The following is a 72,089-nucleotide window of genomic DNA, read 5'->3' as shown; positions in this document are numbered from 1 at the left end:
TGTCTTTTATTTTAGCAAATGCAAATGTGTTTCATGTTATATCCAACTTATGTTCTCTAATTTGTCATTCAATTAGGATCCTCAAATTGTGATTGGCCGAGTGAACTTTGATGTGATGGATAAGCAATTGTCATTGGAGGAGGAGAACACGGGTCTTACTGTTCCCCTCTCACTCAACTCACTCGCTGATTATTTCATTTTTACGGGACAGGTATTTAAAAACAATATTTTTTCTAAATCCGTAGAAATGCGAAATGAATAATAGAAAATAAATTCAACGTCGGAAAATCATGATTAATATAAGCCACAAAATCTTTTGTTGAGTTTCATTTTCTGAAACTGAGCAGTTTCCATCTTCTGGCCTTTTCAATGTCTTAGCATAACAGCAACAGTGTTTACTCTGAACTTAAAATGTCTAACAATTTGTTCATCTTATTGTAATCTAAACTAATCACATTCCTTGACTAGCCGAACTATTTAAGTATACAATTAAATTGAGTTATTACATTGTTATATTAATGTGTGACTGATATGTCTGCAGTGACGTCTTTGTAATTAATTTGCATAATGTTTTGCAGGTAGCAGCATTTGAATGCACCAACCCAACTGGCAAATGTCTGAATGCACTGAGATTCATTGAAGTTTGTTACGTTTATAGTTTCTTTTTTTTCACAGCTCTATCTATACATCTTTATTTCAATTCACTAATGCAATTGAAACAAACGCTTTTTTCAGCCTGTTTACCCCCCACAACCGCCTCTCAAGGACTTCAAAGGTGAGTTTTTCCCATTCAGTGTCTTTACTATTTCTTAACCTCAAAACTCACTCATATTTCTCTCCTTCCAGATCTCTCCGTTCTGGTAGCATGTGGACCGTTCAGCACACAGGACAGCACGATGTATGAACCATTGAACGACTTGATCACCCAGATTGAACAGAACACACCTGACCTCTGCATTCTGGTCCGAACATTATCTTAAACATTCTCTTCTGACGTTACCAAACATACCCTGATATTTAATTTTTTACAAATTTTTTAACTTTATAACTTAATTTCGAATCTTAGTTGTAATAACCGTTTATTATGGCTTTTTAATGTGTTCATATAATTATCGACTGATTGTAGGTGATTTAGTGTTACAATTGTTATTTCATATCACTGAACTCTTCATATTAACAGCTCGGTCCATTCATTGACACAGAGTTTGCTGAATTGCAAGTAAGTGCATCCATTCTTTCAAACGTTCATTTAAATAAAGTAATTAGTTAATAATTAATAAATTAATTAATTAAATAATTAATGATCATTTCAAGTAAAAATGATTAGTCTGAATGTGTTTACTTAGTTTTTTACAATTTTAAAAAATGTTATTAAAGACTTAGTTTAATAAATTAATTCCGTTTATATTTTTTGGATGGAGCAGCATATTATGATGTGAAGAATTCAAAGTTTTTGTGTCTGCATTTGGTTTTTGTAGTTTTTCAAAAGTTATCACATTATTAACAGTTGATGTGTTTGTTGCAAACTAGCAAGATAGCCAACGGATTAATGAAGTATTAATATATTTGTTGTAAATTTTCAAAATATTCAACAGATTAATGAAGATCTTGGCTCTCTGCAGCAGAATTGTTTCAATAAATTGAAAGAAATGGCGGCAAGGTTAATTACTTGCAGTCGTTCATCTTTACAATGAATGAATTCTCGCGAAATTTTATGAATCAAAATAAAAGCTTTGTGATTTTTAAAATATTACATTCTAATAAAAGGATGATTTTGTTTTTTTGAATGCACCAGTTTACACTGCCATGTCGTGATCATTCCATCGCAGAGAGATTTCCTTCATGAATTTGTTTACCCGCAACCGCCTTTCAAATTGTCCTCGAGCAGTGTGAGTGCTACGTTTAAGTATAAATCTTTCCACATTAGTGATATCTGAAGGTTTAAAAACCAAATCGGATTTCGTTTTGATTGGAATGGCTGCTCGTGTCATATAAAATTATATGACTCAACAATAAGTCTATTGGTCAGCTATATTTATGCAACCATTGAACAGTTTGTATCGTACATGTCCGATCCATGCACCCTCGATGTTGATGGGCTGGTCATTGGGGTGACGTCAACGGATGTTCTCATGCACATGAGCAAGGATGTCATATCAAAGTCTTTATTCTCCCTCATTATTTACATTTCTTAATTGTTTTTTAGCAATGTTTGACATTAAAAAAATGTCATTGTTTTTTTTTCCTTTCAAATCCCATTTTTTGTTGAATCAGGTCACAGAAAAATGTTGACAGATTTACAAAACTTGTTCAAACATTTCTAGGCCAACACAAGTTGGTACAAATAAATTTATTTCAATAAATACTATATATTATTACTGAAAATATTTTTCAAATTATTTTGGATTGGTTCTGGCAGTTATTGTGACAGGTCAGACCATTTAGTTTTTTCACCAAACATTAACATGCAGCTTCTATCCTGTCAACCCACCATCCAACGAAGTCAATGTTGACCTTGAACTCTTCGATGTGTACGCCAAATTAACTGTTACACCGCATTTGCTCATTCTTCCGTCTGAATTGAAATGTTTCGTCAAGGTATTCCTGTTTTTATCTTGCTTGTTTTGTGTGTTTCGATTCCGCTTTGTTTTTTATAGTGGAAACTTGAGACGCACTGGGTTAATTGTTTTTTTTTTGTTATATATGGATGAATTTGCTCTTGAGTACAGGCTTTATGTTTCCAAATTTTCATTACACATTCAATAGCTTTGGCACTAATTTGTATGAACAGACAGTCAACTGCTGTACTTGCGTGAATCCAGGGAAGCTCTCAAAGAAGGAAGCTGGCGGAACATACGCCCACATTAAAATACGTGCCAACGCTCCGGCAGTGAATGTTGGTGAAAATTCCCCTGGTAACATTGAGAACAATGTGACCTGTGAAGTGAAAGTTGTGAAAATATGAGGAGAATGAAGATAGGACAAATAGTTGAATACTGTACTTCATTAGTTTATTGCATAAAATCGATATCGCATCTCCCAAGACACTTCTTGTGTCTAAATGTCATAATGTTCTGTATTTCAGTTCCGTTTTTCATTATTCGGTTGAATGCCATCATCGTCATCATGTTTAGTTGTCATCGCCAATGAACAATAAACAAATAAAGGGCGTTGCTTATTTAGTTAATTATCTCGTCTTTTCAGCTGTCCTCATCTATTAAAACTACCGGTTCTTCAAATTTTTGGTCGTGTTTATCGTATTTCTTAACGCGTTATAGTAACTGACTTATGACTCTTTTGAGATGCATATTTAAGTTATTAAGTTAGGTTTATGTAAATAGACATGGAAATTCAATCGATCAAATAGTTTATTAAGCGCCATTTCCGCGATGTTCAACAGCGCTCCTCAATGAATTCAACTAACAGATAGATGGGTGTTGAGATCCGCTCTAAACTTCATAAGTGAAGGTGAAGTAAAAGGACGTTTATTATTTAAACTTATGCGTTAATACATGTGGTATAATCTACTATTTAAGTTATTAAGTTAGGTTTATGTAAATAGACATGGAAATTCAATCGATCAAATAGTTTATTAAGCGCCATTTCCGCGATGTTCAACAGCGCTCCTCAATGAATTCAACTAACAGATAGATGGGTGTTGAGATCCGCTCTAAACTTCATAAGTGAAGGTGAAGTAAAAGGACGTTTATTATTTAAACTTATGCGTTAATACATGTGGTATAATCTACTAGATTTGTTTGCTCCTTATTTTTCGATTGCTCGAGCCGTGTTTCAGTTCAAGGCGGTAGTGGGCCGCCACACGCTGTTGGAGATCAAACATAAACATCCAATTTTTACTTTGCCATTGTGCACGCACGCTTGATAAACCAGTCATACATAAGTAGGTAAAAAAATTGAAGGAATAGTTTAATGGCTGATGGGTTTGGATATCCAAATTTAACTCCTTCAGTTTTTTTTCACCGTTTCTTTCCTCCAGACGTTAGTGCCAATTTTATTGGAATGCAACGGATAAATTTTCAATTCATGTCTCACCCGCCTTCGCTCGATTACCTTTCGTTAATATAAAGGGTATAATCATGCGCGTATAAATTAAATAATTTTTTTTAGAAACTTTGAAATAATTTAATTTTTAAGGCATCATTCAAAGTATATTAAAATCATGTAGAAATATCAAAAACTTTTATATTAAAATAATTAATATGGATCATAATTGTCATTAATTGTCACGTGTAAAATGGCGAAAAATGCCTGAATCAAAAATTTCAAAGGCAGAAGCGAAAAACCTCAAAAATTGAAATACAGTGGTTATGATTTTTGTGGTGCAAGATTAAAAAAATATTGAAAACTATGTTTTTAAATAAAATTAATTAAATGTTGCGTTCATTTCATAAACACAGTAATATGTTTATAAAAAATAAAAGTTATTAATTAAATAATATATATGTATATATATATAGTTTATGAAAATGTTAGCACATTGTTTGTGATATTTCAGAAATGATACATCCGATAAGAAAGATGTTTAGGCCTACTCCAGTTATTTGCATCGATACGTAATGTGACGTATGGTACTTTATTTTTTGAAAACTTTTGAAAATACGAAATGTTTTTTGCGTCCTACTTACAAGTTTCAACGAGCAAAAAAAACTTAATTCAGAAAAACATTACTGCCATTTGAGTTGCTTTTTTACGTTTCAAAGTTTATAATAGCTGCCGGCGATGTAGAATTCACTTTAGTGAAGTAAAAATTTCAAGATATGTTCTTATTGCTTAAGTTGTGCTCAAATACAAAGAAACATTGGATATTAATACCAAAAATTGTTGCATTGTTACGCATCAGATTCTTGTTCATTAATTTGAAATTTACTTATTTTATTTTTAAGCTCGTCAAAATTAATCGTATGCCTCTTGTTTGAACCTGAAACCTCGCTTTGGTCTTCGCTTGTTTCTAGAATGGTATTTATGCTTTTCCTATTAATTATTGAAGGATCGTTAATGTAAAAGTTACTGGAATTGCTTTGGGAAATTTGTTGTCCATGTTTATGTTCTGTGTTACTGGCTGGTTTGGGAATGGGACTGGATATCATTTCAGCCTTTTCTGCATTATTAGCTGCTAATTTGGCCTCATGGTTAAATGGATTGTGAAATATTTTGTCCTCGTCAACACTTTGATTCATGTTATAAGCCGGTTTTCGAGCGAGTCGTTTTTTAGAAATCATTTTTGTTTCATTGGCGGATGTGTTTTTAGAAACATTATGAGCGCTACCATCAAAGGAGAGCGACAAAATACTATTAGATAAGTCTTTTAATGAAATTAACGATCGCGTTTTGAAATTATTTTCAGACTTGCGGGGCTTGGGCACTTTTTCAGTCTTATTTTCTTTTGGGATTGTTTCAGAGTCTGTTGTGGTTGAGGATAAATTATTTAATGGTAAATTAGCGTAAATTCCGGTGTTATCAGGCGTCAAATAATTTGAAAAATTTTGGTTCTCTGAGTTTTGAGAAGATATGGAAGTATTTTCAGTGTTGTCGGCGATTGGATCGATTTGTGACGAATTTGATGAGTTATTTTTTTGATTATTTGTAGAAAACAAAGATAAGATGTTTTTCGACATACGATTTCGTTTCTTTTGGTTGTTTGTTTGCGGTAGGTCATGGGAGGACAACGTGGAAGGAGGCTGGGGAGCTTGATTTCTAGTTCTGGCTATTTGTGATTCCTTTCTTCTAAACCTCTTGGATTTGTTTGTTTTTGTTTTTTCAAAATCATCTTTGCCATCTCTCTTAGCAGAAGTTAAATGTGATGGATTAAACTGTGGAAACTTTTTCGCCAAAAATTGACTTAACCTTTTATAACCGTAATGCCTGCTGAACAGTTTATCTTTCTTTCTGATAGATTTATCCTTTGTTTGGTCTTCTTCTTCTGTCTGGAATTCGTCTATACATTCGTAAGTCTCTTCACCTATATCTAAAAACAATGTTCACAATATATTTAAAATTAAATATTGAATTTTTTATATGAAGATTATAAAAATTACTTTGAAATTCAACGTTAAACTCGCAAGAATGGTTTCCAGATTTCACCTGTAAAAATTGTTTTAAATTGAGTGTTCACCTCGTAATTGAAGAAAATGCTCATATCTAACTTGAACATAGCTTCCGGGAAAAAATCCTTCTTTTGAGCGAGTGTACCCCCTCCACCAGCCATTCTCTAACGTCTCCGTCACAATAATGGATTCTCCCTCATGTAAGGATATGTCGTCATCGTACACAGCTTTGTAATCGTGTTTCACTGAACATTCTTTGTGTGGTTTTAAAAATACAATGAATGTTATACTTTCCCGATGAAAAAAGTTAAAAATTTGAAACTTGTTCATTCTTTTTACTTTATTTTCCATATTTGATAAAACATGTGACGCGCAGTATGTCTGAATAGTTTCAAAAATTATCGCGCAACTTGGAATAGTTTCGATTTACAAGGTTAGTTTTTCTATGTTGGTTCAATTTCAAAATGCATGGCATCTCATCTTCATTTCCTCATTTGTATGCTAATTATTTTAATTACAATCTTTTCAAATCGTATCGAGACGACTTGGCCGCGTTGAAATGTTAATCTAATTAGATTCGGAAAATATATTTACTAAGAATCTAATTTGAATCTTTTTCAAATATAAAAATTATGAAACTAACCAATTCATTTACTAATGTTTGCATACATTATATCAACGCTTGCAAAACGGAGTTAAATGTATTTTTATTTAGAATTTTGCTTACCAAATCCTATTTCGTCATCTGCATCTTCCTCATCGTCGTCGTCGTCGAAATCATCATCATCGTCGTCGTGGTCATCCGGTTGGAGTGTGTCCATAATTTCAGAGTTGTTGTTGTCGTTTTTGACGAGAGGTTTTTCCAACGAAAGTTGTGAGGACTTCTTTGAGATGGTCGCAAATGATGTAGCACTGTTGTGGACACTGGATGAATGTGCGGCAGATGCCTCAAACATCAGGGTGTCTCCAGCTTGCCTGGCCTTACAAGATCGAAGGAGTATTAAAAGTGAATAAAAATAATGTCCCTAAGATTCCAATTAACAGTATTCATATAAATGTTAACGTTTTCAGAAGTGGTGTTTTGAATAATAATATGAACATTTTGTCTGTAATGTCTAAGCAGGCGAACAACTGCTCAATAAATTAAAGTTGCGACGAAGACGTAATTAGATGAATGTGACAACAAGCAGATAAGCGCGCGTATGTTCTTGCATTTAAATGAATACTAAATGCATCTACGCATTTGCGTAAACCCGCAAATGAGCGGATCTTTAGTCATTGTTAATCATTGCGATGCGTTTTTTGTTATTACAATAATGTGTTTGTTACTATAATAACAATAACCATACAGGAGTAAAATGATGCAAATAACTGACCCCTTCTCTGACTTGAGATCTGCGGAACCAGCCTTCTTCACCTGTCTCTTTTTTCTGACCCAGCATCCATTCATCGTCCCCCTCGTGTAACAAGTAAATGACGTCATTAATGGAAAGCGCAAGTTCCGTTTCTTTGCTAGGGTTATAGGGGTACATGACCACGTACGCTTTTCTTTGGTCTGTTTGGTTCATGCAAACGTTGAATAAATATTTAATCCATTAGCCTCTTGTCATTATTACAAGATTTTGACGTGTTTAAGAATGGAAGATCAACTAAAAAAAGATTCGATTATTAAACATTTATAACAACCAGTAACACGTTGAAGGAATCAGTCATAATCAGGCAAATCTTACTAGAAAAAAATCATCAATCGAATAAAAATAAAAAACAGACACACTCGCACACGCGCTCACAAACATGTGCCCATTGAAGCAGACACACAAGATAATCTTGTTAATAATACAAACTTGTACAAACTAATACAAACTTCTTACAGTTTGTTAACTTTACAATTGTTCTTAACTGATTTTATTTTATCTGACCGACTTATTCACCGACTATGCTTACAAATCGCAATTGAGTGCAGGACGCCGCGTCAGCAGGCAAGCAAATCAGCACAAACTGAAAAAAACGATTATCTGATTATTAAAATGAACATTAACTTGCATGTTCATTACTTTTTCAAAAATCAAAAATATTCAAAAATTTCTTCGTTCATTCATTTATTCATCAACAAACACTTCAATAGTTTTATTCAACTTACCTTTCAATTTAAATCATTTGCATACCCAATTTCTAAATTGTTACATTGTTCAACATTTCAAGTATCCAGTACAAGTATACTATACACATTATTTATGTTTGTGCTTGTTGGTTGTATATGCGTGCGTGTTGTGTGTGTGTATGTGTGTGTATGTGTGTGTGTGTATGTGTGTGTGTGTGGAATTAGCCATCTATCCATCCAATCATATTAGGTGGGTAGGTGGGGCGCATTGTATCAAGGAACTCTTCTTGTTGCAAGTGAATCTTTACCAATTAGAGATGCAGCATGACCAGATTGACCAGTGCACTTCCAGGCATATATTTACTTAAAGACAACCATTTGTATGCACAGCACATATGCATAGGTTTATATTAAGCAGCTCATAAATAGTTCTCAAATGTGTGTGAGTCTGTGTGTGTGTGGTGTGTGTGTGTTTGTTCATTTGTATGTGGACCCTTCAAACTTGCCAAAAACAACACACAAAATGAACAAAATTGGCCTAAATGCACAACAGGCCGGACAAAATATTTACGAATAAGTATGTTTACGTCACAGCAAGTTGCATTAATATTGATTAAGGAGGACATAATCTTGAATAAACCGCACTTCAAAATAATAATTTTATTAATAGTTGATGAACGTATCAAATAGTACACTGTGTTCAAAAGATAAGCTGAAAGATAAAAGAAGCAATTAAAAGATAATCGAAAAAAAGGAATCAAAGAGGAAATGAGCGAAGAAACAAACAAACGAAAAGTGAACAAACATTAAAACATACACTTTTTTTCAATATATTCTGTTAGTTTATTCATATTGAGCTGATTTTGTTAAATAGCCAGCAGAAGGTGCTCACTCTTCGTAAGCCGCCATCTGAATTCGTCACCTCCTACTTATCCCGTCTCAAAGGCACTAACGAATTTTTTTCAATTTCCTCGCCAAGCCATTCAAGTCGACTCAAAAAGACTTCTAATAAACGATAGACATTGATTCGAATTAAGAGCTAGAAAATCAAAAATCAAAAAAATTTTTTTGAATGAAAATGAAAATTGATGGTTAGTTAAGAAATAAAAAAGTGTTGAATTACTTACCACCTTCATTTGAAGTTTTAGTATTTTGTTTATCGTGGCTGATGTTTCTGTTGTTGTCAATGTTCTTGTGGTTGTCCTTTCCATCGTCCTTGTCAATCCCATCCCTGCTTCTCCCACCACTGACATCACCCTCCCATGCATCGCAGACACCGTAGTTGCAGTCTCCTCCACCTGACTCGTGAACGCTGACTCCTTCACAACGTGCTGATCTGTCGTCGCAATTTTCACGAGCCATCAGCAGAATGACGTCATCGACATTATTTGATTGGCCCTTCGTAGACGGGACCATGCCATCGACGCGTGTCCTGACGTGGCTGCCACTTGTTAATTTGTTGCTCGTCACATTCCTACACTCGTCCACACTGCTTGCCTTCAAATCATTTCTACTATGAATACTAGTGTTGGCCGTTTTTTTATTCGATGAAATGTCATTATGACTTTTCAAGTTATTTTCGTTAACGTTGTTTTTGTTGTTTTTGCTGTAGTTATTATTATTATTATTATTGTTGTTGTTGCTGTCATTCATGATGACGTCATTACTTATTGGTTTATCATCATTGTTGTTGCTGAGATGGTAGGAAAAGTTGTTGGTATCGACTTTCTCGTTGTTGTTTGTGATATATTGAGGTGAGATTTTCTTGAACTTATTGTTGAAGGTGAGAATGGAGTCTACGTTGTCGTCATTCCCATTGCTGGTGATTTCGTTGGAGGTAACTCGAATTAGTCTGCGCGGTTTTTTAAGCGGAGATGTTGCTGCGTGAACGTGATGAGAAACATCATCTCGATTGCTCGGCTCGGTCTGAGATGTTTCAACAGATGCTGACAACGGTGTGAGAGGTGACGACAAAATTGGCTTCGGTGTCAATATCTTCGGTTTTGCAGACGATGAAGAAATTGTTTTAGTTTCTTGTGTTGTTGACATTTTAATTGACGTTGTCGTTGAAGTTGTTGAGCTTGTTGTGGTTGATGACGACGATTTAAACTTCCTGACTGGCTTAGTAGCAGATGTAGATGCTTTGGAGCGAATGTTTCCATCATCCAATTGAGATGCCGTCGAAGAAGTTGATGGTGGCAACTGCCTGGAAGGCGAGGTTGATGAGGATTCTGCAGCTTTCGACAGCCAAGATGCTGAAGAAAATGACGAATCTGTGCACAAACTTGATGAGGATTTGAATGCGACGTCGACTTTTTGAGGCTTTTTTGTTAGTGGGAGTGGTTTGTTGCTGTAAACATTAACCGAAAGTTTTTGATGAATTTTAATATTATTTTTTTGGTTGCTAAATTTTTCAACGTCGCCATTAATACTAGTATTGTAGTTTTTTGGCGGTTTTTTTGGTAAAATTGTTGGTGGTGTTTTAGAATGTCTCTGCTCATTTTTTGCTGTAAAATAAAAATTGAAACAAATTTGTGTACAACATTTCAATGCTTTTTTTCAATTTGTGACATAATAACAACAAAATCTTCAAGTAGAAGTAAATAATGTGAAATAATTGAATTTGAGCCAACCGGATATCGGTAGTCGGGCGCCTGTCGCATCATTTATGTTCATACCGACGTGCTGGCTAAAGTTCAAAAGATAAACTTCTCTGCTGCTTTTCCCTGCTTGGTGTTTGCTTGATTCGTCGTAATAAATGTCTGTTGATGCTGTTGTTGGCTGTCGTTGTTGATGTTTTTGTTGATTAATTTGCAATGGTTTCTTACCAGGCGGTTTGAAATGGGTTTGTTCTGTAAATAAACGGTGCATGTGTTGAAGGCGATCAATATAATCGATCATCTGCTAATTTTTGTTTAATAGTTTTTTAAAGATCTTTTTTATCATGGTAAAAGTTTATGAATTATTTGAAATAACTAAATTAATACGATATTCTTTAAAAACAACTCATCTAGAATTGTAAAAACATTGGGATTTTAATCAAAAACTTTCTTCATTTCATCAAAAACTAACAGCTTAAATGAACTAAAATAATTCAATTTAGTTTAAAATGCCAGCTGAAATAAACAACAAGTTGCTGTTCTTCTACCACGAAAATTAATCTTTCTTGAACGAGTTATTAATTTTGTAACGGAATGACTTTTAAGGAAAGAAAATGCAAACTCGAGGTTGCGTTTAACACATTGTTCGATAATATCTATAATTTTTATTATAATTTATCTATAATTTTTGTAACAATATAAAAGGAAAATTTTTTAAAGCGCCAAGCGACAGATAAAATAGTTGAGAGATAAATGATGGACGTTTGATTTTGAGAAGAGGAATTAAGATTGATTGAGAAGAGGATTTCATTGAGGCAACCTTTGAGAGGAGAACGCTCGATGATGATGTCATTGATGTTGATGATGTCATATTGTCACGTGTTTCTATAATTCTAGTATTTTTTCCCCGTTCCTTTTAAACGGTTTTTAACATGGGTAATGACGAGCAAGATTTTAAATATGCTCCAAATGATAATCTTCGTTGAAAAAATCCAGTGTAAAGCGTGAATATTAAAACAAACACTGTCAAATTATAGAAGACATTTGAATTTGAAAATACATATTAAAAATAGCTTCTCAGGGAACATCGATACTGCGTTTAAGCCTCTAGAAACGTTGCTTCTGATGTTCTCCGGAATAAACTTCAATGAAATGTTTTTGGTATCTTTTTGCAAATCAACAAAACGCAAGCAAACAAAATTAGCATCTATTCGTTATAAAAAGGTAACATCGTTCCAGAAGATATTCTCCTCATTTGACACGAATAACTCGCATCGTCCTTTTTTCTTCCTATTTGCTTCCTCTGTCATCTTGTCACGCAAGCCTCCTCTACCGCTTGGTTATAGCCAACATCGGCTGACGCACCAAGCCAGCTGAATTTTCAGCGTAGAGGTATTTTTGTAGACACTATCCGATATTTATGATCCCGTGAGTACAAATTTCATTGTACTGCGCAAAAATAAAAATTTGACACAATGGGGTGCTGATGAGATGATGTGATGTTGATATTTTACCAAAACAAAAAAGATGAAGATAAAACTCTCTAAAATTTTTTGAAAACAGTATTTTATTAAACGCACTGAAAAGAAAAAAATAATTGATTTGCTCACTCATTAAGTTGTCACATGATAGTACCACTAGCTATATTTCACTTTTAATTTGGTAATAAATTTACACTATTTAAAAGAAGAAACTCAATTAAATTATCGGCTCTTTCATGAAATTATATAAAACGAAAATTTATCATAAATCTTTCATCCTCTTTTGAGTCGAGTAAAATTTTGAAGTGGAAATTTTCGTTTTGTGTACATTTTTTAATAAACTGAAAATGAAATTCAGTAGGTGGCACTATACACACACACATTATACCCATATGTATTTTTTAGTATATGCCTCTAATTGGAAAATGGTTTTTTAAAACTTTTTCAAAGAACATAATTTTGTTTTTTAACATTTGGATGATAAACGAAAAATAAACTTTATAAATGAATCTAGTTTCTTGAACCTAGATTTCAATATAATGTAATGCGTAATGTGAATACAATATTAACAACAAACTGCGTTTTCTGAAAGCGCACAAATGCAATAGCTCATGCACGATTCAACAACTTATGTACAAACATTTGTTAGTCGTCTATTCACAGTTGTTTTCGTGTGCGTAGGTAGTGTATGTATGTTGTGGATCACAATTTAATTTTTGAACCTTGCAAATGAACGCGAAAAATGTTACCTTTTTCATCTGCCGACTTTGCTGCTGTGTTCATCTATAAACAATTAATTTTTTCAATTAATTTAAATTTTTAATTAAATTTTAAATTGACTCCAACAAAAAAATTCAAAAGAGTTAGCAAAATTCAAACATCAAAACAATTTAAAAAATCTCCGAAACGTTAGCTCTCACGAAAATTATAAGGTGTAATGTGTTTACAAGTGAACATTGTTGCATTGAAAATATTGAAAAACTGAGAAGACAATAATTAATCCCACCTTCTTCTGCAATGGACTTCCAATTTGATCCTCACATCAGAGGAAAGTGATGAGGAGTGTAAGGAGTGCAAATGTGAAGGACAACTAACACGATCGCAGAAACTAACTGCAGTGCAACGTTCCTCCGCCTCTCTGTTTCGAGCGTGATGTTTTTGTTGATTATGTTCAATAATAATAATGTCAGTGGCAAATATAGTCTATACATTAATTTTTGTACTTTAAACATCATCATTGTCATCGTTATCATTATCACCATCATCATTGGTATCATTATGTTCATTAGATTTATTGATAAGCATTTTTAAACTTTATAAGACGACGATGAATGATTGATTTGTAAAATATTGGAAAACAATATCAATCATATAAACAATAATCCCCAATAACAACTACAGACCTACAAAAATAGCTACCCAAATTATCTTCCTAATTTTTTTTAATAAATTTTCATTACATGGTACTAATTCAAAATTCAATTCCAACGCCAACAATGTACAGTTTAATTAGATGTAAGATTATTTGGAAAGCAGCATTGCAGATGCTGGCAGATAAATGAAAGAATTAAATCATCAGCATCCCACTGGAAGCATTCCATCACTGAACATCACTGCCCACACGCCAATTTTCATCGCGACATTCACAATTAGACCAACATCGATTGAATGCTTCCAACTTCCAATCAGTCAATTGGATGGCTCAGTAGCTACCAACAGTCAATGATTTCAGCTTTTTAAGACTACTTAACGTCAGTTGTTAAATATTAAACTTTCAAATTGTTTTAAATAATATATGAAAATATAAATTTTAACAACAATTTTTCACAGTTTAATACTTTTTGACTATGAAATAGTTAATAACTTTGATTTATTGTAAATTATTTATTAACGAAAAACTTCAAGCAAATTAATTTTTAAAATTTAGTCAAAATGCTATCCAAACACTTTACATTTTTCAACACAGCAAAACGCGGACACAGTAAAAGCATTTCATTTCAGTGATTATTCAATGCTTCCTTTACTAAGTTGAATCAAAAAAATTAATAATACATGCTCAACTCATTACAAAACTTTATTCATTCATATTTGCAAGCTGTCGTGTCTTTGTTGCTATGAGAAAGAGAGATTTTAGTATAATAATAAGAGAATAAGCATGGCGATTATAATAATATTAATATTAACCAGGCTGACTGCGTCACGAGTCTTATTAGTATTCATGCATTCCTGTCGGGGTCCTTCTTAATAATCAGTTCTGCGTGTTAACTATGAATGTAAATTATCATTAATCAATAACAAAAATGACAACACTGTTACAATAAACAAACTTGACGGTCTCATTAAAACTTATTAATATGTAAAAATAATACTTATAACATTTTTGTATCTATTATTCTGATTTACATTCCGATATTAAAACAGAAATGCAAAAAATAAGAAAATAAACAATCTATCATTGTTTCATAGATTTCAAAATGTTCTTACATAAATTTTTTTGACGACTGTAGAAAAAATGGTGCTATCAAAAAATTAGTCAAAATATTAAAGAAAATCCATGAAAATTAAAAATAGTGGCAAAAATCGGAGCAGTAAACCAAGCAGGAGTCGGAAGCCGAAAAGATAATCTATTACCATCATTACCATTTACTGAATTGTCGGAAAAAGCGATTGAAAGGAGGGAAACGTCATAATTGATGGAACTGACATAATTATAAAGAATCTCAAACCATTCGATGAAATTGATTTAGTAGCCTCCAGCTCAGATAGTTTGTAGAAGCTGACTGAGATGGCAAATGTTAGCAGTAAAAATTATGGATTGAAAATCATGAAAAACTAAACGAAAATGTTGATCTCAGGAGAAAATGGATACAGGGGATATTTCGGGCTGAAAAACTTGAGCAGTTTGTGCACTTTGGCAGTTTTTCAGCAGACAATAAAACTAGCTCAAAAGTAATCGACACAAATATTGCAATATCTATACGCATTCAAAACTTGGACAATAAAAAAGACAAATATTTAAAATGTTTGATATGGGATGCTACAGAAAATTGTTTTACATCAGCTGAAAACAAAGTGTAAAACAAAATCATAAGTAATTAGCATGGAAAATAAAGTTTATACAAGAAGATCAAACTAGGAAAATTAAGGCATCGTACAGAAACGATGAATGACAGATTAATTAATTTTATATTGCGGAAATAAATTCGCGTTCAGCAGTTTTATAAAAGTTTTAGTTAGGCTTGGTTTTAAACATGCAAACACTTGAGAACATTTTATCTTAAGAGTTGAACACTCGACCATTTTGGGATTTACGTTTACTACCTTTTTCAAATTAAAATTTTAACTTATTTATCTTAGCCTTCCGAATTGAAAATATTTAAGATTATTGGCTTCAAAAATGAACTCAAAATTGAAAGAAATACATGAAAATAGCCAACGTGAGAAGGATGTTGAAATGTATTTTTGAACATCTACGTTGTAAAAATAGCTCAGTGGTTTATGAAACGCAAAACTAAAAAATTTATAAGTTAAATCAATGTTTACAAATGTTACCAAATTTCAAACTGTTGAGTTAATAAAATATTAATTCAACTATTTATTTTAACTTAATAATGAATGTTTTTATGCTTGACTTTTATAAGCTTTCCAAATCTTAACTTAAAAATCGAATGTTTAATTCTGTGTGCAATAAATTTATTTTAATAAATAATAAATTTATTTTTAATTTAAAAACTAAATTAAACAATATTATTTTCAAAATTGTTTTCAACGCAGGTATTTGCACTAAAAATCAGTCCTAATTAGTTATTAAGATAGAATATATATATCAAACTGTGATTTAGTATATGCTCTTTTAAAAGTTTTAATATCGTAAAAATAAAAATGGTATTTGCCTGACAAAAACTTATAAGGTTTTGAAGAAAGCAAAGATGTTAAGAATATGACGAGACATCAACTAACTCAGAATCGATGCCATACTTGTACCTGTACATTGTTCTACACAGTGGAACGAAAAAACCCTTCGAGCTGAGCGGATCACTTTTTTAAAAGAATTTATTAGATGAACTCGCGCCTGAAAATGTACGAAGCCACATCAAAATTTAAAACGGTTTGTATAAAATTTATATTGGTATTAGTTTTAATTATAGGCGAGCAATTTAAGGTTTAAAATTGAGTTTAATGTTTTTAAACCTAGATACTTACCCTAACTCGGTCGTTTTCGGATCAGAGTATCAGTCTAGATTCATTTAATCTCTTCCATAACTGTACCATAACTGGCCAATTAAAATGCCATTTTAAAGTGAATTCAATCAATATGCAGAGCCTGATTGTTTGAATTGAATTACTTGCCTACAACAATCATTGCAACTCACGATTATGCTTGGAAAGTAGTGCAGTGTTTTACTGGATAATTAGTTCCAAAGTCAGGTAGTAGCAACTTTAGCGTCATTTAGTTATTGGATAATTAGTTGTTCGCTATTTTGTTGTGCGTTATTTTCTGGTTAGATACTCATGGTTAGATACTCGTAGTTAGATACTCGTGTTAGATACTCGTGGTCCGATACAATGTGTGGCAATTTCTGCAAGTTATAGTTTCGAATTTCATAATGTGAATAAATATTTCTTTGAGAGTGAAAATTTAAATATAATGAATTTCTTCTGATGGATAAAAAATATTTACATCACTTCCAATTGTTCACTGAAACTACAAATTAAAAATTAATATTAAGAAATGATGAGTTAACGAATGATAAGTTAGATGTTATGATTCATTACTGCTGTGAAGTGAACAGCATCTGTTGTTGAATGAATTTAAACATTTAAAAAATGAGTTAGAATCGGAAGAATTCACAATCGATGGAATCACTTTGTTTGAGTTTCGTTCAATTTATTTTGTATGCAGTTTAAATATTCGCCCTTAAATTAATTGAGAAATGTTCATTTAATCAATCTTCGTCGCTTTACTTCCTCGATTAATTTATGTCGGAGCACGTAAACGTTTGAATAAAATTTACTTGAAAGATTATTTCGAGGTCTCATTGCTGTGTTTGCTCGTTTCAAATTGTCTGTTGGGCGTTCAATTATCTAGTTTTTCCATTTATAATAATAAAATGGCCGGATTTAAATAAACAAAACTTTTAAACAACTTTTTGATAAGTGATACCCATCCAGCTTCTTTAACATACATCTGAACACCAACTGTGACGACGTTGAACAGAAAAATATTTGCCAATAAAAGCGTTGGAGCAAGTTAATGGAGGGAAAATATTCCTCAGTCATCTTCACTTACTGTCGCAATGAGGCTGGCTGGAAAAGCAATATAGTCATCCTTGACATCTACTCGTCAATATTTTTGTATTAAGTTGTGGTGGGTGGATGGGTGGGTGGATGGGTGGGTGGGTTTGCTCGTGATGTGCTGATGTGCTCTAAATTGTTCGGTTAAAAACCTTTTCTTACATTATTGTGCCTCGTGTGTTTAAACTGAGATGTACCCAAGCCTGAGTCATTAGAAATAAATATTTTATTAATTGAGGAAACCAATCTGACATGGAGATGCTGTTGAACTAGAATTATGACGTCAGCATGCAAGCATGCAAAGCACCAATGTTTATCAACTCAAGAGAAATATTTTTAAGGAATAAAGTTAAATGAACCGTAAAAAAACTGAAAATTTTTTGTCCTCTGTTCATTTCTTGCGAGAAAATTGTTAGACTGCTTCATAAATAGTAAACAAATTTTTGCTGTCTCATATTTTAGCTGATTTCCAGGAAATAAATCAAGGCACAAAATTTTGCACTCATGTTCATTATCTATATATAAATAGTTATTCCAAAGAAAAGAAATATAAGCATGTTTGATTTTTCGTTTGGGTCAAAAATATCTTTCATTTAAAATGAGTACCACGGCGGAGTGTGTTGTGAATATTCATAGTGGCGGATCCAGGAGATGTGAGGAGGTTTGAAATTGCTGTCGTAAAGCTTCAAACTTGAAAATATCAACAACTAGCCAATTAACTCTCACAACCCAATGAATCAGCGAGTCCTTTGACATCAGTGTAATTCACAAATGTTTGCCAATATTGAAATATTTCAATAAATAATTTTATTAAAAGTTAAACGGAGTCAGAGTTAGATTTATTGCCACTTGGAAGCTTCTCAAGAGACTGAGCAAAGTTGTTTTTTGTGCTGACGGCTAATTATACAAGTTTTAAACTGTTCAACAAACATTTTTTTCTAACATTAATACTGATTGTCTAATCGGTGATTTTATTTTGCCGTTAAAACTATATTTTTAGCTTTTTATTTGCTTGTCGACTTAAAATTCTAAAAATTAAATTGAAATGGAGAAATATATTAATAAGTTATCATTGATAATCAATTAATTTGCATGCAGGCACAAGAAAGTACAGGCATACGCCTGTAAATGCGTTCTACACTCATTGTTAGTATACGCTGCAGAAGTTAATACATTTGTTGGCCTTCTCAACCACATCTGCTAACTTATCATTATATCATAGAATTGTAATTCCAAGGTAAATAATTAAACAAATGTCTATTACATCGTTCAAACAACAGTTGGTTGCCTTTCTTATGGAAATAATTTAACACTACATTAATAATTTTAAGATGGAAACTTTGTCTGCCTTTATGGAGGTGCAATCGTAATAGTAACAAAATTATTACCTTAGTTATAAAGATCTGGTAAATTATAAATTTTACCATTTTATTAAGAGACACGATGTTGGACATGATTGAAATAAACTTATTTGATACTCTTTGAAACGAACAATGACTTAATAAGATGAGCAAAGCGTGTGCATGGTTAGAAATTTGTATATAATGAATGTTTATATTTTTGATGCATTATTTTTGAAAAACCGATAAAACAATTTGGGGACATCATTGATTATTTATTATCAAACTCCAAAATGTTGAATATTTGTGAGTAATGTTGGGGTGTAAAGAATCACTGAGTTTGCCATTCAATTTTCATCCGTTTACGTTCTATTTTATGTTGTTTTAATAGAAATTTTGTTAAACTTTTTCCCAACAAATGCATTTGAAAAACCTTCCACTGCCAGACGAGCAGCTGGCTACTTTGACCTAATTAAACTTTTGTGGTTATGCGATATTTTGCGTTGTGTTAAGTCGAGTAAGACGACACCTGGACTGCTAACTTGAAACCGAAACCGAAATTTGTGATATCAGTAAACATTTCTACAACCTGGAAGCTATATTTTGTGGTGCTTCTTGCAATGCAAACACTTTTTGTTTTATAGATGCACAATAGCCAAGAAATTACTGGAATAAGATATTATTTAAATATACCTATATTTAATTCCTTCAAAATATATACAACAAAAACATTTGCACACTTTTTTGTTATCTAAAGATTTAACATCAAAGTTACTTTTAGAAGTTTCGTGTGTGTTTTTGATCGAATCACGCAGACGCAAAAAATATTTTGGAAAAAATTGTATGTCTTGGTCCACGAAGATTTAATTAATTGATCACGTTGGTGTTTAATATAAAAAATGAAACAAGAGTTGAAAGTAAGAAATTACGTATTTATCAAAAATTTATATCTCTGAATTCAGAAAACAATTTTAACTCGATGAAAATCAGATTTATTTATTGAGCAAAAAATTAAAAGGAGCAATCAAATGTAATGCGTGACAAATAAATTTTTCTAAAAATCGCTTGTTAGATGGAAATAACTTCTCTCCATAGTATCGGTGCTTCGAAGTTTATAAACAGATAATTTTTCTTTTCTTTATAACGCAGCTCTGTCAAACGCAGAGCTGCTTACATGTTATTCTATACTTATAATTAATACATGTTATTCTATACTTATAATTAATTTTTGTGCCAAAAAGACTGCACATTACGTATGCACGCGCAAGCCTCGCATTGAGAAAAACATTTTGCATTTTGTTATTTTTTGTTGATGGATGAAATGTAAATTTTCAGTTAGTTATTCCAACAAATTTTTATAAATTCTGCTTCCAACATCTCAGAGTTTTATAATATTTTCGTTTTTATTTCCACAAAATATTGACTTTTTTAGGCGATGCTACTTAAATAGAATAGTGGCCTCTCACATTTAATGAGATATGTTGATCGAATTTTTAGCAATCGCAAAAATCGCGCGAAGAAAATTGTAATAAAATTCGCGTGCGTCTGGCCTTCGATCGATATGTTGAGGTTGGAAGTGCCGAGCGAGCTCTCATTTATAAGTTTAAAAATGCATTGGTGGAAAAAATGCGCGAATGCAATGTTCAGACGAATGCTTTTAAGCTGGAATATTTTATTTCCAGCTAAAATAAAGTTTTATAAATTTTTTCAATAGTGCATTAAAAAATATTTTTAATGATTTTGTAATTTTACGTAGCGAGTGAAATGAAGTTGGTTGATTGTCTGCTATTGCATCTGCAACTACTGTTCAGGCTCCGTTCATTGCTGTCGGTGGGATAAAGATGAAAGTAGGTACGTGCACTCTTCCTCCTGATATCACTTACACGCGTTTGTGCCATGATCGATCGCTGGGCAATAAATCTTGTTTCTGTAGCAATTGAAAAGTAGTGAACAGATAGACACATAGTTAAATGACATCAGTTCTTTCTTAGTTAAAAAGTTTTGAAGATGAATTTGACCTCATATAAGAAATTTATTTGAATGAGCAGATGTTATCTCGCTGAATAAAACTTGTTTTTATCTGCCTGCTCTATAACCTATCGAAGGAAAAATTTGGAAGATAAATTATGAAAAAGGAAGCTGTCGAGGTTCGTAATGATTTTTTTTCGAGAATAAATTAAAAATTTGATTCTCAACTGATTTGTTGCTAATAAAATGTGGTATTGTGATAGTGATGATCGTGACGGTGGGATTATTTTCTGATGATTGCATGGCGAGGAGATGACGTCGTGAGCTGATCACGTGATAAATTATGAAATTAGGCAGTTTTGTGATATTTCCATTTACACAATTTCAATGTAAAGATAGGAGCACATTTTTTTAGTGGAAATGCCTACACAAACAAAATTAAACTGTGAGTCTTTGAAGCAATTTTAAACTTTTGCAAGCTGCATAGTCTTTGAATTTTTGGCTTAATTTATCGGAAACTAATGTGTATTGTATTGTTGGATGTTGATCGTTAGAACATGATGGTATGAAATTCCATCCCACTTGAATGTGGATGCGGGTATAGTACTGTGCTCCGTGAAATTTTTAATTTCAAATTTTCCATTTGTTTCTATTTTAAAATTTTCGCTTCCAGGATTAGATTATTTAAAACTTTTTTTTCCTCATTATGCCTCTCCAAAGTCATATTTAACTATGGATATATATACACATGTATTTAACTTCAAATTCTCTTCTTTTGAACCTTTGGGGTGCTTTTCAAACAGTATTTATTTAACAAAAACGCACCCTCTTTTTTAACAAACGGAAGCAGAAAGACTAATTTTAATTGTGAAAACTAATTTTAATTACTTATAAAACATGTATCTATATTTTCATGAAAAAGAGGGAAAGAGAGAGAGAGAGAAAAAGAGAGAGAGAGAGAGAAAGAGAGAGAGAAAGAGAGAGAGAGAGAGAGAGAGAAAGAGAAAGAGCGAGAGAGAAAGAGAGGAGAAAAAGAGAGAAACAACTTAATTTAATGCATTTGTTCTTGTGATTGCATGTGAACATATTTATATAAAATTTGTGGGAATATAATAAACATTCATGGAACTAATTAGTTGAAAAAGCAACACCAATGAGGTTATTTATGAATTGCCAAACAGACAGACAGTGCATTACATTCACCACTCCATGAAACAATCTTCAAAAATAGACGTTCAATGAAAAAAATTTTGTTTACGCTCGTGGTTTTTCTATTAAAATGTTTTCACTTTAAAAATTGGAACTTGATTATAAATGAATTATCACGCATTCGTAACCCAGTTGTATAAAATGTTGTTTATTTAAGCAGTTCTGATGTTTGCCTACACAGACGTTATGAATCATCACAAGCAAACACCACACAATCTCTCACAGCGTTTATTTCACTTCTTCACATGACAATGCAAATACATTCAATCGAACGAAACCACGGCCCTACTGCGAACGATTGAACAGACTGAATCATGTTGTTGCTGTGTACGCAAGAATCAAGCTGTGTTTGCTTGAAGCATTTTTTTTTATTGGAATTATGTAATTAATGTTGGTCAGTGGCTGACGGTAAACATTGTACTTTGACATTTGTCGTGAAGTTGTCTTGCTTGTTGCCAGTGTTAGCATTTTCATGCGAGTTATAGCAGTTTCTTGTTAATTTTCAAATGAAAAAATTTTGATGGACTAATTTGCCAATTTGTAAAATGCTGATTTCAAAGAAAAATTTGAACACAAGAAGGGAAATTCTTTTATAATTTGATTCTGTTCAGTCGTGCGTTGAAAATGTTGACAAAATGTGAAAATACTTTCACACAAAAAATTTTTCAATAAAAAATTTGAACGCTAACTTTTCGAAACAAAAAATATATACTGAATTGTGAACATAAGTTGACAGGTGAAACAAAAACGTTTAAAAATATTCAGCAAATGTTGCGGGAGAATGAATAGAAAATGTGAAACAACAAAAAAGCAGAAGACTAATGATGGCTTTTAAGAAATGACATGCGGTGACGGATGTATTTGCGTATTCAATAAAATGTTTGGCAAAAAGTTTTTTTTAATTAGCTGATAAAAAGCAAAAAAACGTAGAAACTTAAACAAATTCACTCAACAAAAAGTTTGATGAAGTTTAATGTAATGAAAAAAACTGTTAAAAGTTAACAAAATTTTAAAATTAACCAAAATTAATAAACCTGGCTCGGTTGATTGCATCATATCTTTGGATGTTTGAACGTTGGTAGTTAACTTGAATGAGTTAAGACTTGCAACAAAAATTAAATAAAAACACAGACAACTGAGCTGAAATTGATCAAATAATTTTTTTAAGTTAACTGAATAGCAAAAGCATTTGCATAAAAATGTAGAATAAGATTTACAGCTCCTTTTAGTGTTTCAACTCAAATCTTCAACAACGTAATGAACTGTATTTTTTTTTAAATACAATTTTTTTTGTAAAAAAACACAAATTATTTTTTTTTAAAAAGTGATACAGTTACACAACATAATTTTCGGTATATTTGATAATTAAAATACACTGTTTTTTGCATATAATATACTTTTATTCTATTATAATAAATATTTACTATTAATATATTATCAGTTTCAGTTAATTTTTCCTGTTTTCCAGTCCTTCTTCAAACCAAAATGTGGAATTTCTTTTCTTTATTCTAATTTTGCTCTTATATATCCATTACGTCTCAGAGCACCACAGACTGGCAATGATGTTTCGGTTACCAACTATACATGTTGTTCCACGCTTTGATAATGGCAAGGATATTTTTCTAGTGCCCACTTCCGAGGTACTTTGATTGCTGCTTTAATTTTGTCATCGCTTATTTCTCGTAGCATAGGTGGCGAGGTTCTTGGATCGTCTTGCCAATTTAAAAGACAATAGTATATGGCAGGCTCAAAGTTAAGAGAAGGACATTGAAATTTTCTGATTTTATTTTTACCAGGTGCTGTGGCTTTTCTTGCAAATTTAATTTGTCCGGCTGCAACTTCTTTTATCTCTTTTCTGTCATCCAGCAGCATTGCTGTTAGAATATTTTCTAGGTGAATTTCTTTGAATACATTTTTTTATTATCTGGAGTTCATTTTTAGGAAGAAAACGCAAAAATTGAATCAAGCGCCACAGGTGCCTAGCATCGATATAACACCACTGAGGTTGTATTTTTGTAAAAAAAACCACAGTGGAGATTAGAATGTAGTCCGTAAGCACTGTGAGTTCTTTAGAAGGTGACGTGGTTGAAACATACATATTGGCTGCTGTATGCCAACGTGAATGGATTAAAGGACTAGGTTTTTTTTAGTCAGTTCTTCTAGTACTTTTCCAATTTTTATTGTTTTAACTATGTTGAAAAGATACTGCTGATTTTTGTTTACATCCATATTTGTGATATCCTGTTGAAGTCAAATTATTCTACCGTTTTACAAATTTTACAACAGTTAACTCTTGACATTTTTCAAGTGCTTTCCCTATTGCTCCACAAAAAGCTTTTGTGGAGCAATAGGCTCCTTAATTTGGCTCCTTAAGTAACGTAATATGTTTTTCAACAAAAAAGCTTTTGCTACAAGTTAATGACGTACAAATAGTTGTCTTTTCTTCCATCAAAGGAATTTGACTTTGGACCTGCTAGAGTTATCTTTGCTTCATACGTTAATTTGGCTCTCAGCTTTGAGCGGTCAATAATAGCTGTCCTGTCGTTTTTTTTTTATAACTTCATAATCTGTGAGGGCAGCTGTAGCTATAGTAGCTCTTGCAACATCAGATACGCCATACCTATCGCATTCTCTAGCCACTGTAGGAAACTGGAGCATATTTCTAAAAGATTCTGCGTGAGACGCCTGGGACTTTTCACAAACTCTTTGTCTTTAAATTTCTTTTAACACATGTTTTAAATCAATCACGTAACTTTATATAAAAAAACCGTTCTATTTTATTTGATGAGGAAGAGCATCGACCAATTTGAACAAGCGTCACAACTACCAGAATCGGAAGCCCAGTTATTCCTAATTTTAGTAATTGCAGTTGTTTATAATTATTTCCAAATTTATTATTAATTATTAGTAGAGCATCTCGATAACGGTGTTTATTATTTAGAACGAATTAAAAAATTAATATTGCCGTGAACGAGAAAATTTATGTCCTTGCAATTATTAATTTTCTTCATTTTAATCCCTAAAATAAGAAGCGCCGTTAGTGATTCGCAGTATTTTTATAAGTCCTAAACAGACTAATAATAAAAATAATGATTACTGTAATCATTAATTATAACTTCAAATTAAAATTAATTGATCTACTAATTATTATGCACATTGTATAAAAAGCACAATATAAACTAAAAATGCCAATCCTGCTCCATCTGGCGGCAAAAGAAGATAAGTCTTGATTTCGAAAAAAATTTTCATTTCATACTAGATCCATACCATAGCAACTTTTTATCACTATTCACAGTCAATTTTTTTCTGACGACCTACCCTACTGCGCAAGCACGCTACTTACAATCGGTTGAATATCTCTTTGTAGAACAAGAACAACATTTAATTTCATATTACCGTCAAAATAGATTGAAACTCCTAAATAAATTAATTTCTCTTAGTTTTATTAATGACGCATTCTTATTACTGCAATAAATCAGAGGCAAGCGAGTTAACCCCGGTGACGAACGTCTTATCGCATTTTGATCGTTATTAATTGCAGGATCTTATTCCTTCTCCGTGTCCTATTTCTGCTTGGTCTGTAATAAGTGCAACAAGCCACTTCCCTGTAAGAACACGATGAAAAAACACACATACACACAACACATACATACAACACACACACATACATCTTTGTACACGCACGGACAATAAAAACACACACACACGCTTGTACACACATCCTGTACAACACAATACAAAAACACACACATACATTCTTGTTGTTCACGTACAAACACGCAAACCACACGAAAAAAAGATACATCCAAGAGGTACAGAGCATTCAACAAAGTCATTACAAACAAGTAAGGGACATCGTTGTATAGGCATACTTGAACGATACAATAACATGCATGATGCCCAAAAGCTAAAACATCATAATCTAGAAGTACACGCAGATATATAAATATAATGAGAAAGATCGTATCGAACAACATACACCAGGTATTTAATGTGCGTGTATGTCTGGTTCTGCTTATGACTTTTTATCAATGCTTGTTTTATGTTGGTTAAAGAAATGTGATGGTAATTGTGTGTGTGTGTGTGTGTGTGTGTGTGTGTCAGTTTGTGCGTGTAGGTGAGAAAATTGATCGAAATCATTGTTAGATAAGTGAGTGTTTCTCAGAGATCTGAGGACGTTAATTAAAGGTATTCAAAAATAAATTTTAAAATGTAACTGTAGAAATTAACTAACAGGACATATAAATTTGTAAATCATCTCTGAACCACTTGAAAGTAAATAAAAATTACTAAAAAACAAAGAAGTGGTCAATGAGTATATAGAGAATATATATAAATGGTTCAAAAGGTGCTAATTAATTACCACAACATCATGCTGAATCTGTATTTAAATAAATTTTAATCTAAGAAGAATTTAAAATGACATCAGATAGTTGGCAATTGATATTTATTTAATATTTCACCATAGCAAAAAGATATTTTCTTTAGTTTTCTATAGCTGTTCGTCGGTATGATTTAACGCCGGCGTGCAAACAAAAACTGCAGGCGGTTATTAACATCTATAGAGACATATGCGAAATAAGTCTGCATCCATATGATTATATGATAAATTTTCTGTTGACAACACTATTTATAGAACATAAATGTTTGCTTTGTCATTGCCGTATTCAATCGCGTTCTATATAATCATCGCTTATCCCCTTAACTTTATTTTTATCAATTTTATTTCTGTTTTTTAAACGTATATAATACTTGCATTACATTTCCAATATGAGTTATACATTTTCAAAATGGGTTAAATTTTAGCAAACTTTGAAGAATGTTAATAGCAATATAATTTTTTGTGATTGTGTTCAGTTAAATTTTAAATCTAATTACATTTTTTAACAATTCAAAATAAAAAAGTTGATTGCTTAATACTAGTAAAAGTATACATTGATTCTGAACTAAATTATAAAAAGCATGTCGAATTTGATAAAACAAAAACAACCTCAGTGGGTTATATAGAAAGAATAAAAATGTTTTGTTCTTTTTAATATACAAAAAGAATTATATATTTTTATTTATATATATATATATATATGAATAATTTATATATTTTGATATATATATATAGAAACTATATGAACCAAACCTGCTCTGAAGGTGATTTGTGAAAAATCGAAATATGGCCTATCTGTATGATGAATTCGGAAAACAACAGTTTCATTAAATTTTCATGATGAGCTTGGATAATAGAGTTATAACATTTTTACTACCTCATAAGGCCATGGTCTCACAAAATGATGTTTGGTATAAAAACACTGAAAGAGACATTCATTTATGATTTTATTTCAAAGACATCACCCGGAAAAAAAACTATTTTTGACATTTCGGATAAAATTGTACTTATGAGTGTATATCATAATATAAAATTCTATTTAGTCGTAGTAGTTAAATAATATAATACAACGCAATCACTTGTTTAATAAAAGAAATTTTAAATTGATTTTTTCTGCACTTTTACACTGTTTTTCTTGCAAAATTTAATTGCTCAGTTGGCACAAATGTTACTTCTTTTTGTTTGAATTGCTGTATTGTCTCTATTCCAATGTTCCTTAAAAATAATGTGTACTTTCTAGTGTTTCTTTAAACTGTTGTCCAATTTTTCATAATTATCTTCTTTATAAAAAATGGTCACTGATCCAAGCTCCACATATTAATTCACAAATTTCAATAAACAGTTTACGTTTTTATTTTTTTATGGGAGTAGCACAAAAGCAAGTAAAGCATATATTGCTCTAAAGTTCCATAATAAAAACAACATTTATTCATGTGTTGCAGTGACCCTGTCACCACATGAGTGTTCCGGTTAAAACACCATCTTTAAAATTAGTCACTCAGATTATTATTCTTTTCTGGTTCCTTCTAAATAATTTAAAGGTCTGTTTTTTCTGTTTTTTTGTTCCTTTTGCAAACAGGGTTAGAATCAGTTATCAGTTAAAAATGTGTGAATTGCAGCAATTCAATATTTTGAATTGCATTTGAAATGTAATTAACATGTTTTTCCAAAAGTAATTATTTTTAATTAGCTATCAATTTCACAGCAAACAGTTAATCATCGTTCTCAATTTTAACTGTGAATAACAATGATTAGGTAGTGAAGACAACAGATGAATTTTTGAACTATTTTTGATGTTTTTACCTAACCGGTTGAATTGGATAATCACTGACAATAAATTATTATGTTGCTTTAATTTACAAGCGATTTAAGCTACGTGTCGAATAATTTTTTGAAAATATTATAAATAATCAAACAATAGCAATGATGATGTGAATTGATAAATAACAATTTTTTCAATTTAAAAAAATGCAATTTTGTTTATCTAACAAATTTATGGAAACCATATCTCATTTCTGATCGTTGTTGATTACCCCTTCAAGCTCTACTTCAGCATTGGCACGGCTCTTTCGGTGATAACCAGGCAGAAATGAGGCGTTCAACCTACATACATCAAAATTTTTTGGTAACAATTATTTTTCAAATATTTTTTCTCCATTCTTTCTTACGCGTTACTCGAAGGTATTGACGTAACCAACACACATTCCTCTACTTGTAAATCAATGTTTCAAAGTTATTTCCCAGCCAGGATAACCAGAATATTTTTTTACATTGAAACACGCGGACCTGCCATCTCGCCACACAGCTGTCAAATTGCATGTTCGATTGTTTTTATGCATTTTCATCTTTGCAAATTTTGGATGATTAGATTTAAAATAACAAAAATTTTGATGTTTTAAGGAAATATCAAATAGTGTGATACCCTAACCTTACGTTAAAATAAAAGTAAAAATGACTACAGACTCGATGATTCGAAGCCAATCACCTTTTATTGGACAATGTGTTGTTGCCAAATTTTCAAAGGTAATTAGTAAAAAAGTTCCTAACCTTCTAATTAAGACCGTTAATTTAAATTGTTATTTAATTATACCGAGAACTTTCGAAAAACGTAGACATGCATGAACATATATACAACAAGGTAACTGTGTGTGTGTGTGTTTGCGTTGAAACATGCAACATTTAAAAAGTCACAAAGAAAGATTTGCGGATATTTTTTTAAATTCTTAACGCACTTGTTACGAAATGATAACGTGAGCGAGTGGAAGATGTCGATGCGACCGAGAGATGAGCTTGGATCCGAATGTGAATGTTGGGTTGTGTGGTTCGTCTATCTGCAGTGCACTACACACAAGATATAGCAGCAACCTGGAGGGTAATGACCAGTTATTCGAGATTAGAAGTTTTTTTTATGAGTCTTCATTTAAAGATGAATGAATTTGAGAAAAATATTTTCACGCATGTGTTCAATGTATTAACGTATCAACAACACCTAAGTTATTTGTGTTTGTGTGTTTGTTATATTAAAACCTTATTTTAACATGTACAAATAACGCAAGAAAAAATAAAATAAACACAAAAATATAATCAAGGGCATATTATTTTTGAAAATATTTACAACTGGATAACATCGTTATTTGTATGCAATCTGATCATTTTTAAAGTCCACTATTGACTGAATAAATTTCATTGTAAAACTTGGTGGCATGGTTACTTTAGATTTACTTTAAAAATATTCTTGTATTAAGACTTTGAACTGCGATTGACTTGAGCTATCTAAATAAAGTGAGATTTAAGATATTATCAGAAAAAGTGTTAATAATTTAGATTGTACATTTGTATCTATATTCATTTAAATTATTGTTAGTTTGAAAAATATAACGAAAAATTTTCTTGGACTTTCATTAAAGTATTAACAATCAAAAATAATTTTTCAAAGAGTTGTTAAACACAGTGTTTAAAATACAGTTTCCGTGATATCCATGACTTGAGCTATCTAAATAAGATATTATCATATTAGATATTATTTAAGATATTATCACAAAAAGTGGGTGTTAATAATTTAGTTTGTACATTTATGTTTATATTCATTTAAATTATTGTTAGTTTGAAAAATATAACGAAAAATTTTCTTGAACTTTCTTTAAAGTATTGACAATCAAAAATAATTTTTCAAGGATTTGTTAAACACCGTGTTTAAAATACAGTTTCAGCGATAGTAAATATGAAAATAGAAACTGTTAATAAGGACATAAAATATAAGATGCAGCTAGCTTTCTCCTCACCAAGAAATCATCTGTAACAGATGTTGAATTCCTCCGTCCAAACGATTTTTCCAGTCTTAAATCTTCGCGTGCCACAACAAACATCCAATGTTTCTAACAAATATCACTTTCTTTAAATAGTCCTTGGGAAACCAAAAAAATAAGTTACGGAAAATAATGAATGCTGCAAAGTCTCATTAGTACATTGACATCAATACAGCTTGTAATAAAAAACTATTAAAATAATAACAATGATAATAATAATGAGAAGAAGAATTTCGTTTATAAAAATGGAATGATGATAATGATGGTATTAATTATTATAGTTGCTACCAAAAAGAGTAATAATAGTAAAAATAAAAAACCACCACAACGACAACAACAGCAACAAAAACCACAACAACAATAAGCATCATTCTATTTTTTATCATAAATTTCAAGTCATTCACCGTCCGTATCACACCGGATATTACCGTTTCAATCATTCTTTTTTGCAAACAGTTTAGCAAACTGTCGACTGGTATTTAGCTGGCTAGCTGGTTAATTGGCAAGCTGGTTGGTTATATAGTTGATTAGTTGAGTTGGCTGGTCGGTGGTTGTTTTACTCATTGTTGGTGTTTTTTATTTTCATTTTTTTTTTAAATTTAGCCTAATTACTGCAATTTGTTAATCTTTCATAGGCTGATGTAAAAAACCTAATTCCAAAGAAAAAGGACATAAGGTTTTTAAAATATTGCATTTCAAATGTTTGAAACACTTTTTTGCCACGTTGAACTAACTACCATGGACAACAAAATAAAGTGAGGATCTAGCTCCTTAAACACCTGTTTGGTTGGTTGGTTGCATGTTTGAAGTTCTCGATCATTAATGATGTCTTTCATGTCTAACATCGCTCTTTTTTGTATTTTCCTCATGGCCATTTTGAAAAAAAAATTAGAATGCAAATGAATGTTCAAGATGTGAATAAAAAATTAATTCAAAGTTTTTTCAGCACAGATCATCTTTTGTAAATTTAATCAAAACAGTACAAAGCCATCCATCAAACCGCCAATTAGGTTTTGCTAACTCAAAACAACTCTGTTCCTTAATTTTGCAAATAACTTAACTGACGATGTTTTTAAATTATTTAGACGTGATACATTTTGATTAAAAGATGAACAATATTATAAACTCAAAACTTTGATTGATAACATCAACAAGGTGTTATTTGTTAATTTGTTAATATTGTCAAAAAAATTAAAAAGAAAAATAATTTTCATTATAAAGCCAAACAACGCTATTGAAAGAACTTTATTCCATCACGAATGTGAGGTACGTGCTCCTGTTGTATATACCTCAGGACTTGCGTGAACCTCCCGCAGTTAAAAACATTGCGAGAGACGAACAGTGCAAAAAGCATTGGCTTGATGCAGCAAGTGATTGTGACGTGCGATAGATGCAGTAAATGATTGTGACGTTCGTTGGTGATATGCGCAGAGGCTGTAATGAAGAAAGAATGGCCGTGAGTTCTGTGGTTCTGATGGATGACATGCCTGCCGTCATTCTTGCCAAATCAAATGTGTCGTTCTTCTTCAGTCAACGTCGTCGTGTCGTTGTCGTCGGTGTAGCTGCTTTCGTCGGCTTCTTTAATTAAAAGCTACTCTACTGTGTGTTTGATTTAATAATAGTAGTAGTACAACTACAAATTATATTGATAGTAATAACAAATTTATTCGATAAATGTGATGCATTATTTGCACTGGGTAACATATGATTGTACGGGTGTTTAATAAACATTAACAAGAGTTACAACTTTTTAAAAAAAATTTTACCACGGAAACAACTTTTACAATACATAGCTAATAAAAACAAAGCACATTTAAAGTAAACATCCACAAAAGCATCGTTATATCTAGATGCGGTTGCTGAAAAGGGGGCAAAACTTCGTCCAACTCTTCCATCATAACTATTGCTGAGGTCACGTGTTTCTGTCTTGTTTTTTCACGTAATATTGGCTATTTTTCAAGAACTGTTTGGGAATGATATCATAAAAATTATATTATATTAATAAATATTAACAAATAATTTTGAATAAATTTATAGTTATTTTTTTCGTTATTATATACATAATATTGGGTTTACATTATCGAAGATACAGTTATATTTGGATAACGCTGCATTTTCGGCATTATTTAACTCACAGGTAAGTTTCTCTAGTTTTCAAGCAAAAACTTCAATTTTATTTTGCAGTTTATTAAATTTAAAAAAAAATTTTTAAGAATTTAAATTTACATTTTTGAAAATCGAAGATTAACGTGGCTAATTTTTGGCATCAGCTGTCGTCGTCAGTGTAGTTGCAGACGTGGTTTGGTGGTTTTTGCTTGTCGTTGTTAGTTTGTGTTATGATTTAAGATGTTTATGGTCCTGCAGTTAATCATTTGTTTCTTTGTTGGGAGAATGTTGGTACTGTTTTGTTGAATGTTGGTGTTGTTTTGTTGAATGTTGGCATTGTTTTGTTGAATGTTGGCGTTGTTTTGTTGAATGTTGGCGTTGTTTTGTTGAATGTTGGCGTTGTTTTGTTGAATGTTGGCGTTGTTTTGTTGAATGTTGGCATTGTTTTGTTGAATGTTGGCGTTGTTTTGTTAGATGGTTTATTTTATTGATGTCTTAATTTTATCGACAAATATGGATTCGGATATCATCAATTTAAAAAAATCTTTGTCGTAATAAATCGTTTTCGTGTTTTCGACTGAAATTTTTCTAGTTTTTAAATGAATATATTTTACATTTTGTTGTTATTCCTTCATTCGCGGGTGTACAGCCAACATAAGTCAACATAACCTAACCCCAGACTAGGTCATGATTATTTGAATTATTTTTAATCATTAAATAGGGTCAGAATGTTTTAGAAATGTAAGTCATTTCTTACAATTTATTTATTAATAAAACGCTAGAATGATTATTTTAGATTGTTTATTTTAATTTTATATTGTCATACTATTTTATCAAATGAAGTGTATACCACAGAACAGTCTCAGTTGACGTTAGCACTAAAAATAATTTTTTTCTTCTTGCTGCGAGCCTTCGTTCCGCTGATGTTTTTGTGGCAGGATCAATTCGTGCTTCAAAAATCACACCATCAAATTTATTGCCAGATAAAAACAGCAAGGTCCATCTCATTCTTCTCATCTTCTAAAACTCTATATAGTGGGACAGGTTTTATTTCAAAATGAAGTGTTTACACACACCTCACTCACTGACACACACACAAACACACACACACACACATATACACACACACCACACACACATATACACACATATACACACACACATACACACACCAAACACACACACCACATACATACAAGCCAAAACACACAAACATGTATATACATGAATAGTTTAAATGAATATATTAATACAAAAAATTAAATGCACGAATTTGGCTTTGGAACAATGTTTTGATATATACGTAAAAATTGTTCTTTATGTTCATTTGTACTTTTGTACATTCATGCGTGAGTGTTTATGTATCTTTGTTTATGTATCTTTGTTTATGTATCTTTGTTTTTTTATTAAATTTTCATGTAACAAATAATTTCAACTTATAAATATTATAATTATAAATTGTGTGTTATAATTTTGTTTTAACCATAATTTTTTTTCAAACTGCCCACTAAATACTAACCCCGAACAGTTTTAATGAAACTAGGAAGAAAACAAGCCATCACAACTTCTAGATTGGCCCCATATAACCAGCATAGTACGTTTTTTTATAGCAAGACTGCCAGCCAAAATAAAATTACTATATCAATGTATTCTTAATCAGCGGGCTGTCAAACAACTTCCTGCCTTTGTAATCTAAAGTTTCTCTTTTGTGGGTTTGTCGATCGAGCGATGGGTATTATAAACGATGGGTATTATATTTTTTTTTTCAAAATCTTTTCCACACTTTTTCTATTCGGGGAAGGATGCTATCAATTGAACAAACCGCAATGTTCTTCCAATATTTTTATATTAACTAGATCAGTTATTGCATATTTGCTTTAAAAATTTTATGTGTAAGGAGAAATATCAATAATACAATACAAAATGTCCCAACGCTGATTTGAAAGAATTTTATTTTGTCTCTTTAGATTGTTGGTGGTTATTTAACATAAAAGTTACACATAGATGAGCGTAGTTTGAAATAAAAATTTTCATGTTTTCATTTAGTCATATATTTAATGTTTAATATTTTAGTCATTTAAATAATCATTCAATCAATCGTCCAATCAATTAGTTTATAAATGCTATTTCCGATGCTCAACAGCGCTCCTCAATGAATTTTGCAAACTGATGTGTCTTGAGATTCACTCTAAACTTTGTAAGTGATGGAGAAGTCGTCAGAGAAGGAGGTAGAGAGTTCTAAAGAAAAGGGTCAGAAAAAGCAAATTCAGATTTAGCAAAATAGTGTTTAACACGAGTTAAGAAGAAGTGAGAAGAAAACGATCGTAAACCAGGGCGTTTAGGTTCAATTAATATATCTGATAAGTACTTAGGAAATAATTTAGATTGAGACTTAAACATTAATGGGCAAATTTTAAAAACTATTCTATATTTTATAGGTAGCTAGTTCAAGGGAACAAGATATGGAAGTATATGAAAAAAGAAAGGGACACGAGCAACTAGACGAGCAGCAGAGTTAAAAGCTTCACTTAAAGGATATAGTGGAGAATCAGGAAGACCAGAGTAGAGCGAGTTACAATAATCAATCCTAGATAAGATTAACGGAGTAACAAGAAGGAGAACAGTAGCATTGTCAAGAAAAGGCAAATGTTTTTTATTCTACGAAGATGAAAGTAAGAACTTCTAGCAACTATTAATCTGAGAAGAAAGAGACATGCTAGAATCAAAGATAAAGCTTAGACTGCGAATCTTGTGAGAAACATCAAGAGTTTTAGAATAAGGTGAGATAATAGAAGGAATAGTAATAGATTGTTTAAATATATTAAAACAAATTAATTCAAATTTAGAAGGATTAAGTTTATGACATATATAGTCAGACTAAGCGGTAATTGAAGAAAGAGATAAAGATAGATTACGAAGAACACTATTGAGACCAAATGATTACTATTCAAACCACAAAATCAGCGCTATATGTTAACGCAGCTGTAAATTTAATTGAATTTAATCATATATCGAGGAGTGCCAGACTATTTATGATCAGTTAAATTATTTTATGTCACACGTCTGCAGATTATTAATGAACCGACAGTAGAATTTGGATGAAGCAGGTGTCTGGTTCGTCAAAATATTTTATCTCAATTGAAAGCATGTTGTAAATAACAGAAAATTTTAATAAGAAATTTTTAATTGAAAAACGTAAAAATGTGCCATGTCAAAATGTAGATTAAAAGTTTGTACAGCGATATTTAAATAACCAATTTCTACAATATTTTACTAGAATTTTCATTCAAATATAAAAACTGTGTAAATAAAAAACTATCAAATATTTAAGAAATATTTCAATGCTTTTTAAAAATGAATTTTATTTTTTCACAAATCTAAACGAAGATGATATGCCAACGAGTAAAAAAAATTATTAAAAAACAAATATTAAAACTTCACAACAACCAATTAACTTAATCATTTTAAAATAATATATAAAAGTGAACTAGTTATAATGCAACATATAGATATATAACAATGTATATAACATTATTAAACCTTTTAAATTAGAATCACTGAACATACATGAGCATAGAATGCCTCAGTCAGATGCATGCGCTCATTGTAATGAAGTATAAGACTATGAAGCACAAATAACAGAACGACAGACTGGAGCCAGGCTGGCATATATATATAAGGAGGACTTGTACGAGGAACCTTATGTTCAGATCATTGCCCGGCTGTTTTTCTTCTTTCGCATTTAAATGATTAATTATATTTCAGGTGGTCACGAACATTTTATGATTTATTATTTTTTCCTCAATTTATCGACAAAGTTAAATATATCATTTTTAATTTTGAGAGAAATAAAAGTGTACAGAAAAAATGAAACTAGCGATAAAACTTTTGAAGTTTTATTTCACTTGTGATGAATGAACTTCTGAGAAAAGTTGAAAGATAATTTTTTTAAATATTGCTTGTTGTTTTAAAATTTATTTTAAATTATTTTTGTTATTTTAGATGAATTAGATATGAATATGTATAGATAGAAAATATAATACAATTAAAAGTAAGCACTGACATAGCTAACACCACCAAAGAAATATGTAAGAATAGAAATAGAATTACGTGGTGCCAATTATGTAGTCAATTTTTTTTTCAGTTATTCCTGTCTTAAAATGTTTAGCCATTATATTTTTTAATGAGCCTACAGCGAGAAAAAACCTTGGAGGACACTGAATCAATGCTGGTTTAATAACTGCAGTCAGAAGTTTCGTATATACCTCTATGTCGTCGTTAACTTTGCGGAATGTTAAACTTGAATTTGAACTTTGTCTTCGTTCTCTTTAGTCCGTTAATCGATAACGTTTGTGTGATTTCCAGTGGATTGATCTGATCTTTTCACATATCTATCAAAAAGATAAAAACTGAACGAGGTTAGCATTACATTTTACAATTCATTTATTTTTAGCCAGCTTGATTTTTTGCTTGTAAAAATATTTTAGTCCTTTGTTTTTGATCAGATACACCATTTCTAAGAATTTTTACTGAATTCAAAATGAGTATTAGAAAAGTTAATTAAGTATAAAAATTAAAATATCTGATTAATATTTTTCTTGAAAGTTTATATCGATCGTCCAATGTTTTTTTTCATGTTTCATTGATCAATTTGTTTCGTAAAAAGACTAAATTGGCTTGTAAAAGAAAACTTTATATTTGCAATAAAAAACAGCCACAACTCAATGTTTATCATGTTATTAATTAATTTTATATATTCAAATTTTCAAACATATCCAAATATTTTTTAAATTTTCAAATGTCCAACATGTCCAGCAAGTTAATAGCAAACACTTCTAACGTGTTTCATTACAACTGGCTCCTCTTACAATTGAGTTTTTATTGATGTTAACTCTGCAGCATTAGATGGCACAATTTGTAAAGAAAAGAAATCAAAGCAAGCAGAAGATGTGTGATTATTAAAGAAAAAACAAAAACTACAGCGAAAGCATTTAAAGTAGAAATTTCGCGAAACATTAAACATCACAACAAAGCTTTCCAGCAAATGCTTGGAAATTAAACGAAGTAGGAAAAAATGCAGTACATGGCAGCACGTTGTGAGACATTCCATGGAAGTCAGAGGAGTGATTGCGACGAACATGCATGCAGGCAGATCAATTATATAACGCTGCAAATATTTTAAATACGTCCAATCCTTTCACTCTGAACCGCTCAAAAAATTGTAGATTCGTTTTGAATGCAGTTTAATGGCTAACTTCTTATTTGTCCACAGAAAATCAAGTTATCATGTTTTCCGAATTGGTTGAATAATTTCTGTAGTATGACTTTTGATTAAGCCAAATTTTGAATTTTTAAAAAATTTTCAAGTTCTTAATACTGTATATTTTTTGTCTCTATCATGATAACTCACTGTCATTTTGTGCGCATTGACTGACAGCCTGCATGTATATTATCACTATTCAGCCTCAATTATAATTATCTATCTCAAACGCTGTGTGTATTGAACATGATGTATTGTTGATGTTGAAGGGTGAGTTAAAAGGTTATTCAATTTTCAAAACTGCATTGCTTTTTTTCAAATTCATTATCACTTTTTATTGTTGATAATTTTCCGTTTGTTTGTTGATAAAAATATTTTTCAAAAAGCAATCTTATACGCTTCATTTTACGAGTTTACAAGATAAAAATAATTAAGAAAACGAATAGAAATAAGATAAGATTTGTGTGGAAATTACTGAATGAAAAGTAAGCAGTATTTTGGTATATTAGAAACAAAGAATGTGGATGATGAAACTTTTCCATATTGTCGGTTAAAACAATTGTTGTGACTTGACGCTGATTTTCACAGAATCAATTCCATGGTGCTATTAGTTATTTAGCTGCTGTTCATTATTATTTGATTGTTGCATGATTATTGTTGTTGTTGTTTGTTAGTTATTTTCTCGATAACAAAAGTTTCATTTCCAAAAGGTCATTAAAATTTCAAAAAATTGTGTTAGGCCAAATAATTCAACAGCATGATGATAATTACCCAAAAATAAAAGTTATCCGAAAAAATAATTAAATAAAAGTTATTTAGCGATGATATTTTATTTTTTAAAGATATTTTATGATATATGTAGCAGTTTTTTTTTACAAAATTTAATAATGCTGCAAAAGTAATTGAGGAACTTTAAAATTATGAACATAATCAATTTTGTCACATATAGTTTTAAAATTGATCAAATTTTCTACCATGAAAAACTCATTTAACTCTCAGATGGATAACTTCCTGCTGGACATGAAATGTTTCGGTGGTCATCGAGCGTGATGCAATGACGAGCACCAAAAAACATTTTGACTGCACGATGAACAACGAAACAAACTGCATTCAGTCGCACGCTGTCGTCAACGAGAGGTTGATGAAGCGGCTGGATGGGAGTTCTCTGACGGCACTCGTCTATGGAGTCTTTGAGCCACCGATCTGCCTCATCACGTTGGTCACCAATTTTTTCGTTTGTTTGGTCCTGATGAAAAAGAAGATGAGGAATCCAACTTCTGTCTTGTTAGTGGCACTGGCAATGTCTGACACTCTCACGAGTAAGCTATTCATTATAACAGATCTTGTAGAGCTTTTCTTATTAGGACTAGAAAGGTTTTCATGATAATAGTTCTAGTAAGATTTACGTTGTTACAAATACTGTCATTAACTTCAATAAAATCATTCAACATTTATTGAACATTTTTATACAGTACACATTTTTGTTAAAATTAATACATCCCTCGTAAATTTAAAAACAGATTTCACCATATCCCCGATCTTAAAAATTGAAATAATTGAAAAACGGCCTTGTTAGATATTTTATAACAACTAAATATAAATTGATTTCCTGTCCAGGTGTGACACCTCTCCCTTTCTTCCTCTACTTCTACACAACGGGTCTCTACAAATATTATCTCCCTTACGTGCCCTACCACGTCTGCCCCATCTACGTGGCCTTCCAAGATGTCATCCCCACCATCTTCCACACTTGTTCAATCTGGCTCACTGTCACACTTGCTTTGCAAAGGTACCTCTTTGTCTGCCACCCAATCAAGGCCAAAAGGCTTGGTACAGTTTCCAAAACGGTGAAGGTCATTATTTTCGTGTTCGTCATGTCCGTCTTGGTGCATTCGTGCAAATTTTTCGAGTACAACTACTTACCTGAAGAATATTTCATTGGCGAGAACAGAACCATTGTCTTCACAAAAAATTTAAATCATGAAAAATTAATGAAATTAAAAATAAAAGAAAAATCTTCAAACCAAAATTTTTCTGAATCAAACGTGGTGCCTAGTTATTTCAACCAATCTTTTTCTCTTCACGTCTATTCGGCTCAGCACATCGTTCATTCTTCAAATGCTGCCAACACGACAGCACAAATAAATTCGTACAACACCCAGAACATGAATACGAATACTTCTTATGAGTGCGATTTTATTAATAGAACCAGCAATTGCTTTGTTCACAATTATTCAAGCAATACAATTATCAACGATGAAAATGATATGGGCAGTTATGAATCGAAACACCTCATAAATGGATGCTACTTAGAGCAACGAAGTTTGATGAAAAACTACAACCGAGTATACATCTTCATCTATTATTTCGTCATTCGCATTTTCTTCATCTACGTGTTGCCTTGCTTAGCTCTAGTCATCGTCAACCACATCCTCATCAGGGAGATGAAGAAAGCCAGAGAGAGAAGAATCAAACTGCTGAAGATGAAGCTGCATGGAAAAGCGGCAGTCAACTGTTTGTGTGAGAGCCACACATCCACCATGATGCTCGTCGTCGTCGTCGGCATGTTCCTCGTGCTCGAACTGCCCCTCGCCATCTTCTACGTTATAATGGTTGCTGGCTTCTATCTCTCTATCGAGGTTCGTATTTCTTGTAATATATATCACAAGTTATAAATTAAAACTGAATTTTTAATTATAAAAAAATTGTTATTGGACAAACTTTTGCTCTTTATAAAATACCTAATTCAGCATGTAATGTTTCACAGTTTTATTCGAATAAAAATATTGAAAAATGGAAATTCAAATAAACTTATTTTTACAATTAATTTTGATTTTAGATTGTGTTTACGTAAAAAATCAGTTGAAACAATGAGAGGTAGATTAATATGCAGGCGCGTGCACTGCGTTCGTGCTCTTTGAAATTTTCGAATTTTTGCTCATAATGATTTTCAGTGTTACATTTTTTGGAAGTAGCAGCACAAAATATGGCATCAGAAATAACTTTTGTGGTTTGTTGAATATTGAAACAATGAATATAAGAACCGAAACAGATATTAATCTAATTTAATTCAATGAATGAAAACTAAAAAAATTCTTACTTTAGTTTCTGAAACAGAACTTTGAATGAATGATTTTGAATTATGTGAACATTAAAAAATAGTGTATAATGCATCATCGGTAGTTTTATAATGAATTGAAATATTTTCTCCGCTCTTCACAACAGACGCCAGCAAAATTAGTGGCGCGTTTTGGCTAAAGCTGAATTTCACGCTTAAATTTTTAAACTAAAACTACCTCCATATTAAGGTGCGTGTTAACAAAGACATAAATTTTTCCGTTTTGATAATTTTGATAATTGATGTCAAAAAATAAATTAAAAAATAATGATTCAATGTTGAGAATACTTCATCAAGCGAAAACTTAGATATTATTTGCCGATTATAGATTATTTGCCAACTTAATGAAAAGTAATGTATTATTATTATTATTAATCTTATTTTCGTTGTTGTTGTTGATGTTGTTATTGTGTTTGTTGTTGTTAGTTGAAACGTTGTTGATCCCATGCAACGAATGGTTTGATTGTTCTGCTGCCATCGCCATTTCCTTCTATCTTGTTGCTCCATTCAACAGATATTCAATCAGTTGCTGTTCTAAATTGTTCGTTCACCGACGCGTGAAACGTCAATAAAGTTTTTATGCACATTTTATGTGACATACGTTTGAATGTAGAATTGATCAAAATGCAAAAATTTGTTATCACGCTTGCAATAAATTAAAAGTTTTGTTGGTTTTTCAGGAAAATAATTCCATGAATCATTCCCAGGACATTTATTATTATTCATTTGTTTTAATCATCTGCAATCAGGTGATCCCTATCCTACCTATGTTTATTTTAAAATTATTTTTCAAATTATCGCAAAATTGTTTAAAAAATTTGAAAAATTCGAAAAAGTTGTTACGAAAGAATAAATGTAATCAAACATTCATTGCACCGAGAATTCGTTGGGCGCGTTGAACGGTTGGGAAGTTACGGTAATCTAATAATATTAATAACCTGCGGCAGTCCATTAAGCGGTGGGCGGCGGCCATTGAAAATTAATGACGAACGGGACAAAGTACGAACGCGTTCATAAAACAGGCGTGAACAGCTAAACAACGTTTGAGAACTGATAACACGACCCGATATTGCGAACGCACAATCATGAACGTGTGTGTGTGTGTGTGTGTGTGTGTGTGTGTGTGTGTGTGTGTGTGTGTGTGTGTGTGTGTGTGTGTGTGTGGTGCCAACTAATTCAACAGGCGCTCTTCAGTTACAAAACATGCTACTTAATATGTATGCAACGCACTGTCCACCTCTCATTATATTTCAACTTTCATTGGAGTTTCATGAAAACTTACGATGAAATGCGTTTCATACATTTAGCTATTAAAAAATTTGAAAAAATAGTTTTCACATTTTACTGAAATGAAAATTATTCCATCAAATGTTAAAATTGTCATCTTACAGTATGTATACGTTAAATTCAATTAAATGTTGATGGAACCATTTAATGTGACACTGGCTGATACTTAATTTTCATTCATTTGTGAGCTGTGAAAAGTCAATGAAAAGTTATTTTTTTATAGAATTCCTTTTGTAAAATAATTATTTTCGTATAAAAAAATTCTAATTTTTGAAAGTTCGCAAAAATGATGTGGGCTGTAAATGTTATAAAAACAAATGTAGATCATAAAAATGCAGCAATTATTTTTTTTGCATGAACCAGTTTCAAATAATTTTAATTTTTTTTTATTTTTCAAAACAACGCCTCACCCATTCAAACCTCGTTATCATTTTAACGCCGAATTAAATAGAAAACAAGCAGCATAATATTCATACAAAATGTAAAATATATACAATAAAGAAACATACATTATACAATACAAAAACATTCAACAAAAACAACAGGCAATACAAAACGTATATATATTATTTATCATACGAAACTTACATTACAGTACATAACTTTTACTACTGATTAGTGAATTAGTTATCTCAGTTGGTAAAAATGTCATGTCTCAGGTTATTAGCATGCAATGACCTGGCTTGTTAGAAACTCGAAAACTGTTAAATGATATACAGCCTCCGGTGGCATACAATATAAGAAAGTATATGAGAGCAGGTCGGCAAATATGTTCATGGAGGCTTATGAACAAAAAACAAAAATGTGCATATTACAGAGCTGGAATATAGAAAGCAATTTTTGAACAAATAAGATCAGCCATGCTTTATCGCCGATTATAATAACTATTTATTTTTAACTGGAGTTTAATTTTGAAAAGTATTTTTGTTCTGTAAATTTCTTCTTATTAAATTAAAATTGTTGCGAATGTCTCAATTGTAAATATATAATTGTTGCCATTGTTTCGTCTTATACTGTGAGTCAGTTGGATAAAAAATGAATAGTTGATTTATTTGTATATAGTGAAACTTCATTTAGTTACTAATAAAGACTAAATGCTCGCGAAGATATGACTAAGATGGATTTGCAGGGTACGTGATAAATAATTGTTTGTGCTGTTTTTGTTGCTCTGGCCACTCAGAGCATGTTGAAACTGATGTGTGCATGCATGCGTGCGTGCAATGTTCAATTTGGCCTGGAAAGTTGCTGAAGTTGTGAGAACAAAATTTGATCGTATTTATTCATTCATAACACCAAAATATTTCCATATATGGCTGACAAAACATTAAATAAATCTCAACTGATCCAAAAATGCGACGAGAAATAATGCCTCAATGAAGCGTTATGGCATTCAGATACGGAAGTGTTTCTTAAAAACGATCATATATTTTCTGAGGATGTTTTATTAAAGTCACACGAAATATTTTTGCATCAAAGAAGAAAGTGATTTATTTGAAGTTGCAAATTAATATTGTATTAAGCGCCAGCCATAAACTACACGTTCGTCATTCATCGGTGGATGTTTTATGAGTGGGACCTTCTTCTCAACGTCCATTCACTCTTTCTTTCCAATCTTTTGTTTCTACGCTATTTAAGTCGTTGACGATAAATCATTTTTGTTTTCTAGATATTTTAGTTTTTGTTTTCAAGCGTTTTTTATTATCTGCAGATTAAGGCAGTGGCGTCGGCACCATAAAATTCGCCATGGACAAATCCCTCATTTGCGCACTTCAACTGAAATTTACATGTTTTGGCGATCTATATCGAAACCACTAACTTATTCCTTAAGATGCTAATTTCTTTTAACTGCGAACTTGTGCGGCCTACTACTTTATAATTTTATTCCACAATTTTGTTTATATTATGTCTATTTATGATGTCGTTTCTGTTGGTCTTGGTTGCAAACTTTGATGAATAATATTCCTTTATGAAAAAAGTTCTTAGAAATGCGCCTTCTTAAAATGGTGCCGCGGGCAACTGCCCTGGCTTGCACCGTCATCCCCTTTGCCACTAGATAGATATGCTAGAAGAAGTTAGAACGCGTTGATTATTTTTGAAGTTTTCCATAATTAAAATATTTTTATACATCAACATAAAATAATGAGATCAACTGTCTCGTCATCGCTATAGTTAGTTTTTTTCATAGAAATACTTATTATTATTGCCCAAGTTCACGCCACCTACGTGATAGCTCCAACTTCTCGTTTGAATTTTCTTAAACAAATTTTTTCATTATTGTTTTCACATTATAATTTTAAAAACTTTTACATAAAAATTATTGTCACTATTTGATTTAAAAATAAAAAAACAACTACGAGAACAAGGTCAACCGCTTTGACGTAAGAGGATGGAAAGCCAATCTGACGTAAGAGAATGGAAAGCCAACCTGACGTAAGAGAATGGAAAACCATCACGACGTAAGAAGATGGAAAGCCAACATGACGAAAAAAGATGGAAAACCTACATGATATACGAGGATGGAAAGCCAACATGACCTAAGAGGATGGGAAGCCAACATGAACAAGCAGCAGGTGAACAAAGAAAGAATTGTTGGAAGACATCGAGATAAGCTCAACAAAGTATACAACAAAGACAATCAAAACAATTAAAAGAAGAAAATTAATTACAAAAACATAAAAATATTGCTGTTGCAACAGATAAATAGCAGCACCATTAAAGGAATCATTATTACAACCATCAATATTAGCACGAACGATTAAAACCTACTTAGCAGAAATGATACAACCACGTGTTGACAACATCAACAAAAACTGAACGAACAACTGAAAAACTACAGTGAAATTATGAACAACCCAATTAAAAAATTTTCAATTTTGTTTAGTTTATGAAATTCACGCTCACATCATACAAGACGACAGAAACATCACATGCTTCCTAACAAACAAAACTTATAAGCCTTTGCATTTAAAAAATTAAACTTTTGATTAATTGTTCAGCGTTTCAATTTTGATTGAGTTTCTGTGAAATATCAAGAAGAGGATGAAGAAAATAAGGACTATGAAGGCATGTTGTGGAGGTGGGAGTATGCTGTTGGGAGGTGGAAGAGACATGAGAGACACGTGCATAATGAATCGTCCCTATAAATATTATACAGATTGTTGATGCTTGGTTCATCAATAATTAATGATGAATGATATATAGTTATTACCTGGCCAATGTTGAGATAAGAGTACGAATATACTTTTTATTATATAGGCACGTATGTGAATGGGAAACACGTAAATAATATAAAGAATAATGTTTTGTAACATATAGAGTCAGTGCCAAAAAAATAGATAGTGTACAATATTTTTAACGTAGTGCCAACACCAATATTGTCATGTTTGGTCATGACGCAGTATATTTTGAAAACAATTTTGTGGCCCTTCAAACGTTCAATATGATGTGTACAAATAACTGATACGAGCATAATTAGTTGAAAGAAAATAACGGAACAGCCAATCATACGTTTTTGTGTACTTTTGTATGCCGAATAATACAAAATTCAAGACAAAATGTTTGACTTTTACAAATAAAAATACGGCAATTTGGAATAAAAATGACGTTCAGTATTTTATCATGGCCGGATCAAACGACGAAAAATAATCAAGATAAGAATGTATTATCCGCAAGATAGCAACTTCAATTGCATGGTGGATGCATCTTAATCAGCTGCCTCGTTTCCCATCCATACTTCATGAACACTCATTAACATATTTACTCTGAACTTTTATCGTCAACAAAATTTACTTTCGTTTCGTTGCTTAAATCTTAATTTCGTTAGAGATTGAATTTTCGATTTATAACTGTATACATTATATTGAAACGTGTGAATCTCATACAAATCTAGATTTGAAGATCGGAAGACATTTTGAAAATGTTTAAACTTTGGACGGTGGCCAAGATTTGTGGTCATGTGACTGAAGACCTTTTTTTACTTATTACGTCCATTTTCGGTCGACGATTTTGGACATAAAACGGGGCTTTTTCTGTCCATGCAATGAGTTTTATTGACTTTTATTAAAGATACTGCTCACGACACTGACCCCCTCCTAGATCCGCCACTGCAGGGGACCTCTCTAAGCACAACCACTAACAATACCATAATTGTTTTAATACTAGCAAATATTTTTATGACTTCCACTCAGACATATTGATGTAAGCGCTATTTTACAAACCTCAGACATAAACAAACCAGATAGGCAGGCAAATAAATACACACACACACACACACAGACAGGTAAGAAACGAGTTCAGTGCAATCAAGAAGTTTGGCACGCATGCACATTATTGATTAGAAGATGAAGATTGAGTGCAAAGGAAATTTTTCTAAGCCAAACTAAATAATTCGATATTTAATGGGATTAGCTCATCAATGCAAACAAAGTGAATTTAGTTGTTAAAGTTGGAAAATTATGAAAATTACATAGAAAATTATTTCGCCTATGTCAATTTATATAACGGTGTTGTTGTTCTTCAATGACGATTTATTGATGTAAAGATTATAATTCATGCAGTGGAATGAAGTTGCAAAAACATGAAAAAAGATTAATTTTATCAAAAGACGCAATCTAATCAATCAATTAAAATCTTAAGATTGTCAACGCCACTAACAAAAAATAATGCGCGTCGATACTGCTTTCGCTACTTAGATAGAAATGTATCGTCGAGCATCATTGGCCATCTGCTACTGCCAAGTTTTCGACATAAAAAAAGAAAAAGATAATTTGGAATTTATTAATTTCGATGCAGTGGGCAAAATTTATATTCACTATGAAAAAAGAACACGAGACAAAAGTTGCAATAGAAAAAAATTTGAAACCATTATCAAGCGACGACTTGCAATTAATGAACAACAAATATTGTAAAATAATTATCTCTTTCATGAAGTTACATGAGACATCCTCTCGTAAATAGATGAAAGCATCACCATACAATTAGGTCATTCACTGTACAAGCAAGCAAATGCATTATAAACTCTGGTTTTAATATTCTGAAATAGACTTAAGCAACATCCGTGTACCATACGCATCTAAAACCTGCTGTAAAATATTTTCCTAAACAAATATTTAAAAAATGTGCACCAAAACACAGCGTAAAAGCAGAAACGAAAGTTTTTATCTTTCTTTAATGTTTTTGGAGCTAATGGATTTCAACGTTGGAACTCTGCTGCGTGTTGGCTGGTGGTGTATTTGTTCACATTCATGTGCAATTTCTGTTCCATTATCATCAAAAACTGAACAAGTCAGAACTTTTAGCGTTGTTTCATAATAATAAAACATGCAATGTAATGTTTGTAATGAAATTCACGCACAGCGAATTTATTTACTTAAGCACTGTGGAACATTATGTGACTTTTTTCTGAACATGAAACCCTTAATGCACTGTGTTGCCTTGATGAAGTTATTTGTGCTTGTTAAAAATCATGCCTACAAAAAATGCTTTCTCGACTTTCCCTGTCCTCTCTGTTCCTTGTCAATTTTTTTACATTTTACTTTAATATTAGCGACCGTTAGCGAATATCGTTGTAAAACTAATGTTAAGGCAAATGATGTTGAATATTACCAGGCTAAACATATAAATAAATAAATCCTTACAAAAGGTTACGATGCTTTTAATTCTAAGCTAATCACTCAACATGCTTTCACTTGGCAAGTCATTTCGAAGTCGTTATGCACTTATTAGATGTAATTTCATTTTATTTTCATAGAAAGAGAACCGAAACATGATTATGAGGAGTGTCTCAATATTTCACTTTCCTATTAAATATTATTTTTTTATTAATTTAAATTTAATCATCTTTATTAACACCGGCAATAAGTAATCTTATTTAAACTCACCAAATAGTATTATTATCGTAAACAGTAATGCTTGTACTACCTAGCGTCATTATTATTCTCATTATAAATTATGTCTAAGCTTATAATCATATAGAAAAGAAAGATACCCTTGTTTGCTGATGATGGCATTTTTAATAATACTACAATGATCAGTGGCATTGCCATGCATATGTAGTCGCATCGTTTGTTTGTATTTACAATTTTCTTGTTTTCCATTTTTTCATTAACACATCTTAGCACCGGCGAAAAAAAACTAGGCGTTAAAACCTTTTTACGTTGAAACAATTCTGTCTCGGGTGTTTTTTTTGGTTAGCGAACAAAAAGTTGCGAAAAAAATTTGAATAATTTGGCAGTAGAAGTATTACATCTTATCACACTTTACATAATGCAACGAGCTGGTCGGTTGTTAAGGGAAACCATTTTACATTCAAATTCATTTTACTTTCTCTCCTTGTTGTTGCCGGCTGACGACTTCCTGGAATAATTTCAACATAGTTTTTTTCATTATTATAGCTGTTTGTAATTTGTTTATTGAATGATGCATTTAAATGTTTTGATTGATAATATAGATTTTAAATAATAAATGATTGATGTTTTGATTGATAACGTAAATTTTAAATAATGAATGAGATTTAATAACAATTGTGAACATTGTTTGAAGTGACTTTATTTCAATTAAATGTGTTAATGTAGTATAATTTTAATTGCATGAGATGTTAGCATAGCATACGATTATTACAACACAATCTCAACCACATTCTTTAAAAAATTAAAAATCTTTATTGTCCTGCCCGTTTTTGAACCTTCAAGCAAGACATACTCCTTTTCGTGGTTCACATTTACGGTCCCATCCAAGTGTTGCAGTCATATAAGCAGGCCAACTTGGCAGCTTGCATGAACCTCTTTTGCAATTTTCAAACTGCCAACATTAGTTTCCTAATGCTATTCTTCCAAAGCTGACGTTCCAATGTTTTTCTTTTTTCAATAACATCAAGAAAGCAGTTACAATTATTTTTCAATAACGAATTAAGAAAACAAAAATGATAATGTTTACGTAAATAAGCATAAGACTAAAATGAATTGAAAAAGCCAGTAGAAGGAAGGTGATGGCTACTGTTGTAGGAGGCGGTGGTGGGGATCGTTGTTTGCGGTGCTGTCCTCCGAGCTTTCGTTTCGTGACGTTTGTTCATGAAGCGTAGAATGAGATGCAATTAAAGGGGAGGATGGAATAAAACAACTGTGACGTGGAGCAGTTCTTACATGGCACGTGCACTAGCTGCTGACTGGAAGACGAATGCTGATCGAGTTGAGTGGCTGGTTTGTTAGCGATGTAGCTCTTCTTCTGCTCTTCGTCGACTCTCATTTGCCTTTGATTGTTTCTGTTTAGATTGTTTTAAAAATTAAATAATGTGGAACACATACATAAAATATATTACACAAAAACAGACATATATTAGACTACAACATACATAAAATATATTACACAACAACATACATACATTTATTACACAACCACATACGTACATATATATCACACAACAACTGCACGTGCAATGAGCTTGAAAAAAACAACACAAAATTACTAATTTGGAAGGGCCTTTCAAGTTGGGAACAGAGGAACAATAGAATGATAAAAGTGACGTAAACTTTTGATATCGGTGGAAAATGAGAGAGAGAGATAATTAATTGATTGTGATGCACCTGACTGTGCCTGACTAACATCATTCCGACGCATTGCTTGCACGCTCTGCACGTGTTTGCTGGATAAGGTGAAGGTCATTTGTGGGGAGGGGTTTGCCCACTGGATGCATGGACAAAAAATAAAATAAATGATGAATGGATGGAAGGATGAATGGCATATAAAAGGAGAAAATTAATTTCTGAAATTTGATTGATGGATGATATTTTTTTAAATGTATAATTCACGACACACAGGACATTAATTAAACCAAACTCCAGCAATTTCTATTTCAATTGTTATTTTGAGTCTAAGAATAAAAAATGAGTAAATGAAAACCAGCTGAGTTATGAAATAAACCAATAAATACCCAAAAAATAAAACAGTAGAAAGAAGTCTTGTTAAAAAATGAGAATATTTAGTTTTTCAGAAATTTCTAATAAACTCATCGAGTTTGAAATTTTTCTTTTTTTTGGAGTTAATGTTTCAAAACTTGCAATGAATGAAATATTACGGAGTGCAAAATTCCTCGTGATTCACTGAATCAATTTTTATATCTTTACCGGGGATCAATTTTTGTGACTCGTTAATAGCCAGTCAAATGCACGAGCGACATCAGCCTACTAAAACAAAATTCAATTTTTATCGAGTTGCTTTTTTTTAAGTTTTCAGAAAAATAATGCACCTCCTCCCGAGAATATCACATTAATATTGTGGGTCATTTGATTATCTGTACGGAGGCAAGTAATTCAATTTGAAAATTTATGTTGCGTACGTATATCAATTGCATTTTTAATGTTGAATTTGTAATTAATAAGCAATTGATCGTTTAGAGTTTTTTTTATAAAGGTCTCATCATTAAACTATACAACTACTGATTCTAACTCAAAAAACGACAGAGTTTGGACTAAGGTATAGGTTTTAAAACAATAAAGTTACTTCCAAATCACATGTTAAATTATGTTTCACTTTGGTGGGTTCGTACATTTTTTAAAAACGCGCGAGCTTTAAGTTTATTTAATAAGCTGTTTGACAAAAAGTTCTGATTCTCAAACACTAATCTGGTATTCACGGGAGATAGCACTGAAAATTTTTTGTCCATTTCGTTTTATTAATTATGCAATCTTTATCTCCAAATCTTCAGTTAACGTTGTAACGTATCATTTTATATATATTACATTAACGTTCACGCTGAAGATGCAATATGTGCCCTCGACAAACACCTGAATCACAAATAATATTATGGTAGGTTCATCACATTTGTATGAATTTCTTTCATTATCCAACGTGAATTTAAAGTAGGTATGTGCAGTACAAGTGGCGGATCTGACATGTTGGTGAGAGGTCGAATTTGATATTGTTTGTGTCATTGATGAGAAGGTGTTTGCACATTTTTGTGCTGCAGCAGAAAGGAGTGTGGTGATGGAAAAAATCGTTTGCTTGTATTTTTTGAAAAAATTTTCAAAAACGCGTGTACGTATATTCTCCAATTTTATTATTTTTTAACTATTTGCATGCTTGTAGTTTATCTGCTGGACCAACTAACTCTTCAATACACGAGTGTAGGTGTGAGTAAATTCGAAATTATTCCAATTGTCAGGTTTACGATACTTTCAAGAGTTTGGCATTAATCTGCCTATGCAATCGCTCTGAAACGTTTTTCGTCTGTTCTTATTTTTTTTCAGAAATCATTTCTAATTGTTTCAAAGGTAATAAAGTATTTGAATTGTAAAAAAAATTGGTATGATATTTGAAAATTTTTCAAGTCGTGTTTTATCTCCAAACTATATATTTTATTTAAAATATTAAAAATTTTTAAATCTGAATACCAATTGTGTGGCTATCATTTTTTTTAATTATTTCAATTCGAAATTAATTTTATGAAAAATCTTTTAATGTTGACTCATTCTAAAAAATGTACTTCACCGAACAGTTCATCAGTCAGAGCAGTCAGCTGCACTTTTCGATCCTCCTGAACCTCCTCATCCTCATCAGCTACCCCATCAACTTCTTCATCTACTGCATCATGAGCAAGTCATTCAGAACATCATTCGTTCAACTCTTTAAAAATAGAAACATCTTTTTTAAGAGAAAACGTAAGCATTCCGAGAGAAATAATTTGTCTGCCGGTCAAATCAAATGTCCGCTAGCATCACAACAACAACAAATAAATCCATCTTCGAAACTTCAAAATAATCACAAAGAAAATTCAAACGAAGCATTTGGTTGCGACAGAAAATTACTTGAGCCTGGGAGCTTTGCAGAAACAAAACCACCACAAATTGCCACCAATCCTCTCTCCCCTCCAACTGGAGAGATGATGTTCACAGCGGATGGAACCTTCCAACACCCACCCAGACACCTCAAAAACTGCAGTGCTAACAACGTTCACTTGGACGGCCATGTTAATTGTTTGCCGTTGAGCAAGTTGAATGCCGTCAATGAAAGTTTCCGCGCTGAACAGCTTTCTCTCAAATCTGCCGACAATGTCAACTGCAACTTGAACAACGAGAATGAACACAACAATGACAACGATAAATACGACAGAAAATTTGTTCACAACGACAACACCAAACATAGAAACTATAACAACGAAAGCAACAAGAATGATAGCAATGACGTTACACTTCTCATGGAGCGAAACGATTCACCAGGCATAACCACCACCACCAACAACAACGACATCACCACCAACACCATCACCAACAGTTCAAACACCATCAGCCCCAACGAGGGTTCAACGATGGAGACGATGGTAACGATAATGACATCAGCATGGATGGAGGTGAAGACATCAGAAACAATGGCTAAAAAATCCGTTCAAACATTAAGGAAAATGAAAAATTAATAAAGTGAAAGAAAAAATAAAAACAACAAACTTTTGTTGTGAACTTTTAACGCTCGTTACTACCGACACCAGTGTAATAACTTCAATGATCTCTATTTTTCCAGCACCAGTGTTGTAGCTTCCAATGATCGCCAACTGTTATTCCAAAGGTTTAAGATTTCCGATAGATCAACACATCTGCTTCAAACACAAACTTTGTTGAACGTTTATTTGAATGCCAACAGTAATAAAAACACTAAATTAATCCAAGTAACCATATAAATCCCATTTACGACTTCGCTTCCAGCCTCACCACTGAATTCACTATTTGCAACATCTTATAGAGCCTCAACAGTAGAATTTTACAACCCTCTAAGTTATGGAAAAATTCTATGGTTTACCAATCAATGACAAATAGCAAAAATAACAAATATAACAAAATAACCACAGTTAATTATTTAGCGTAATTCTACCATGCAGGTGGATATAACACTGTTAACAAATTCTAAGAGTGCAGAAGAAACAACAAGTGCAACTTCAATCCAACCTCACCACTGAATTCACTATTTGCAACATCTTATAGAGCCTCAACAGTAGAATTTTACAACCCTCTAAGTTATGGAAAAATTCTATGGTTTACCAATCAATGACAAATAGCAAAAATAATAAATATAACAAAATAACCACAGTTAATTATTTAGCGTAATTCTACCATGCAGGTGGATATAACACTGTTAACAAATTCTAAGAGTGCAGAAGAAACAACAAGTGCAACTTCAATCCAAATATTGAAACATGTTCAGGAATTTTACCAGTTGCATTAATGAAATCTAGTGGCAAAAACAACAACAACAAAATCAAATCAAGCCAAAATGTTTTAAAAAATGTCCAAAATAAAAAACACCTCGAAATATATTTAAAATATTTTAATTAGTAGCTGTGCCAAAAATTGGAAACTGACATCATCGCAGGATAGTTACGTAGGTAACGTTAATGAATCCATCATGCTTGAATTAGTGTGGAAGCTTGATACATTCCAATGGTCAAATGTGTTCAGTAAGAGCTGGTGACTTTCAATATTTTAATTTTTTTTTCTTTCGCGTCAAACTTTGTATAATTAGTTTTCAACTGAACGCAATTGGAAATAGTTTGAATTTTTTTTTATTTTTAACACTTGCAAGACATTCACAATTTATTGTAAGATCTTTGTTAATTTGGATATGCTTGAAAATATTTAAAACCCAGTGAACAAAAATACAAATAACTTTTGCAAAATGTTTGTATATAAATATATATTTATTTATTATATAATTTATACCATTTGAAACATTATTTTGCTGTATTGAAATGTTTATTTTTTTAAAAATTGAACCAGTTCGCTCCTCAACAAATTTGTTGTTACTTTCTCATAATTCTATTTTAGACTTCATCCGCTTGTTAAAACCAGGTAAATCTTTTCATTAGTGAAAAACTAATTTACGTGTAATCATACTTTTTGTATAACTTTAAAAAAAATGAAAATGTAATTGAAATAATATCTCCAAAAAATTTCAACTCAATTTCTTATTTGTGAAAAAATCGTATACTATAAAAAACTTTTCAAGAAGTTTTCCACAAATCTTTTTTTATATACATTTTTAAAGTTTTTTTTTATTGTAGAGAGTGTAAGCTGGTTAATCGGGCTATTGTTTAATGGGTCAAGCCGCTTTTTGGGTCAAAATCTTTTAAACGGAATGTAATCCAATTAGCAAAGACTTAATCGGACTAAAAAGTAATAAAAAATTTGCCTAAACGGATCAGAAACATGACGGCCACAAAAAACGCTCGTTTTTTTTATCTTTTCTGACTTACCGGTGTTGAAGACATCACAGCTTATTTCAAAATGTGGTGCAAGGTTTCTTCATGAGAAAAAGTAGGGCAGAATTTAAATTTATTTTTGTAATGCTGAAAAAATTGTGGATTGAAAGTAAAAAATGTTTTCATTACTAAGCTGATGAGTTTACTAACGTTGATACATCTTTTCAATGTTGATGTTTTTCAATAGGCTGTCGACCAGAAATTGAAAATAAAAAACCTGGCACAAAATGTGGCGGCTTAGTTTTTCAAAAGTGCACCCAAATAACAAAGCCATACAATGATAATTATCATTTATAATAAAATGACGTTGACAATAAATCAATGTTTACTTGAAATAACCCTTAAAAATAATGTTCATTTGCATATTTTGCACTCGAATGAAAGTACTTTGAAAATTTTTTTTATAGGTCTTCTCTATGTTAATTTTGGTTTTCATAACTGTTTCAAAATGTTAAAAAATTAAGACATATTTTTAGATTGGAGGACTTTTCCCGCAGCAGGGAAAACTTGTCAAAAAACGGATAGTCCTGGGAGAGCCTGGTTTGATCAGCCTTCGCTATAAGCCTGTATAATAGGTACCACAGAGACTGATGCGGTACGAGGGCTGTTTTCTTTTAATTTATTTATGAATTATTATTATAGAGATTAAAAAAATGCGTTTGACTGCAATGTCTCCAAAATAATACAAAAGGTTTTCCGGTTTAAAATACATTGTCCAAGTCCAGATGTGATCTGGTTAACTAACTTCCGTTCCAGTTGAGTTCCATTGAGTGAGTCTACTATGGAACAAAACTGTTTTATGTGAAAATTTATATAAATATAAATTTTTCTACACAATTCATTTTTACATTCCATGTTTTTCAGATTTTTAATTACTTTAATTCTTACAAATGTTCATAGAATAAAAGTTGTGCAATATTTAGTTACGTATTCCTTTAACAATTGTTTACATCAAACTCAAAAATAGAACGGAATAATAATCATAATATTAAGTATATAACAATAATTTGTAATTTACATATCGCTTTGCACATGACGCTAGGTTTACCAAACAAATGTTTCGGCTTAATATGCCGATGCTGAAACTACCTATATTACTAAAAAAACTTGTTCACCTAACAAAAACACATATAAGCGTTTTGTGATATAACACAAAATAAACCAAACAAATGATCTAAATTTTTTCACACTAACGAAATGTATGCACTGAATAAAGTATTTAAATACAGTTTTAAAAATTGTATATGAAAAGATCAAATATTTATAACGAAGCATCAACAGTGCTTCGAGGCACCTTCATAATACGTGCTATTGTGTCCACTGAATTGTTAGAAACCCACCAAAGGCCAGTGACAGCAGGTAGAAAATTTCACATTTATCACATCGGAACTTTATATTTGAAACTTAGTTTGACCCCTGTTGAAGCAGTCATGAATAAAAGAAAGATAATAATTAAAGAAAATGAAATAATGAAAAAAAAAATAAAAAAAATGGTGTTGGAAATATTTTGGTGCGTTGAAAATGATGATGACATTTGCGTGGGTAGTTAGGTGGGTAGAGACAATTGGCAATTTGTTAAATAATCAGCAAAGTACCTGACAACTGTGTACATTTAAAAATTTTAATGAAATTAAACATTTTAAATGTAAAAACCAGTTAATCAACGAAGCATCAATTAATTAGAAGCAGGAATAAATAAGGCAATCAATTTTTTCAGATAGTAACTATTCGTGTGAAAAAGTTGTTACTATTTAAAATTGAAAATTTTTAAAATCAGCAAACATACAAACATAGGTGGACTCATTAATAAATATACAATAATTAAGATACATGAGTGAACCAAACAACGTTGAAACAACAATCCATACCCGTCAAAAAAATTTCCCGTTACATGTTTGATATATGAGCTGTAAAAAGGATTTCCATTTCTCCACCACCACGCACGCACGCACGCACGCACGCACATGAAACGTATGCGAAGGAGCGGCAAAAATGAAAGCAGCCTCTCGCATCAACTCTTTATGGGTCGTTAAATGTTGAGAAGATGTTATAAAAGTGCATGATCGTGATCGGATCGATAGGTAGGAAATGTTTGATGTCCCATTGAAGGCAGGTCCCTTTATAACACCCACTCCACGTCCCTGATGGCCTCCCAAGCAAGTGTGCGCACACATGCACGTACACACACGCGCAACACACTTTACATTTCCATGTAACAAACTGAACGTTAATGATCCTCTCGATGCACTTTTTGTCATAATAGCGAAATAATATTAAGTGAATATTGAAGTAATTATGACGATGATGGCTTTCCATTAATGAAAGGCAGAAGGAGAAAGAATATGGTCCGTGCATTGGATGTTCCGCATGCGACCTGCGAGTAATTAGATGCATGGCTCGCCACTGTGTACGAGGTTCAGTGACGTTTGATGCTCTTCTGCTGTGGGCTGCTGGCAGTAGGCGCTGTTTACATCGCCAATGAATGTTTTTCAAATCATTTGTTGTCATTCAATTATTTAAAAAATTAAAACCGATCATTTTATTACAGCTACATTTTTTAAAGTAATTAATATGTTATTAAATAAATACATGAAGTGAACTTCAGTAGCTCAGTAAAACCGTTTCAACTTGGCTTTTTTATTACTAGCCAACGCTTTCAACAAATTTCATTTGATATTTTTGTGGTATTTCTTCAAAAGTAAAAAATTAACAAAAAAGACTACTAACATTTTAAAGCGACAAAACATTTGATAATAATTTTTCAAAAAAAATTCTTAAGTCAATTGTTCAAATATCTTTTTATTGAAAATGTATGAATTGAACAACGTTGTTGAAGTCAATTTTTATTTCTATTTGCTTGTAGCAAAATGCTTTTGAATAAAAAAATTCATAGGTTTTATTAATTTAACGATTCCTTTGTATTTCTATCGCAAAATGTTTGCCATAATTTTATCTTCAAATGACTAAATTTATTTTCAAAAACATAATTCAATATCAATTAATTATTAATTCAAACAGAATTTATTCTGAAATTTATGGGAATGTGAAATTCTTTTTTAAAAATTTATTGATCTCATGCATTCACATTTGATATTCGTCAGTTTCTTTTCCAGACTTTTCATTATTATTATTCACCACTCAAAGTGCGCCAATCAAAATTCAAAATTTATCAAAAGCGCTCTCAAAATGCAAAATCAAAACAATGTTAGGTTGAAAACAAATAAGCCTTTAACAGTCTTCTGAATGTCAACAGATTTAAATTATGATCTCGAGCAGCTAACAATTATCTGTATATCATCAGCAAAGGCATGACATGTGAATCCGAAAGACTTGACTTGATGACATGCAGGAGCTCATGTGTGTATAACAGAAACAGCAGTGGTCCGAACACCGACTCTTGAGGGACACCAAACTTTGTATTCTTAATTTTAGACCAGATTTTCTTATAAAAAAATCTGCTCAGGTAAATTTGAAAAGTATGATCTGAATTATGAAAGTACTGTTCCCTTCACACCAAAACTTTTATATAACCGTTATAATAATATCATCAGATATTATTATAACAAATATAAATGTTTAGGATATATTAATTAGCGGTGACATCACCGTTTTTAATGGAAATTTTATATTTTTATTATGATTCAAAATTTAAACTTCCGTCTTTTTTTCAATTTTGTTTACTGCTATTAATTTTGTGTTAATTATTCAAGATGATTGTTCAACAGAAGGAAGAGAGCCTACAAAACGTCTTGTTTGTTTTAGTACAATTACAGACTTTATTGAATCTGTTAAAATTTAATTCTTCACGAATCTACCATTGAAAAGTTCTTATGTCAGGAGGCGCCATGCACTGCACGGAAGGAGCCGATCGACGTGAACATCTGTCGAAGAGATGCACAATCTGAATGGAGTAGGCAGTTACAAATTTATGACGCCAGTGCTTCATGTTCTGCAAAATTGTATGCGCTCATCAACATTTGGAGTGGAGCGAGTGAGGGAGGACTGCACACGATCTGCCTCTTTCTGCTTCGTTGGTTAGTTGTTGGCGGCGGTCACTGCAAAGTTTATGGTGATTTTATGCTGTGTATCTGTTAACTGTGAATAACTTCTTAAGCTGCAGTTATGGTTATTATTGTTGTCAACATGTATTTTCCACTTGCTAGCACAAACGTTAGAAATTTGTGTGTTCATTTGCATTCCAACATTCATTAGCTCATTTCTTTTGTGTATTTATTTTACGAGTTTCTTTTATTCGCATGTTGTTTTTAAGTTTTTTTCATCTGTGCAACAGTGGGCTCTGGAGTGTGAATGTTTATATGGCAATAACTCCCTTCTGCTAATCTATTAAAGGGGCAACTGGATGGAAAAATGTCGTGAAAAAATGGAAATGGAAAAATGAAAAAAACACTGGCTTCACACTGTTCTCTGCTTCTTGATGTTCTGGAATCAGTTCTTAGATGGATTACAATTGTAATTTTTTTCTAAATTGAAAACGTACAATATTAATAGAAATTCAGTCAAAAATATAAAAGTTATTCACGAAAGACTGAAGTCTTCTGTATGATTACAACGCTGCAATGAATCAATGTCATTTGCAGAAGAAGTTAGTGATGAAAGGTTTCAATCTTGATAAAGTAATCAAAAACGATGTTGCAGTGGTAACAGAAAAATGTCTTTCTGTTGAAAGCTTGTGAAATAAATAAATTGTTCGCATGTCGAAAGTCCTGGGTATGTTTCTGCGTCTGATGCCAGATATATAACAAGGTCACTTTATATATTTTAATCATTGGAGACCTCAAAGAATGAACTAACAAAAGTTTACCTGTTATAAATACAACTTTAAATTAATTAAATTGAGTTAAAAATGTATATGAGTGTTTTAATTAAGTTACAAGCGTAAGTCAGCGGACAGGCCATGCATGCGGTGAGTACGCGTTTTACTGCATGCACCACCGGAAACATCATTACGAATAAGAAAAGTAATTTGTTGATGATGTCATCATTAAGAAGAGCGATGATGATAATAATAAATTCGTTGGTGCATGTCTTATTCGTGAAGTTTATGATGATGAAAAGTTAATGAGAAATTCTGGTTTTTTAAACTGATGATGAAAATATAAAAAAATTATAAAAAAATTGACCAACAAAGGTTAACAATTTTAAAACTTTTATAACAATAAAAAACAAATGATTCCATTTTGTTTGTCTGGAGATAAGTCACGTTTGGCACCTGACGTATGGGCCCAAATTTGTGACAATTTCTTTCATTTGAATAATTTTTTCTTGCATCGTGTGCAACTTAACTGACGTCACAATCTGACATATACGGAAAAATAACAATAAAATAGGCGTTCATAATAAATTGATTGACCTAGGTGAGTCGGTGCAACTTTAATGGGTGACCTTCTCGCATCAATTTATTGAGGATGTCAGTGTAGTTATAAATGTTTATCTTATTAGGCCGTGGATACGTGTACGTGACTGATTCATTCATTGTCCGAAAGTTTTATGATTTTGCTAAGATTTTCAAAATTAGTTTGGACGCTATCTAAAATAACAATAACACATTGCAAATTGAAATTTTGACAAAATGACAAAATAATTATGTTAGTTAAAATACGATTAACATTTAAGAAACACGTTTGTAAGGAAATCAATTGAAACAGGTTTACTATATGATAGATTGATTGAAAAAATTAAAATTTGAATAGGATGAAACGTGAAATTTTATAGTTGTGTGAAAAACTTAATGTTTTTTCCTTAAACATAATGTTATGAAATATTTACTAAAATCGTCTTGTACAAATTTCCTCGCTCATATCATTCCAACCAATTAATAATATTTATAATTTTCAAAATTTTTTCATTAAGACTCAAATTAAATTACAAATACAGCAGTTCATTTGATAAAGGCTTGTAAGTTTTTCGGACACATTCTCAATTATCCCAGTTTCAAATATAAACCATGAAACATTAAAATATGATTCTATAAAGAAATAAAGCATCAAAAACAAGTACTGCTGTGATTCATCTGACTGTTAATGTCCATCCTCTGCAAAGATTTTGCTAATGTGGCCAAATTTACTAATGTTACAAATAATTGTATGTTTTAATTTTCAACATGCACGTGCGGTTATCTAACAGGTACTCATTAAATTTAAATAAGCTTGAAATAATATTATGTTCATTCAGTGGCAGATCTAGGGATGTGTGGGAAGCCAATCCTTTTATAGTAGCGTTATTTAAAAGTTAGAAAACTTAGTTTTCAGTCAGGAATGTTTGTTTTTTAGTTTTTAGACACGAATAGTTAGCATTATGAACTACGCACTATAAATCGATAATTTTTGGGAATGTAGCTCTGATATAGTGAATTAAACTGGTAGTTTTTTTACTAAATCTATGTAGTTAGTTATCATTATGTATTACCAAACACACTATAGCTTGAATTTTTTCGGAATGTGACGCTGATATAATGAATTAGGCTGGCAGATCTTCACTAGCTTAATGCAGCGGCGAATCTAAAGGGAGTATGGACTGGACAGACCATGTTCCCCGTTGGGAGCGTTATTTCCAATAAAATTCAGTTTTTAGTCAAAAATCGACCAAAAATTGACGTGATGAACCTAAAAAATCACTAACTTAATTTTAGCTACACTGTTACAAGTTAGCTTCCTCTCATTAAATTTTTAAATTTAGACATTTTTTAAATTTGACACCCCGTCAAAGTTGTTTAAATCGTCCCTGTTGTCATTTATTATAAAAAATTCAGGAACACTAATTGTTTTTTGAAGCTCCGTACTTTATAAAAATTTGACTATAATTACATAAACAACTAAAAACTGCCAGAAATTTATTAATCTAGATGGAACATAAGAAAATGAACAATGTTTAAAAAAGAAACGAAGAGATGCGTTGTTTGATATTTGTAAACATTTGTAAATCTGAAACTGCGGCCAGTTGTCGACATAATGCTACTTTTTAAAGAATTGCATGGTATGTTCTACGCAAAGGTTATGTATATAAACGCGTGTTATTTTGCAAGCAGTATTAAATTGTTGTTAGTTACGGCGTCCTTCTTTCTGTCATAGAAAATCTAATTCCGACTTTAAATCTCATCATAGGCAATTTTTCAACAACCGTTTGTCCCATTTGGAGTTTAAATTAAACGAATGTCAGAACAAATATTTTCACGACACTGTGGCTGAAGTTTGTTGGTGCTCGTTTGTCAAATAACTTTGCTTAACCATAAAAATTTGATGAAAATGTGCAGAAAATGTGGTGAAAGTTTATTTGATGATAATGTTGCATAGCATGCAATATAACATTAAGAGGGATTAAGGATGAGAATAGGAATGGGAATTCTGGAATTCTCTTAATATTTCTGAAAAAGTTAATATATCAAACTTTTGTGATCACAAATTTTGAAGAAGGAAGTACCGCAAAACATTAATCAGAATTGATGGGCCTGATTGAAAAAACATTGTAAGCAAAAATTTGATAAAATTTATCTTCAACAAACTGTACATTAGTACAGTAATTTCCCATGCAACGTGCAAACACAGGAGGATGCTATTATCATGCAGACATATTCGCAACTCTACATCTCAAATTTACGACAAGTGTTTCCACTGTTTGCCATTCTGATATTTTTATTTTTGTCATGTTGTAATGATCTGTTTTTTTTAAATAATTCTAAAATTAATTGTTTTGTTGAGAATTTAAATTTTTTTTAAATTTCTGACAATGTCATGTTTTTTTTATTTGCGTATAATTCTGTATTCGCAAGTGCTGGGTGGTAGGCTGGTTTCACACGGAACTGATGCGGTTGGCTGCTCAGATTTTTTTTAAATAGTAATTATTATCACGAGTAAATTTCATGTGTTCCATCACATCTTATTTATTTTGATTAAATTTGAGGTGACTTTTCTGATTTTTTGTCTAAAGGATGGTATTTAGAATGTTTGGTTAAAAATCCATTCAGATTGCAACAGTTTACAAATATATTTATTTATTATTATTATTATTCATAAAACATTGTAGTTTTTTGGCTCTCTAATAAAATAAATTTATATACCCTTTCATTTCCAACAATTTCTGTATGACTGGGTGTCCGGATTATTTTAACTTTGTTGTTGTTTTGTATCACTTTGTAAGATTTGAATTTAGTTAAATTGATTAAACTATTGTTATTCGTACTTTTTTCTAGCGATGGTGCATGAGAGTGCATAATGAAAATCAAAATAAAATCGGTCAGTTAGTATTGAAAATGATGATGATGACATTTATGAACAACAAGTTGACCGCGGCAGATAAAATTCATACAATCACATTCATGTTGACCTTTGAAACTCAGACTTCATAGGCGTAGGTTGGTTACAAACATGCTGTAGAGTTTGCATAATCACACATTTATTGAACCCTAAATAAGTGAATAACACTGTTAACTTGAAAATTATCGCGTTCGGTTCATAACATAAGTGAATAACATCGTTAAAATGAAAATTATTATTTTCATAAAATTGTGTGCGCTTGGTTCATTGGTCGTTCTTAATACTCCTTTCATGAAGCAGTCGAGATAATCGGAGTTGGCCAAAATTTATTGCTTAAAATTATTCGTTATTGAAGTTTTAATTTATGTTATTTATGTTATGTTATGTTATGTTTGTGTAATCATTTTTTATCATTATTTTAAATAAGCAAATTTTATTTGAACGTAGAATTTGGATCATTCATTCGTTACTTATTAACTTTACATCAACGTAATAAATGCTATATGTTGATTATAAATGATTCGAAATATATTAATACATGCTTATGAATGTAGGGAAGGTAATGCATTTTGATTATAAATAACAACTTTTTAATAAATTTGTTACATAAGGTGTTAAATATTAGTTTTCAATCGTGTAACGTCAAGATAGTTAATATTTAAACTGAATTTTTCTTGATTGAATAATTTGCATTAGATGCCGTGGCATCATGCCTTAATCGTACATACAGTTGCATTCATTAAGTTAACATGTCTCAGATGTTTATTGATTGCTGGTGATTATTAAATAATGACGCACGAGGCTCCAGCTTGAGATTTATTTGCAGTTTCATCATTGGTTAAATAATAACACGTGCTAAGATAAGCTTTGGTTATTTATATGACCAAAAATTAATTCATTTTCGTAAGAATTAATTATCTTTTTGTATACATTATGATTCGCCATTTTGTGTTTTTGTAACAACAACTAATGAGAAAAAAGTTGATCAAACTTTGAAATATATATATATATATATATATATATATATATATATATATATATATTTACAATATTCTATAAATTCTACCGAATGTTTGGCGTTAATATGTTTGTAGTTCGTTTTTTCGATTTTTCTCACTAAAGTTTTTTGGTGAACGTTTAGTTTATTAAAATTCAAAATAAACTTATTTTTCGAATTCATGCTGCAAATAAGGCCATATTTCGATTCCGAATGAATCATCATCAGTGCTCCTTACTATAAGGAAATATTGACTTTGTCAAGATGAACTTTGACGTTGTAAAAATTAACTTTGGTGTTGTAAAATTGAACTTTGATGCGAATTAGGTGACAGGTTTCTTAATTTTTACAACGTCAAAGTTCATCTTGTATATATATATATATATATATATATATATATATATATATATATATATATATAAATATATATAGCCGTTTTACAGAATTGATTTTCTCTATCTCGGGGAGGTCAATTTTACAAGCCTTTTTTCTTTAATACGTCCAGGTTTGATGTGGTCACTGCTTTGGATTTTACCTTTCATTGATAAATTTTTACGTCATGCCCAGTGTTGTCTTATAGTTAAGTCCAGTGACTGCTGTTAGACACTGAATGAATGCAATTAGATTTTTTAAGATAATAATGTCACAAATTTAGACATAATATTGGATGCATGATAGAACAAAAAAGCTTTTTTCGCTATTCCTATACAATCTTCGGTGTTCGAATTAATACGTTGTGTATGTGGCCAGATGATCTAATATATATATATATATATACATACATATACTGTGTCTCTACTTTGTTTGTTCAAAAATAATACTTAACACTCATTTAATAAGTTTTTCAACATTCAAATTCGTCCAATATTTTTACGTGTTTTCATTATCGATGATTCCTCTGTTTCTAAATTTATTAGTAAGAAGTATTCCAATTGCCCGTCGTTGAATAATTATTATCAAATGTCTTTGTTCTATGAGTATTGATTCGGCTAGTCGTAAATTATAATGGTTGTTATTATAACGTAACATTTCAAAATTGTTGTCCAAGATTTGCTTGGTTATTTTAGTTTTGTGTTTATATTTCATGTGATTCTTTATAGCGCCAGTTCATAAATACCAAAAACACATCTCCAATCTCTTCTCCAAATCTGCACCACCGAAGCACCTATCCATACCCCACATGCAGACTATACAAGCCTGGGCTCACCAATCGGTGTCCTGTTCACAAACTTTTTCTTAGGATATCTTGAGAGCAAAACGTTCAGAGACAATCCGGAATTAAAGCCAAACACTTACGTCAGACATGTAGACGATATCTTCGTCGCATACGATGATCCGGAACAAGTCAACCAGCTTATTTGCAACCCTGAACCGATCCAATTGAATTTCACTACCGAGCAAGAAATTGAAAGTTTAGGGCTATTTCTGGATGTTACGGTAAAGCCTAACGAACAAAAATTTAAAACTGCAATATACGTCAAAGAAATAAATAAAAGTATCTGTTTAAATGGGCTAAGCGAATGCACGGAAAAATTCGAATTTAGTATAATAAAATCCATTGTGAACCGTGCATTCACGCATTCATCCTCAACTGAAAATCGCAATACGGAACTGAAACGAATTACTAATCTACTAGTAAGCAATGATTACAAAACATCATCTATCGAAAGCACCATTCAACAAAGACTAGAGTAAGATTACAATATATGCAAAAACAACGACATAATCCTATACTACAGAAATCGTGTATCAATGACACATAAAATAGACTAAGTCCTCAAACAAATCTTAAAAAGAAACATTATATCAATCAATGATACTAATAAAATAAAACTCAGGATATACTAAAATAAATTATAAATAAACATCACAATTTATAAAATAAAACTCAGGATATACTAAAATAAATTATAAATAAACATCACAATTTATCGTAAAGAACGACTGCACTCCTAAAAACGATTCTACTTTGAGGCATAATCATGTAATATATGAATTTAATGGGTGCGTCAAGAGCACTCGTACATTGGTGTTAAGACGTTTCGCAATGCATACGCAAAAAGGAGTCATCAAATCTCACAAGCAACACCAATAACCAGTAAAAATCTTGATAACGACACAAAAATTATTTATCAAATCACCAACACATTTACAACTAAAAATAGCAGAAGCTGTCCTAATAGATATCAACAAACCCCAAATAAATATCCAACAAAGAACGATAACATCATTACCAACTCGACTTCTCAATACTAATTTCAATAACAATGAAGAACAAAGAAATGACAACAACATAGATGATGAATACCGCACCAAATAATTTTGCTTTGTTTAAAGAAACTATATAAAACAAACCTGCACTGAAGATGATTTTGGAAAAATACGAAATAAGGCCTCTCCGCAAGATGAATTTGGATAACAACAGTTTTATTAAATTTTCACGATAAAGTAGGATAATAATTTTTTATTTTCAATCAATTGAACGAAAAATTTCCAAAAAATTCTAGTAAGAAAAATTGAAAAGCTAAACTTTGAATTGATTAATGCCAACAATTCTGTAGAGTTCATACAATACTGTACAAAATATAGTCTTCTTCCAACATTATATATAATGACTTGAAGTGATCAATGTCATTAGTTTCAATGTGTTTGTTCATTGAAGTTGTTACTGTCGACTTTCGCAACAAAACAAAATTTAGTGCTTTAATGATAGATCAGCCAGCACCCAACCAAAAATTCAACACCGTATGAGCCTGATATTTTTCTAGTGGAGACTGTGTTAACTCATTTAATCAGTAATTACAACACATTTTCTTTCTCAATAAAACTGATTAAATGAGTTTAACTTCAAATGAATAGAATAAAATTAATTTACTTTGTAAATTATTGAATTAAACAATCAACATTTAAAAAAATTCAAAAGTAGGAAATTGTTTAAATTCTCTGAAAAATATTTTTTATTATAAATTAAAAAACATTGTATAACCGCCAACATTAACTTTCACCTTTTTGATGCATACACTGATGTTTATAAGTACTTTTCTTCAAGTGCACCTACTCAAGTTTCAAAGACCTAAAAAAATTTTTAAGATTTTTTTTGCTGAAAATTGATAAAATTATTAAAAAAAGATTCCTAACTGGAAATATTGCAACTTGATCTGCTGTAAAAATTTGCATGTTTAATGCTAAAATTGCAACATAACTCAGTCTGTTTAATTTAATAAAAATGTAATGCCGTAGGATGCTCATCATGTCAATTCTTTTTGGCGCCATAAAAATTCAAAATTTTATATAATGCTACATTGCTGGTCGTACATATTTCTGTATTTGGATATACATCGACGTGATTGAATAGTTTTTTTTTTCAAATTTGCAATCTGCTTGAATTAAACTTTTAAAGTAAACTATTTAATAGTTATCTTTTCAAAAACTTCTCAAACGTTTTCAAAATAAGTGGAATTTTAAGTTCAATTTTAAAATTTCAGTTATGTGTAAAAGTCATTAGTTTCATACAAAAACAGCTGAGTCGCAAGTAAAGGTAAAATTAAGGACAACTTGCACCAACCAAGTACCATGTTGGAGTGCAACATCCCTGCTTTCAAGGATGTTGTTCTCCACTGTACAGTAGAATGTGCAAACATTTTTGCAAAAACGGCAACAACAAAATTATTTGCCTAATAGCATGTTTCCTATTGCAATAATTATTCAGGAAACTGTAATAAGATAATATAAAAATAATAACAATAAAAAATTGACAAAACTTGTTTTTAAAACGTTTTTTTTTGACTATACTTAAAATGTTTTCAGGCTATTTTACCTCCAATATTGTTTTAAATACTATTTAAAAACCATCATAAATTTTAAAAACTATATCTTCTTACATCAACTTTATAAGTGAGATTTAAGATGAGCCTGACACTGACAGTAAATAAAAACTGAAAAAAATATCGATGAACCGTCAAAACACAACAGGACACTTAAGCCTTGCATCATCACGTTCCACTTTTCTCACGCATTATCTGAGAAAATATTTCAAATTGCAGGTTCTTATTTTCCAGAAGATTACATGTGTTTTGTTGTTTCATACAATGAACATACGTATACATAAATATATATAAAATTTGACATTTGATATTAAAGCTAAAAAGTCGAAATGTCAACAGGATTGCGTTGGAACGAGTGGAATATAAAGTTTTTTTTAAAGTTTTTTTTAATTAAAACAACGAATACACTTCTTGGTTACTAAACTGACATTAAATGTTGTTGAATTCATGTACATTTGTTACTACACTCTGAAAAAAATGTTTTAATTAAATCAATGCAAAAATAACAAAAAAAGGCAGTTTAAAAAAATAACATTTGGTAACCCGAAAAAATTCAGATATAGTTCCATAGTTCACTAACATTCAAACGCCAAAAAATGACTTTGGTGTCTGTTCATATCTTCACCTACCAAAATTTACAACCAAAGATAGAAATAATGGTAGCGGCCTGGGGGTAGAATAGTTTCGTTTGATAGACAAACGTCAAACCATCTTTCAAACTTTGGTATAATAAACATAATGATCATACACACAACAATTTCGTTTGCTATTTTGCCTTAAAGAGTAAGTTTCAGTTATTGTGAATAAAGGTTTTGCGGATGATGTTGATGTAACAAACGTTTTCATCTGTTACATGCATCATCCATATTCACACGCCAATCGAGCGCTTTATAAATTCTACACGATTGAATGAAATTAACGTTCGATCGAATGCAGTTTGAAGTCTGTATAAATTTAGAAATTATCATGCTGTTTATATTTTGTTTTTTAGCAATGTTTTTTTTTAATAACTTTTGTATAAAATCAGATAATTTTTACAATTTAAATAAAGTTTGCGTAGCAGCACAAACACACTTCCAACAGTCACATATACTTGCATCGACATACGTCTCATAAACGCTTACGCTTCAAGTACAAACAGCAAAACGAGAAAACAACAGTCGGACACATGCCAGCCAAACAATGAACTGACACATTGAAACAAAAATTTAGATTGCTTGCACAGCCAAACAACGAGAAACATCTATCAATCCGCGTGTAGGTTAGCACAGCTGCGGGGAACCCTTCGAACTATCCAAACTGTTTGGATGAAAAACAAAGAAACGACAACATTTTTGTAATAAAAAGTTGCTTCTCAACCCTCATTAATTTTTTTACCATGCTTTCATTGTTCCTATAATTTAAAAAGATTTTTGTGTTAAAGTACATTTCAATTTTAGATAATTCAGTATACAATTAACCTTTTTTCCATAATCCTAGCCGTTTCCGATTTAAACCCGTCCAGACTTTCACGTCTCATCATATGCATTTAATTAATTCATTTATTAATTCACTTCATTCATTCGTTGTTAACTCATTATTGTAATACGTTATTACTTTTAGTAGATTGCATCATCTGTTTAATGAGAGAGAGGAAATAGAGAGGAAGAGAGAGTGAAAAAAAGAAAGAGAGCATTTAACGTTAGTTTAACCTTTTAATGTTGTGACGGGTCGGAAAAAGCTCATTATTCCATCATGTGAACAACATTGGAATTACGAAAAATGTTTAAAATGTTCATGATGACATTTCGTCGATCACTTCTACAAAATGTCTTTCGTTTGTTAGGCGTGTGAATGGGTACTGAACGGCAAATGGGAAGTTTGCAACGTTTCTTGCAATGTTGAATTAGAAAGTTATTGGCCGTATATTAACAGATTAAAATTTATTGAAAATTAAAAAGATAAAAACCACCTTAAAAATCAAATTTATAAATTACTGACAGATTGAGTTTGGCTCGGAGTAATAACGAAAAGAAAAAATAAAAAAATAGTCAAAAAATAAAAAAAATCGAACTTGCCTAACCATCAAACGAACTTGTCTTTTATTATATAGCTAATAATAATAATAATCCGGGTAACTTCTCAAGTCTCCATTTAAACTCTTTTCCACATTTTACACTAAAATTTTAATGAAATGAATGCAATGAAACTGATATATTGCTCGTTTTGAATGAATATCCAAGTAGGAAATGAATGGGGATTTGTATAATTACCTTATTTAGGTTGAAGTTGATCGAACATTGAAGTTCATTAACTTCATTAGCTGCAAAGGTATAAATGGCAAAGTAATTAATTTTAAGTATAAATATTTTTAATATTTAATCCAAATCAACCAACACTTTTATTATAAGCAGTGAGTGACTTTTATATCGGTAGTGTTAATAATCGTCACCACTGAAATATTCATGAATATACGAACGCATCGTCATAAATCATGTTCTGCATAATTCATGTTTTCAAAAAACTTGAAAAAATTTTGGAAGAAAAATATCAATTTTTTCCAAAAATCAATTGCCAGATCATTAAAATAAATTTAATTACATTAACTCATAATTTAATTTTTAAAATTTTGTTTCTATTTAAGCCACTAATTTAGTTTGGTTTGTTTATACACCACGTTCGACGATTTTACACTGAATAAAATTATTATATTAAAATATTACAAATTATCAATTATTTAAAAAATGCAACTTTTCACACAGGAACAAAATAAAACGATAACCATTTTTAAATAATAAAAAAAAAGTCAATTGTGCGAAACGTTGGTTGAATGTGATTGCAGTCAAATAAACTGTGAAGATGCGTGACTTTGAAGCGACGTCCAGCCTTACCAACTCTCATTGTTATGTCGAATTTATACTAATCGTGATTTAAAATCGTCCTGAAAGTAAGCGCTGTTTCGGAGTTAATATTTATTCTATATTTCTCAAATGAGTAAATTTATTTCAAGTTTAAGTGTAATGCTGTTATATCCGCTAAAATTGTCGCGAAGTTGTACAGTGTTTTTTTGCGTACAGTCCACAACAATTGGAAATTCTACAAAAATTAACTGGATACTCACTGCATAATCTTTCTTGAATTAGATAACGGTCGACACGTCTGAAAAGTGTGAAACCTATCACAAAGCACCTGCCAATTTTCAAACATGCAATTATTGAATGTAAAGAACTAAATTTATCGTCAGAAATTAAGACTGAATTGCAGGAAATTGAGCATTATATGAAATCATTCAAGTGTGTTTTTATGGCCTCAATATAACCTAAAATTTTAGTTGCTATAAACAATAAAATCAATTATTCAAGCCAGGCAAGCCCCGTTTAATTTAGAAGTAAAAATTATTAACTTCTGTCGGTGGACTTGTTAATACTTTATTAGCAGGATTATACGAAAGGTCAAATTTATCTATCAATGTTCTTCTTCTTTATCTTCCTTTTCTTATTATTATTTTTTTTATTAGCCTATTATTTCATTACTCAGTTAATATAAATTTTGAATTGAAAACAAAACAACGGCCGCGTGGGTATCTAATTCTTCATTCGCAGCTATTTAATATGAAAAGATTTTTGAATTGATATGAATTAAAAAGACTGCATCACTTATTGTCATCAAACTCTTTCTTTCCCTCTCCATTTTGAAAAATTGAATCACTGAATGATTTATAACTATTTTAAGAGACGGTATCGATTATTGCTTACAATCAAATTTATCGCTGATATCCATCGCTATTTTGACATGGTAAGTTATTGCAATACCGATATGAAATAAATATCGCCGATGCTACAGGGGCAATATCGGTGGCGCGATATTGTCAAATTACATGATAATAATTATATATATATATATATATATATATATATATATATATAGTATGTTATGAATTCTACCGAATTGTTGGCATTAATCAATTTAAAGTTTGTCTTTTTAATTTTCCTCACCAGATTTTACTGGAAATTGTTGAATAACCCACCAAGTTATTTATCAAAGCACCAAAATAGTTTTTCAAGGCACCAACACATTAAACTTAAAAATTGCAAGAGCTATCTTAATAGATACCAATAAACCCCAAGTAAACATCCAACAATGATTACCAAGCTGACGTCTTATTACTTCAACAATTCGATAGAATTCATATAATGCTGTTATGTAAATATAAAAATTATATAAAAATTTACTTGGATGAGATTAAGTAAATGTGTGAATATGTGTGTGTGTGCGTGTGTGTGTGTGTGTGTGTGTGTGTGTGTGTGTGTGTGTGTGAGTGTGTGTGTGCGTCATTTTGGATTTTGTTATTTTTCGTATTGTTATTTTTGTCAAATGCAGAACTGCTTGCACTTCAATATATATTTTTATTTATTTTATTTACTTTGTCGTTATTTTGTTCATTGAAGCATTGATTTTTGTTATTATTTAATCTGAAGATTTTCCTCTAGAGGACAAAACGCTTAGCCAAATTAATCAACAACCAGGCTCTTCTTTCCACATGAACAAATATAATCAATCCATCTTCAAACTTGCTCAGTACTCACCATTGCCATAAAATTGAGATGCAGTTATTTTCCGTATGGGTTGTTGTAAAAAAACAATCATGTGCAAACCAAACGACAACAACAAAATTTCCATTCTCATTCAGTCATGTCGTCTCTTTCATCAAATTTAATTTATTTTGACAAAATTCATCGTATTATATTGAGAAAATTGTTT

The 72,089-nt window shown here is 31.4% G+C and overlaps 4 protein-coding genes across 4 annotated transcripts in view; 2 read left to right on the top strand and 2 right to left on the bottom strand.

The window, feature by feature from the left end:
• The window catches only part of HELRODRAFT_185050 (hypothetical protein), a 6,150-nt gene extending 2,911 nt beyond the window's left edge, over nt 1–3,239 (top strand). Inside the window, exons 8-18 of the mRNA XM_009024728.1 lie at nt 77–211; nt 579–641; nt 736–775; nt 847–962; nt 1,181–1,219; nt 1,596–1,660; nt 1,796–1,889; nt 2,055–2,161; nt 2,275–2,334; nt 2,472–2,598; nt 2,792–3,239. Coding sequence (XP_009022976.1) covers nt 77–211; nt 579–641; nt 736–775; nt 847–962; nt 1,181–1,219; nt 1,596–1,660; nt 1,796–1,889; nt 2,055–2,161; nt 2,275–2,334; nt 2,472–2,598; nt 2,792–2,965 — 1,020 coding nt within the window. The 3' untranslated portion in view covers nt 2,966–3,239. The remainder of the gene's footprint in view (nt 1–76; nt 212–578; nt 642–735; nt 776–846; nt 963–1,180; nt 1,220–1,595; nt 1,661–1,795; nt 1,890–2,054; nt 2,162–2,274; nt 2,335–2,471; nt 2,599–2,791) is intronic.
• Nucleotides 3,240–6,116: 2,877 nt separating this feature from the next.
• HELRODRAFT_67408 (hypothetical protein) lies at nt 6,117–6,395 on the bottom strand (the record flags this gene model as incomplete). Its single annotated transcript, XM_009024317.1, has 1 exon — nt 6,117–6,395. One exon carries the CDS (start codon nt 6,393–6,395, stop codon nt 6,117–6,119), a length of 279 nt encoding a protein of 92 aa, XP_009022565.1.
• A 17,242-nt stretch (nt 6,396–23,637) lies between these two features.
• Nucleotides 23,638–24,717, bottom strand: HELRODRAFT_162556 (hypothetical protein; the record flags this gene model as incomplete). Its single annotated transcript, XM_009024727.1, has 3 exons — nt 23,638–23,960; nt 24,530–24,597; nt 24,680–24,717. The coding sequence occupies 3 exons, from the start codon at nt 24,715–24,717 to the stop codon at nt 23,638–23,640; spliced, it is 429 nt and encodes a 142-aa protein (XP_009022975.1).
• Nucleotides 24,718–38,753: 14,036 nt separating this feature from the next.
• On the top strand, nt 38,754–51,639 carry HELRODRAFT_66728 (hypothetical protein; the record flags this gene model as incomplete). Its single annotated transcript, XM_009024210.1, has 4 exons — nt 38,754–38,931; nt 39,230–39,521; nt 39,852–40,251; nt 51,508–51,639. Coding segments are annotated over 4 exons (1,002 nt in total), but the record flags the coding sequence as incomplete, so codon positions are not given.
• Nucleotides 51,640–72,089: the final 20,450 nt, after the last annotated feature.

This window comes from Helobdella robusta (genome assembly GCF_000326865.2).
Source record: "Helobdella robusta unplaced genomic scaffold HELROscaffold_4, whole genome shotgun sequence".
NCBI classification, from domain to species: Eukaryota; Metazoa; Annelida; class Clitellata; order Rhynchobdellida; family Glossiphoniidae; genus Helobdella; species Helobdella robusta.
The sequence above is the reverse complement of the archived record's forward strand: the minus strand, read 5'-3'. Positions and strand labels throughout refer to the sequence as shown.